Below are 72,089 nucleotides of genomic sequence, written 5' to 3' on the forward strand. Positions count from 1 at the left end.
TGTAATCATCTGTAATCATCTATATCAATATTTCTGCAGTAAAACACACCAATGTTCACATTGAGAGATAAATAAGGACTAAAAATAGTCTCTTAATAGGTCAGGTCAGATTTCTGAAAAAAGAAACAAAACCTGTTTTCAGAGTTTTTTGGATTTTGGAGTTATGGTTAACTATGGACCTGTAAGTACTGGAGTTGATTGAGATCATTTTGGAAAAGATAAAGAAAAGAGATGGGATCTGGAGTATTAGTGAGTAAATTGAATTGTTTTCCCTTATTAAAATCAAGGGACATAGAATTTACATCCTTGTCTTTTTCATCTGTGCCTAGTCTCTTGTAGGTGTTCAGTAACTCTTTGTGAAATGGATACTTTCCATTCACTGGCTGTGTTCTTACCATTACGTCAACTTCTCCGCTGAATGGACCACATCAGATTCATGCCCTTACAGCATTTGACAAGCTGATCACTTTTCCTGGCTCTGTCTTTCACTGACTTGTGTCAAGCCACACTGTATCTAAATTCTGGTTCATCCTCCTTGATTTCTTTCTTGGGCTATTTTTCTTCCACCCACCCTTACATACTGGTGTTTCTCTTTCTTTTTCTTCGTGAATTTCTCAACGGTGCGCTAATAGATCACCTACCCAAGGCATCGCCCACCACTTGGATGCTCACATCTCCAAAGCTATGTCTCTAGTTCTTGTGGTTCTTCTGAGATCAGAACCAGTAGTTGAGAAGGCATTTCCAAATTCAAATGTGCAGATGAATTTCAGCAGGAACCTTGCCTCCCCTTATCCTCCATGCACGCAACTTGCTTTAGTGAAGGTACCACCATCCATTCAGGTACGTGAGACAGAATCCTGAGAGCTATTAAGTTATCAAGTGTACCTAGTTCATATCTTCCCTATATATTTCTTTTTCTCCGTCATTTACTCTGCCACTGTCTTAATTCTGAACTTCATCATCTCCTGCCTAGATGACTCAGGGGTCTCTTAACTCACTTCCCTGTTTCCAGTTACCACTTCCATCAGTATGAGAGAAATCCTTCTCAAGCAAAAATCTTATCAAGCCACGACTCCTGTTTCAAATCATGTGGCTTTCCTCACCCTCAAGATCAAGCCCAAACTTCTTTATATGGAAAATACTCCAAATGAACTAGCCTCTAATATCTAGACTCACTTCTGTTTCCTACATTTTGCCCCAATCCTAGGAACTGTTTATAGTTCTTCCAACATGCTCAAGCCATCTTACCTTTTTCCTTTGTCCAGGATATCCTCACTTTCTAAGTGGCTCATCCTCTCAAATGCCTGATTAACTTACATTTGTGATTCAGACTCAGTTCAGACAGCTGCTTCTCCAGGAAGCTGTTCTGATCATGCCCAGCTGGGATCAGGGTCCTCCTCTGCACACCTATAACGTTCTGTTTATGACCTTATTACAACATACTTTATAATGTCTATAGTTTTTCACGGGATTGTTAGCTTTTTGTGAGCAGTGGCTAAGAAGTTCATATTCTATTACGTAGAAAAATGCCTGACCCATGATATCCCTCAATAAATTTTTGTTGAATGAAGGAATGAATGAACACATACACACACATATACATACACACACTCACACCCCACATATTAAGGCTCCTATAAGGCATTCAATATGTCCTTTTACTTTCCTAAAATGTAAAATATTGGCCCATTAAATCTAGGAATTTTTTTTGATTTTTCATGACTCAAGTGACTAGTATATCATTCAGGGTAGGTGCGTTATTCTGCAGTAAAAAGCAAATAAGAGTACAGAAATCCATAGATATCAAGAAATTTTGAAAACCCAAACTACTACACTGCTTGTGAATCAGTTATACTTAATATAATTATAATCACAGTATACGTGTAATTTTCAATTTTACTTTTTCACTTAATGTTAACACTTGAGTTTTTATGACTCAGCATTCTTCTGTGTATTGTCTGAGAAGGGTTTCTATTTTTTGTCTAACATTTCAGAAGTTACAGTTAAGCATACAGACTGCTGTACCTCTGAATAAGTTTTGCTTTGATTCGTAACACTTTTGCATAGGGCTTTAAAAAATGGAATATAATTTACTTACAAAAATTACAGGTCAATGACAGTTGTATACCCCATTTTGCAAGTTGTATAATTGCATTAGCCCACTACACAAAACAAGAAATAGAACATTTCCATTACCTACATTACCCCCAAAATTTCTCTCATGTCTCTTTCAAGACAGTTTCTTACCCCCGGGAGGCATCTCCTGTTCTGATCTGTCATCATATCACTAGATTTACTTGTTTTCAAATTAAATATAATCAGTGAAATCATAAAAAAAAAAAAAAAGTAGTCTGGAATCTTTGAGGCCACCTGGGTCTTAAGCAGCACAAGCCCACCATGTGCCCAAATCGTGAAACATCTCGAGTACGTGAGGACCAGCAGAATTTTAGATATGAAGACATTTAGTTTGTTTTTTCCACACTTAGAACTTCAGATTTATGAGGAAAAGCACACAGTTTAATATCACATGTTGATTTTTTTAAAAAAAGCAACTTCCAGATCAATATAAATTTATTTTATTCAACTTCTACATCAGCATCAGAAGCCCTGATTCTCTCAGCTTTTACATCTTTTTGTTTTGTTTTGTTTTTGTATCTTAATTTTTATTTTATATTGGAGTAGAGTTGATTAACAATGTTGTGTTAGTTTCGGGTATACAGCAAAGTGATTCAGTTATACATATATCTCTTCTTTTTCAAATTCTTTTCGCATTTAGGTTATTACAGAATATTGAGCAGAGTTCCCTGTGCTATACAGTAGGTCCCTGTCGGTTACCTATTTTATATATAGCAGTGTGTACATGTCGATCCCAAACTCCCAATCTATCCCTTCCGGGACCACCACACACCCCATCATCTGAATCCTTCCTTCCTCCCTCTCCCTGCTCCCATCACCCTAACCATCACCTCTGCGGGTCTGGATTACAGCACTAGCTTGCTGGCTATCCCGTGTCTCCGCCCTCAATCCATCTCTACACGTTACAGCTAGAATAATCCTGCGTGTCAGTGTTTCTCCAGAGTTTACAGAATAAAATATTAAAGCTGTAGCTTAGTATCCAAGACCTGTTATCATTTGTCCCTGACCTCCACTGTGACCTCATTTTCTCATTATCTCCCTGTGAAAGCCTTTGGCTCATGCCCAGGGATCCTCCTTGAGTCTTCTGTGTCTTATCTGTCCTGGCTTAATAATGATAGTCCTTATCTCTTAGGGTTGTCATTAAGATTGAATGAAACAATATATGAAAAGCCCCTAGCACACTGCCCTGACATACGGTTGGGCTCCTGATGTTATTGTAGCACGTGGTTAAAAATACATATGACACCTTTATGACACTCTCATTAGCAATCTCTTTTTAATGATCAGTGCCTGTGTAGTGTGCCAGTGGCATCCCTCACTCATTAGGATACCCTGAGCATAAAGAACATTGTAACAAACACACACGTGCCCATCAGTCATACTGAAAAACTAAATCGTTCTAACTTGGTTCTTTGTGGTAATCATTCTAGGTCTCATCTTTCAAATGAGGGCGTGCACGATATAGTCCTCAGTCTTGTGGAGCTTCGCTGTGACCGCCAAAAGTTAAGCAGCCCCTCAAAGTTACTATTATTTTGAAGATCAAAGAATTTGCCTTTTTTAGGTACCAGGGATGGAGTGTTATAAATCCACTATGCTGTGTAGTATTTTCTTTTTTTTTTTTTTTTGGTACGCGGACCTCTCACTGTTGTGGCCTCTCCCGTTGCGGAGCACAGGCTCCGGACGCGCAGGCTCAGCGGCCATGGCTCACGGGCCCAGCCGCTCTGCGGCATGTGGGATCTTCCCGGACCAGGGCATGAACCCGTGTCTCCTGCATCGGCAGGCGGACTCCCAACCACCACGCCACCAGGGAAGCCCCTAGTATTTTTTTTTAATAGAAGTATAGCTGATTTACAATGTTTCAGGTGTACAGAAAAGTGATTGAGTTATACATACATATATGTATATATACACATATATATGCTTTTTTAGATTCTTATCCATTATAGGTTATTACAAGATATTGAACATAGTCACCCCCTGTGCTATACAGTAGGACCTTGTTGTTTATCTATTTTATATATAGGGTATTTACCTGTTAATACAAAACTCCTAATTTATCCCTACCCCCCTTCCCACTTTAGTAGCCATAAGTTTGTTTGCTATGTCTGTAAGTCTATTTCTGTTTTGTAAATTAGTTCATTTGTATCATTTTATTAGACTCCACATATAAGTGATATCATATGATATTTATCTTTGTCTGACTTACTTCACTTAGGATGATCATCTCTAGGTCCATCCATGTTGCTGCAAATAGCATTATTTCATTCTTTTTTATGGCTGAGTAATATTCCATTATATATATATATATATATATATATATATATATATATATAAAACCACATATTCTTATTTTTGGTGGATGGCTAACATTTATTTCATACCTGCAGCTGCACATTTTTAAAAATTTTTATTGGAGTATAGTTGATTTACAATGTTATGTTAGTTTCAGGTGTATGGCAAAGTGAATCAGTTATACATATACGTATACATATACATATATCCACTCTTTTTTAGATTCTTTTCCTATATACACCATTACAGAGTGTTGAGTAGACTTCCCCGTGGTATACAGTAGGTCCTTATTAGTTATCTATTTTATATATAGTAGTATGTATATGTGAATCCCAATCTCCCAATTTATCCCCCCCTTACCCCTTGGTAACCATAAGTTTGTTTTCTACATCTGTAACTCTATTTCTTTTTGTAGGTAAGTTCATTTGTACCCTTTTTCTAGATTCCACATATAAGCGACATCATAATTTTTTTTTCTTGCCTCTCAGCGTGCAGATCTTAGTTTCCTGAGCAGGGATCAAACCCGTGCTCCCTGTAGTGGAAGCTCGGAGTCTTAACCACTGGACCGCCAGGGAAGTTATACCACATCTTCTTTATGCATTCATCTGTCGATACACATTTAGGTTGCTTCCATGTCTTGGCTATTGTAAATATTGCTGCTATGAACATGTATCTTTGCAAGTTAGAGTTTTTGTCTTTTCCAGATATATGCCCAGGAGTGGGATTGCTGGATGTGCTGTGTAGTATTAAGGTGATCAAGGATGTCACACTGGTGCACTTGCTGAGAACAGGGGTGGGATGCTTGTTCATTGTTTATAAATGTACTTTTATTTAAATTGCGTGAAATCAGGCCATAAAAACAATGCTGTACTGAAGCAAGACTACTGGACTAGGAATCTGAAAATCTGTCTTCTGAGACCTATTTAAGAGCTAATGGTGTGATCCATTAGCATCCGTTTATTTCTTGATAGAATGTGAATAATACCTGTCTTCTTAGAAGACTATTGTAAATAAATTACACTTGTGAAAATGTCTTGTCTAAATTGATAATTTGATTTCTGTCTGCAATTTGCATATATAAAACATAGTGTCGGGCTTCCCTGGTGGCGCAGTGGTTGAGAGTCCGCCTGCCGATGCAGGGGACACGGGTTCGTGCCCCGGTCCGGGAAGATCCCACATGCTGCGGAGCGGCTGGGCCCGTGAGCCATGGCCGCCGAGCCTGCGCGTCCGGAGCCTGTGCTCCGCAACGGGAGAGGCCACACAGTGAGAGGCCCGCGTACTGCAAAAAAACCAAACCAAAACAAAACATAGTGTAATATGCAAAGCATGTTAGAAAGATTTTCTTTATATTTGTGGTATTTGCTGAAAACATTGTTTCTTCAAGACCAAATTAGGTTCCTTTCTAAGATGTAAGTAACCATTACACTCAGAGTCAACTGCAAGTAAGTATGGAGAAGGTTTTTCATTATTATTCCTTGTTGCTTTTGCTGTTGGTATTCCTGAAGGGAAGGAAGGCACACGGAAGAAAGGGATTTTATAGAGAAGAGGTAATTTGAGAAATATGACTATTTTGGGGTGCATGAAAACAAATTTGAATTTTTCTCCTTTATATTGAAAACTGACTTGTTTGATAAAAACCAGATTTATTTGGGCTAATGTCTGTGCTACTAGAACAATGCAAAGGCTGCACTACCCCCTGGAGGGACGTCGCAGGTCTTTACCCAGCTAGTCTGGTCGAATAACAGTGGCAAAAACAGCAGCCCCTGCTTCAATTCTTACTGCTCAATAAAATCAGAGCACTGCTCATCTTCCAGACTGCAGACAAACCTGACCCAGAAATGACGAGACTGGCCCCATATCTCACGACTGAGCCAAAATATGAAACAAGTTCTACCTGGCTCCCAGCTCTGGGTTCCTTCCATGGTACCACCCAACCAAGGTGGTTGTGAAAATAACTGTGACTTCAATCCAGAGGACAAAGACAAAAGTAGAGGGTTACTACGAGATGCAGCACTTTTTCGTTTTACTTTGCTTATTACATAACATGCGTGCTGGCCTCAAATGTGTTATTAATAATTCAACCACCGCTAAGGCTGTAAGTGAAGGCTGACAGAGCAATGCCCATCCTCAGTAGGAGGAATGACCAAGATTTGCAAACGGGGAGCCCTGTGACTATGTTCCCAAATCGTATTTTGATTAACCGCGAAAAATATTGAAAGGTGTTGAAAAAGATGATTTGTAATTGTAATATAGTGCGTGTCTCAAGGACATGAAAGGTACTGATGTTTTTAGCGTCTCCCCTCACACCCCTACCCCCACCAAGTGGAAACGGGCATTATGATGACATTTATTGCTATCTATGTTTTTAATGATTAAGTTTTGGCTTAATGACTTAAAAGGAGCCGTTAACTCTCAGCCCTTACTTAGAACTGCATGTTACATATGGCCTGAAACTGTGGGTTTACACGTTACCTTGAGGCAAGGGACTCAAGAGTATGTCATATTAAAATGGAAAATCTTTCTGAAGTTTCCCACCCTTAAACAGCTGCCTATCGTCTCTAAAATGTACTCGGACTGCCCTCTGCTGGTTGGATGGGAGAACAGCGAAAAGAAAAGTGATGAACATTGGTTTCAGCATTGAATGCTCTTTGATTAATCTGAATTTAATAGAAATGGAAACTACCAAGTGGTCAAGAGAGAAAAACAATGGGACAGAAAAAGAATTCTCACTTGTCACTTTGCAGTGTAAATATAAACCCAGACTCAACAAATTGCATGAAAAAGGATCCCAATGTTGGACTGAAGTCTTGCTTTAGGGTCATTTGATCAGTAATGTTGTCCCACAGCTATCGACTGTGAGTGACCAGAGCTCATTTGAGTTCTGAGTAGATTTGTCTCAGGTCCCCTGAACTGTAGGACAGGATGCAATGGAGCCTCGGGACAACAATGTTGCATTTGTTTTCATTCATTTGTTCACTTCATAGCCTGGTGCCCTTTATTGAACCCTGGTGGCAGATGAAAAGATTGGTATCAGGCTAGAGGGCAAAAACAGAGGTAGCTGAAGATCCATGGAAAATGTTATGTGTTTCACTGTAAAATGCTCTCGCATTTCTCCAGTGTTTATCTACCAAATTCATGGCCATGATAAAATCTAAAAAGTATAAATTTACTCAACTCATTGCACTAGATTCAGAATTGTAATCTGTCTTAGGTACCAGTACTTCCTGGCTTCTTGGACCATATCGTTTGGGTTGGAGGTGTGGCTGTGCTCCTAACTGCATGCCTTTACACAAGTCCCCAAGTTTCAGCGAACTCAGTTTCCACATCTGGAAAATGGTGATCATAAGGGTATGTCTTGGGTTATTTGGAGGGTTAAGTATGATACATCCAATATTCTTGGATCAGTGACTAGCACATACTAAATGTTCAATAAATGTTAGCTGCTAATATTATTCTACAGTCAAAAGAGAGGGAATTTCTGCTAAAAGCTTCATTCACAGAGGAGCCATAAAATCATTCCCTGACATTAACGTGTCTAATATTCAGAGAGCAAAAAAAAGAAAAATTCACATTCAAATTGGTACAGCCACTATGAAGAACAGTATGGAGGTTCCTTAAAAAACTAAAAATAGAATTACCATATGACCCAGCAATACCACTCCTGGGCATATATCCGGAGAAAAACATGGTCCGAAATGATACATGCACCCCAATGTTCATTGCAGCACTCTTTACAATAGCCAAGACATGGAAACAATCTAAGTGTTCATCAACAGAGGAATGGATAAAGAAGATGTGGTATGTATATATATATATATAAATACACACACACACACACACACACACACACACAATGGAATATTACTCAGCCATTAAAAAGAATGAAATAATGCCATTTGCAGCAACATGGATGGACCTAGAGATTGTCATACTGAGTGAAGTAAGTCAGACAAAGAGAAATATTGTATGATACCCCTTATATGCAGAATCTAAAAAGAAATGATACAAATGAACTTATTTACAAAACAGAAACAGGCTCACAGACTTAGAGAACGAACTTATGGTTACCAGAGGGGAAGGATGGGGGGAAGGGATAGTTAGGGAGTTAGGAATCGACATGTACACACTGCTATATTAAAAATGGATAACCAACAAGGACCTACTGTATAGCACAGGGAACTCTGTTCAATGTTATGTGGCAGCCTGGATGGGAGCAGAGTTTGGGGGAGAATGGACACATGTATACGTACGGCTGAGTCCCTTTCCTGTGCACCTGAAACTATCACAACATTGTTCATTGGCCATATGCCAATATAAAATAAAACGTTAAAAAAAATGGCCAGGCAATGATAAGTACCCCTCGAGGGCTTCACTTATACACATGGACAGGAAGTTGGCCCCATATGTGCTTGCCTTTCATCTTAGCATCATTCCAGTCGTTTAAACTAAAGAAGACTTGGCACGTGACTATACCACATATCAGATGTGCACGTTTGCTCTCGAATCTGTTAGCAAACATTGAAAAGGGAGAGGGATTTCTGGCCATTCTTCATTTCAGAAACAAAAAAAGGATAGCTGTGTGCTAGGTGAGGTTGCCATGTTAGAATATCGGGACACCAGACAGCTGGCAGCTGACCAGGGGATTAGGAGAGTGAGTTAGTAGAAAGAGAAAGGAAGATGGACTTCAAAAATAGGACCTGCTATCTCTGATTGCCAGAGGATGCACTGCTGTATGTTCCCGAAAGGAAGCACTAAAATTCTCAGACTAACGTGGTACAGCCAAGACTTTTGGACAAACGTCCAGGGCAACCGGGAAAATCTCAACACTCGCTTGAGGCAGAAGAAAGTTCTATGTGTGAAGAAAGAGAATTTTACGACAAGTTAGCTGGGCAGGTGCAATTTGGTTTAGAGTGGGCTTAAGCCTCTTGGGGCAAAGCCCAAACTCCTTAGCATGACACGGCAGGACCTTCATAATGGGAGCCTGCTAACAGCTCCAGCATCATCCCTGCATCCGTCACTATCTCACATTCCAAGCTGCCTCCACACCGAACCACTTTGCTTCCGGAACACAGCATCTCTTTTTCTGTTGGACCTCTACGCAAGTGAGTCTGATACCAAGCAGGACCCTGTGGGCCTCCAGGGCACAAAAGCCTTTCTCCATCCCCCATTTCTCGATTACAGGAAATAGGCTTCATTCAGCCTCCATGACCTTCCATGAGTTCCAAGGGCAGGTTCAAACAGACACTAACTAGGGAAGGGAGAAGACGCAGAGAAAAGGGGAGGAACAGTCAAAAGAAACAATAGTGCAGCCTTGGGTCAGGGTCCTGGTTCCCCCTCAAGGGATATACAGAGCGATATCTTTGAGCTGTTTTGCAGGTACTGAAACCTCCACCAGGCGGCAGAAATTAAGGGTATGGTGCTCACCAGTGTGTAGACCCCAGACCTGGTGGAACCAGAAGGTTGATGATGCTGACTTCCACTTACCTCACCATCAACCAATCAGAAGACTGTCCACAAGCTGATCACACCCTCTTTGAACCCTTACTATAAAACTCACTACGCCCTCCAGGTTGGGACAGACAGTTTTTGAGGACATTAGCCTGCTGGGGCCCCCTTTGCCTGGCAAAGCAATTAGAGCTATTCTTTTCTACTTCACCCAAAACTCTTGTCTCCAAGATTTAATTCGGTTTCAGGGTACAGAAGCTATATTTGGCTTCAGGTCCTTCTGCCTGGAATGCCCCTCTCCTTATTCTCTCGATACTTTCTCGACTACCTCAATTCATTTTTCAGACACCTTGCATATCACTTCCACCAAGAAGCATTCTAACACCTCTCCCCTCTATAACCAGGTTAGTTAGCCTTCTCTCGTGCTTCCATAGCATCCCGTGTTTATCTCTAAAACTAGCTTTTTCTATCTCTATTGCACATTTATTTATAGACTCTCCTCCTTATGGACAGTTGCTGGGTCTTATTCATCATCATAGTTTCATCTCTTGTACAATGCCTGTCCTAAAATAGGTTCTCAATGTATATCTTGAATGGTTGAAAAGACTCTCTTACTTTCCTTAGGAATAATCCAGAATTTCTACTTGAGAGGTTCACTTTGTGGTTGATTTTACCTTAGTGGTGAGGTCACCCTTTGGGCATTGCTTAAGGAAATGTCAACACTTTAAAAGCCCTGACGTCAACAACTGCTCTAGAATTCTTCTTCTATTTTTAAGAATCTCCACCAATGTATAATTTATCATTATTTGTATACAACAGCTGCCCTGAAGCAAGCTGACATTTTAGCTTTCAGTACAACCAGTGATATACTAAAGCACGTTATACTCTGAAAATACTCGTTCCAACTGATGAGAGCTGCATACAGAGCTATCCACAAAATATGAGGGGCTTTGATTCATTTGCTCGGTGGTACTTGAAACGTCTTAGAGGGCTTCACATTCACTGTCCTATTAGACTCTCACAATAGCCCTTTACAGGCAGGGATTGTATTTTCCAATCTTATAGAGGAGGAAATTATGATTGCTTTATAGTTTTCCCAGACTTATTCTGTAAACGAGTGGGTGCCAGAGTGACAACCCTTTACCATTTCTAACTTGGATCTTGCATCTGAACTCCAGATGTGTATATCCAACCACTTCTCAACATGGATACCTAAGGAATCTCAAACTTAAAAACAAACTTGACGTGTCTGTATGGGTTAAATTGTGTCCCTCCCCGCTGAAAAAAATTATGCTGAAGTTGTAACCTCCAGTATACCTGTGAATGTGACCTTATTTGGAAACAGAGTCTTTGGAGATGCAGTCAAGTGAAGCGAGGCCATTAAAGTGGGTCCTAATCCAATGTGACTGTGTCTATTTTTTTGACATCTTTATTTGAGTATAATTGCTTTACAATGTTGTGTTAGTTTCTGCTGTATAACAAACTGAATCAGCTATACGTATACATATATCCCCATATCCCCTCCCTCTTGCGTCTCCCTCCCACCCTCCCTATCCCACCCCTCTAGGTGGTCACAAAGCACAGAGCTGATCTCCCTGTGCTATGCGGCTGCTTCCCACTAGCTATCTGTTTTACATTTGGTCGTGTATGTATGTGACTGTGTCTTTTTAAGAAGAAGAGACAAACATACAGAGAGAATGCCTTGAGATGACAGAGGTAGAGATTGGAGCGATACAATTGCAAGCCAAGGAACCTCAAGATTGCCAGTCACCACCAGAAGCTAGGAAGAGGCAAGAAAGAACTCTGTCAGAGTCTGAGAGAGGGTAGGGTCCTGCCAACGCCTTGATTTCAAGCTTCTAGCCTCCAGAATGTGAGTGACTACATTTCTGCTGTCTTAAGCCACCAGTCTGTGGCACTCTAATACAGCAGTCTTAGAAAACTAATACAGTGGCCCAAACCTAACATTTCATTCTCTTCCAAACCACTTGCTCCCATAGTCTCTTGTAAAGCAGAAGATGGCAACTTCATCCTTGATCTCAGTTTTGTTTCCTCTCTTGCTCACACTCCAAACCCAGTCCATCAACACACTCTGCTGCCTTTCCCTTCACAGCGTGCCTAGAGTCCAACCACTTATCACCATCTCCACTGCTGCCACTCTGGTCTGACCGTCAGCATCTCTCTCACCTGGTTTATTGCAATAGTCCCTTAAGGAGTGTCCCTGCTTCCACCCTTGTTCCTGTAGAGCCCATTCTCAGCCCAGCAGCCAGAGTGATCCTGTTAAAACTTCAGTCAGATCGTGCCACCCTTCTGCTCATGACCTTTCAATGGCTTCGCGACCAACACAGAAAAAGGTAGAGTCCTTTCATTTGAATACAAGACCCTATATAAGCTGCATCCTCCAGCACTGCTTCCTGCCTCATCTCACCCCACTCCTCCTGTTCACTTCTCTCTGGACCCACTACCCTCCTCACTGAGTCTGGATCACACCAGACATGCCCTGAACTCAGTCCTTTGGAAGGACTGTTCAAATCTCTAAGGCCTTTTCCCTTAGACACCTGCTTGTATCCCTCCCCTAGCTTCAGGATTCTGCTCATCGCCTCTAAGCTAGGCTTTCCCTACCCAACTTATTTATTAAAATGATAACTCTGCTTCCTCTGACCCTCCTATACTCTTTACCTTGTTTTGTTTATCTCCATAGCACTCATGAATATCTTAATATTTCATATATGTGCTTTGCATTTGTTTATTGTCTCTCTCCTCACATTAAAATGTGCTGTATAAAAAAATAAATAAAATTACATTAAAAATTTTTTTTTAAAGAAAATAAATAAATAAATAAAATGTAAACCCTATGAGGACAGGGACATTGCTTTCTCCCCTGTCTCTGTAGCATCTAGAACCATAGCTGACACGTAAAGGAATTCAATAAACATGTGTTGAATAAGTGGCTGAATGAATAGTCTCTTAAATCAGTCTGCTACTTTTCCCATTGACACACATGACAAAAAAGAAATCCAGTGTCAATGACGTAAATGACCAAACTAGGTTAGCTTTTAAAAAGCTACTGAATGCATCCAATATGCTAACAATTTATTAGCATTCTGCTGAATTAACCACCATAAAATATTTAAACAATTTAAATACCCTTGTCAGACTTACCTGAAAAAACCGATAGATTCAAAAGTGGAAGAGGAGAAAGAAACGAGAGAAGAAAGAGGCAGGAGGAGACCTTTTATAATTTATCAAGATGAGAGTGTTCACTATCAAAACAAAATGAACAAATACCATAAGTAGATTTAAAAGTGAATGGTTTCAGGTGACACAGAATTGCCTGAAGGAGGTTGATGCTAATTTGGGGAAGCCCTTACATCTTTCCTCAACTCTGTTTTAGCAAGTCATCTGGATTTCTTTTCTATGTTTGGAAACCAAATCTACTCAAATCTCTGGACTAAAAACATGTTTAGTTATTGGAATCTTAGCAAATTTAGCAATGATACCCGAGTGAAATAGTGCTTTTTTGGATTAGTAGCAAGCACAATTATACATTTATATTCAATTCTGTAAGAACAGTCAGTGGTGCTGATAAAATAAAAATCACAAATATCTTATTGGGTAAATACAATCTCCCTAACATAGGAGAATGTCCCAATGGAGAGGAATACTCTGGGCGATATGATAATTCAGGCCTTTGAAAACACAGAGGAATAACACATGGAATGAAACAATGGGAGAAAAACGCAGCTAAAAGCACACACTCAAGATCTGACAGGTTTACTGAACTTCAAAGGAGGCTCCACTAGGGCAAATCTGTAACACTAAGGACAGCATCCTGGTGAGGAAAGCCTGGGACACGGAAACATGGGATGGGCATGTTTGAACAGGTACTGTCAAAGACTGTGGTCCTCTGGAATTCCCTGAAATACTTGGAGCTGCAGAGGTGACTCATCCCTCCTTATTTAGAGTTAGTACTTTCCCCTGCAGAGACCTCTGGCCGAGGATGTGTCCCCACCTTTCTCCTGGACATCTCCCTCAGGGTAGCCCAGCTGAATTCATGTTGGGTTTGATAAAGAAAAAAGAGATTTTACCCCAAAGCAGTTGCAAAACTTAACTAGCGTGTGTTAGCAGGAGCCAGTGTACCGATGGCACTGGATGTGAAGGATGCTTGATCAAGAAAAGAACATAAGACTGGATAAGAAAGAATCCCTTAACCCCAGGGGATGGTGCAGACCCCTCAGGGATGAGGATTTGGGTCCCAATACTGGAGAGATGACCAAGACCTGGAGAGGAAGGTGATAGCTGCTGGGGGAATTCAAGGTGGATAATCACAGAGAGATTACGAGCATCGGTTATGGTCCTAAGACCACCTGCAGTGCTGGGGTTAGTAGTTTGTCTGACTTCCTTGTTCTAATTCTTCCCTTAGGACAAGAGGCCCACAGGAACCCTGGAGAAGTGGCTCCTGTGACATGCATGGAGAGGTGGATTTATTTGGCACAAGGAATGGAAAGTGGCAGTCACCAAGGGTGCTGTTCAGAATTCCAACAAAGAGCCATCCACAGGGAGTGCAGGTATCTGACAGCCTCCAGTTGCAGGTGCCTTCAATCTTCCTTTAGCTTTTAAGGCAGTGATCTGAGGTCCTGCTCTTTCTGGGCAATCCACAGCCCATGCCTGGAGTAGGTACAAGGGCTCATCTCTTCTAGCTAGAGTGGGATTCCTCTATGGGCAATCCACAGCCCATGCCTGGAGTAGGTACAAGGGCTCATCTCTTCTAGCTAGTGTGGGATTCCTCTATGGGCAACCTTGTGCTGGAGCTCTGTAGTGCGTTTGGTTGAGACTTTCTCAGAGCTGGAACCCAGTCTGGAACTCCTCCTGCCTACTATTACTTCCTTTTCCCTTTCCTCTTTATCTTTCATAGGCATTACTTCCAACGAATTGCTTGTACTTTTGACTCTGTCCTGGGTTCTTCTTCCCAAAGGACCCACCGCCACAGATCTGTAAATATGCTCCCCATTGATCGATGAGAATGTAGGCTTGGATAAACGGACTCACCTCAAACCATACAGCTCTTAATGGAATATTTTTTCCTATTTGAATGTTTATTTAGTTTCATGCTGAATAATATCCATGAAACTATGCCTTTGATGTGCCAATTATACTTTCCTAATGAACACTGAAAGCATAACTATAAAAAAAAACTGTCTGTGGCAACTCATACTCAACTAGCATTGGGAGAGAACGTAGCACATCCATGTGCCGAGAATTTATTTGCCCCATAAAACTTTAGTTTTAGACATAAAATATATCTAGACAACTTTTCCGCTCAGAAGAAATGGAGTAGCTATCATCTCACCAGGAAACCAAAGCAAAGGTATTGATAAAAGTCAATGCCTATGACTGCCAGACCCTAAAATACATACCTTCTCTCTCTTATCTAAATAAGTGTCTAAATAAGACATTTATTTAACACGTCTGTCAAACTAGGAAAGGAGATAAATCCACTTTCCTGACCTCCAAATCAATGATCCATTTCTGTGGCCTCTAAAATGAGCATATGCGCCTTAAGAAATATTGAAGATAACATCTTACACAGAATGATGGAAGAAAATATTTTTTTTAATTAAAATGCTTTACTAATATTTAATATAGGTTGACACTAGTTCATACATTTCATACACATGAATAGGGTATTATGTTCAAAAATTGAGACAACTGTTAAAATAAATTGCCTAAAAGTAACAAATCTTTATTCATCCACTGTTAAATATTTTATATGCTTATGTATATAAATAAATGAAGTTACTCACACTTCAAAAAATTGCCACACAGAAGTTTTAATGTATTCAGCAAGATGGCATATTTAACGATCAATAACATGCGTAATTTCATGAAAAAGCAGTGCGGCCCAGTACACTGATGCATCAGGATGTCATTGCTTCAGCTAAACTGTACATTGACCCAGGACATCAGGGCTACTTAGAACGGCACATTGAACTATATACAGGGAATCCAGCAATGGCCTTCATCTAGAATATCTCTCATACATACATATCCAAGGATAAAGCTTGGGGTTGGGAGACATGAAAAATCAAAATGCCACATTATACAGATACCTCCACCCCTTGTTAGGTTTACAACAGTAACTATCATAATTTCTGGCCACAACTACTAGCCACAGCCCTCCACTCCCATCATAATTATAGAAAAATGACAGTCTTTGACAATTCGTTTTTAGTTCTGATGATGCTTTCAGGATTATCTAAGTCAGTTGAGTGCACAGTGACATCTTTGAAAATGTTTGAATAAAGACCTAATAAGTTTATATGGAATGTTTAATTTTTATGTTATTATTTTCTCTGCTATAGAAGACTGATTATATAACATTTTTGTAATATATTGAGACATATATTTAATTAGTAGACAACCTATGAGGTTAAGATTCACTTGAAATAGATTCAGAGCTAGGTGAAAAACACCTAGCCATTTTATACCAGAACTTTTCAAGTGCTGATAAGATCAATTTTTATAGAATATATTGATTGGAACACAAGAGTAAGGTATTGTCATTAATATTCATTCATTCTCTGATTCAATATATAATTACTGAGTACCTGCTATTTGCCATGCTGTGTTCTAGGCACTGAGGATAAAGCTGTAAACGAAACAAATAATTCCTTTCTGTAAGTCTTACACTCCAGTGGAGAAGAGGACAAACAAAATAAACAAAATATATATGCTATATATGCTATATTGAAAATATATAAGTGCCATGGAGAAAGTGAGGAAAATAAGAACAGGGAGTGCTGGTGTGAGATTCAAGTTTAAACTCAGTTCTCAGGGAGGGCCTCCCTACAACGGTGACAACTGACTTGAGACCCAAACAGGGTGGGGAAGCAAGCCATGAAAAACTCGAGAAAACAGGGCTCTGGAGAGAGGAACTTGTATTGACCTATTGCTCGGGGCACAGCTTAATACATGCTCACTCTAAAAAGCTGAGCTTTCAAAACATTAAAATACACACACACACACACACACACACACACACACACGTATGTTCTAAAGATGATCACCTCTCTCCAAAACCCTGGACCCCTCCCCCATGAATACATTAAGTTGCCACCTAAGACACTGGTTCACTTAGTCACAAACTTGAAACATGATGTTGAGGATAGAACCTTTGTGACTATGACCCAGAATTCCAGATTCTGACATATGAAGAGGTGTAAATTCACACTCTATGTGTAAAGGTCTAATGGTATATCTCAGACTAGAGAACCTTCTGATGTCAGTTCCGGGGGGTGAGCAGAAAGCCAAGCTCATTCAGGAAAGGACTGACTGGACGCAGGGCAATGGAGCAGACGGAAGCCACATAGTCCATAACCAGAATTAACGGACCAGAGAAGTCATTCAGGCAGCTAAGCGCTCTGGAGAACTTTGCAGACCAAAGCGGCCTAACTTTTTCCCTATCATGCAGGTTTCGCCTAAGTTCTTACAGCTAAACTCATGAGCCCTTGGTCGTGACAAAAAAGAAGTTCTAAAAGATGACATCTGTCAGAAACAGTTTTGTGTAGTCAACATTCTTCTAAAAACTTCTTTGGGAGAAAAGGGTCATATTTTTGGATATATAAAATATGTAAAATCCGGGAGAACTGAGTGATACACGACCATGAGGAGCCTGGACTTTGCAGCCAGACTGCTGAGGTCTAAATCCCAGCTTTCCTACTTGCTAGGTACATGACCCTGGGTGTTCTTAAGGTCTCTGTTTTGGTTCCCTCGTCTTTAAAATGCAACAATAATATCTATTCCATAGAGTTGTCACGATGACGATTAAATGAGTTAATATTTGAAAAAACGCTTAGAACACTGCCTGGCATATATTATACCTACACAAATGCTTTTTAAATAAAATAGAGTAAATTTAAACTTCCTTTATAATATTACCTCCAAAGACTCACCTCCTGAACCTTCACCAAAGAAAAAAGATTTACTGGCATTTCCTGAGAGACTGTCTTTTACATAGAAATGTTTAAAGCAGAACTCTTATATATTATGAGTCTAGAAGCTCCACATGTCAAGTTTATATCAAACCTTTAACTGAATTTCAAAGTAAATTGTATAAAAAAAGATGACCCCAAAAGATTATCAAATGAATACTTTATTAGAGTCATAACACTTATAAAATAAATTTCTTTTCATCATGGAGTTACCAGATTTTAAAACCAACCAACGCTTCCTCATTTTTACAGCTAAGATATATAAAGAAATTCTCAAATGCCGTAATTTTTGTTCAAGTGCTTTGTCAGTCAACTCACAAATCTAGATCGTGATTAATTTACAATTCTAAGTATTCACAGTTAGATGAGTTTTAGGCTTGGTTCTTAATGTTCTAGAAGCAATCCATTTACAAAAGTGTCACCAAAGCAGTTTCATGAGATCATTTAATTTAATGCCACCAAGCATGGACCTGTTATACCTTGGAAACAAAAATACAATCTCACAACTAAATCTAGCAGACTAACTTTTAACAATTCTAGTCGGAATGGACAATATATCCTTATGGCACATATATGACTCTGTAATATACAATTCATAATTCAGGGTTAAGAGTGTGGCATGGAGCTAGAAAAACCAGGGAAGTTGGATATTATAGAAAAGCTATGACATCAGTATAAAGTCACAAGACTGATATCCTCTTGCCGCATAGTAAATATACCTTTTATCTCTGTAGTTACCTCACAAACCAAACCCTAATCAGATTCTTCTTTCTAAGGGATTATCACATAAACAGGATTTGATCATTGAGCATTGATTATGCTACTCATTCAGGATTGTTCTACGTTCCATGAAATCTAACAGCCCAGCTTATACATGGCACTTGTAGTGGATGATTTAGCCAAAAAGCAAAGGGTTGAAAGTATAAAATATTCAAAAGCCCTCTTTTCCCAGAGGTATAGCCCTCTTGAGGCAAGAGATAAGTATCTTGTCTGGACGGGTGGTGTGAGCTGGGGGCCTAACTCTGACTTGTTCTCCCCTTCAAGCCATTTTTGGCATGTTACCACGACCAGGGTCTCTGAGGAGGGTTAAAATACTTTTCTGTGCTATTCATATTCAATAGATGTCAGGACTGTTCTCTAAACACGTGAGGATCTACAACTTGAAGTTATATTTCGTACTCTGTTCAAATTTAACTCAGAGTCATGTAAAAGAATTAGAAGTAAAAAGTTCACCCTTTGAAGAGCTCTACTGGGTAAAGCCTCACATATCCACACATAAATATCTGTATATTCATGCACAGGGTAAACAGCTGCATTTGAAGCATAAATAAACCCACAGTAAGACATCAGGAGCTAGATACCAGTTCCAGGAGTGGTTAGTGGTCTCTGGGGCTCTCATTTTAAGGACGCCAGACGAGCATTTTGCTCAGTTGTTAGGAAACACTTAGGTGGATTAAGCAACTAGGGTTCATTTCATTTTTCCTGTACCCAAGACTCTGCTTGAATTAGCTTGAGAAACTATAGCCCCTTCAAGGGTAAGTATTTGACCATTAACCTAAAGGCAATGTAATTACTGCATGAGACTGAATACTATGTGGCTTCTCTAATTCGCTTTATACCTTTCAGGATCAGTTCAATAAAATACAGAACCCATAACCAAGGTTTTACACCAGAGGTCCGCAAACGACAGCCTGCAGCCCGCAGGCCAAATCCAGCCTGCTGCCGGTTTTGTAAATAAAAATTTATTGGAACACAGCTACACTCACTCATTTACTTACTGTCTATGGCTGCTTTCATGCACCCATAGAGGTGAGTAGTTGTGACAGAGACTGAATGGCCCACAAAGCCTAAAACATTTACCATCTGGACCTTTAAAGAGTGTCGATCTCTGTTTTACACTAACACACAGAGTTCAGTGGGAAGTTTATTTGAAATGTGTTTTTCTTCAGGAGTTTTAGTTACCTATTAAAATTAAGGTTCAGGTGACTCAGTAACTAAACACAAGAGATACCCCTTTTTCTCATGAACAATATCTGTGTATTTTATGGATGTAAAGGGAAATTTTCTTTAAAATAAGAAAAAGAGAAAGAGACAGATGTAAAACGAAAGGCTATTTCTCGGTTTAACATCATACTGAAATTAAAATTCCATCCATGAAATGAACCAGAACTCATACTTAAGATTCTCTCCATATACTAAACAAATTACTTTGGGGATGTTGTTATATCTGGACAAAATGGTACCCAAATTGATGAGACATAAAAAGTACACAAATGAAACTAACACACAGGCAGCGAGTTTGTAAGGGGTGTTACGGTCGCCATCGTCGTAAGGCCAGACCCAAACTGCAACCGTAACAAGCTGTCGTCACAAAGGCAAAAATCTAAGAAAAAAGAAACAACAATTCACATCAGATTCATAACCCTGACTTTAAGAAAACATTTGTCCAAAGGAGCAACTGTCTGAAGACTGACCAGCCTACTTAAAGATACTCCAACGCTAATGAGAATCGTTTATATTCCTCTCTTTTCTTGATGAAGAAGACCATTAACCTTTCTTTTCAACGTTCTGGCCCCTAATAATTTTCTCATTTGTGGACAGCCTTAGGGTGAGCCTTTTTTCACGTACTGGACTCACTTGTTAAGCAGTGGTGAAACCCCTAACATGGTACATATTCAAAACTTCACGAGGAGATGTCTATTTGCACAGTGATCTCACAGCCAAGCAAAGTGCAGCTATCAGGACTTGAGGATGCAGCAAATCATTTCTGTGACAATGGAAAGTGACCTTAGAGCTGAAGAGAGAAAACCCACAGAAATGAATCATCAGATTGGCGTGGGAGATAGTCCTCAAGTCTGTACTTAGCTCTGAATCACTGTTCTTTGCATTCAGCAAGGATTTCTTTAGCACCAGCTATGTATACATCAGTACATTTGGTACATAAAAACAGATAATAGGTACTGTCCTCACCCTTTTGGGGTTTATGATTCATAGAAAACTACCAAAGCAGTTAAATATGTTAAAACATTATATGTAGTACAGGAATCCTTTACAAGGAAACCAGAGCTCTGAGAAGGAATATCAGATCCACCTACAGAACATTTTTACAGCATAATTACCATTCTGCTATTATCCCCACCCTTCTTCTGCTGGTTGTCTCTCTGATACATCTCTGATCTAGGCATTTTCTGTTGAATGAGAATGACCACTTTATTTTAAAGTACAAATGTGAAAGTTTAATTAGAACAAGAAATCACAACCACCATGGATTCTGAAAAGCTGACAAATGTCACAAATATTCCCAAATCTAAAACAACAATATTCTTGTTTTATTACCTGCCTGATACATCTTATTTTTGGAAACACACTTTCTTTGATATCCTTTTCACAAGACAGTGTGCTCTTCATAAGACAACGGCATTAGAGAGATTTCGTAATCTTGGAGAAAATCTAGTATTTCCTCTTCCATGGTTGATCAAAATTTGTTTGATTTCAATAACTTAGAAAAGTTTATTTCAGTTTTATACCATATTTGTAATGACATGCAAACAGTGTAGGTTTGTCAAATTTGGGAAACCCTCTATCACATTTCATAAACGATTTATAAAATTTCAGGACATTTCAAAATTTCTTGAGCAATGATACTCTTTTTGTTTTTTTTAAAGACACCAATTGTACTTGAGCATTTGTTACTTTTTTAAAAAAAATTTATTTATTTTTGGCTGTGCTGCATCTTTGTTTCTGTGCGAGGGCTTTCTCTAGTTGTGGCAAGCGGGGGCCACTCTTCATAGCGGCGTGCGGGCCTCTCACTATCATGGCCTCTCTTGTTGCGGAGCACAGGCTCCAGACGCGCAGGCTCAGTAGTTGTGGCTCACGGGCCTACTTGCTCCGCGGCATGTGGGATCTTCCCGGACCAGGGCTCGAACCCGTGTCCCCTGCATTGGCAGGCGGACTCTCAACCACTGCACCACCAGGGAAGCCCAGCAATGATACTCTTAAATGATAAATCTCAAAGTGTAAATCTTAACTACACTCTGAGTTGCTCACATGTAGTTACAATTGTCCTCCATGTCCTCTTTGCAGTGGCAGGTTATGAATTTATGTTATCCTCATTGATCTCAGAATCCTGTGGGGCTGCATACACGTGGCTCCCCCCCTTTCTGTTTATAGTACTGCTCTTGTTTGTGCCTTATAAGCACAGGAATTCTGATAAATTCTACCTCTAATGACTCCCATCAAAAAAAGAAAAAGAAAGCCTGGTGCATTTTTAATTATGTTGAGGATACACCTGAAAGGAGAGAGTTTCTGTTTTGACTAGGAATTCGCTTATGCTTTTGTTCATCCAATGATCTGATCAGCGAGGTTGTTCCCCTGTTGTGAGTCAGCTCAGCTGATTTCACTCACTCACACTGGGCTACCTGGCCCCTGCATGAATGACCACTTTTGATACCTCTTACTAGGGAAAAGGAGTTTTCCTCTCTCTAAGGTATATTGAAATAAAAACAAAAGTGAGGGACTCAGTGGAATGTCACAAACGAATGGCTCATGCATTTAGCTTCTGTCATTAAAACTCAGAAACTAAAGATTTACGTCTACTGGAGGGTATGGATGAAATGAGGATTAATGTAGAACTTGAAGCATGTAGAGGTTTACTAGAGCAGCTTCACTTAGAGAGAGAAAGGGAAGGACAAACCTCCCTAACCATGTCTGAAGTTACACCAGGTAGAAAGCACAATTAGTTCTTTTCACAAAGTAGACTTTGTGGTGCAAGGTCAGCTACTACCGCTGACAGGTATGATCTTACATGAAGTCAGCCTCCCGGTGCTTCAGTTTCATCAACCACAGCACTGGGGTAACAACTTGGCTCATAAGGCTACTGTACAGATAAACAGCTATTATATGTCTAATGCTGACGGTTATTAGTAAAGAAAACTATTGTTGCCGAAGGACTTTCTTGGAGACCTTGACAGGGGAGGGGAAGCGCTGGTAAGCTGTATTCATCAAACACTTACTGTGGCTGCCACGTTGATGTTATACTGGTTATCGTTCAAGAGCGGCTGCACAGCCATGGTTCGATTGCAACGTAGATCGTGCAGCGATGTGGCAGCTGCTTCCAGCAAAAAGGCTCCAAAGTAGAAGACGAACACTGTAAAATGGTAAGCGAGATCCTGAAAGAGGGTGGAAAAGGGAGACAGCTGCAATGAAAAAGAAGAGATTTTTTCTTCCGTTCCTTATTTCAAATGAAGTTTACGTGCAGGAAAATTAGAACACTGAGACAGTCTTTAACTGCATTTGCCATTTCTTTTGGCTCCCTCAGCAATGTCAAGCTGTTAGAATCCCAGTGAAAATCAACTGACCCGTTGCAATTGGCCCAGTGGCAAACCTTCAGATCCACTGAATTTTAGAATAAAATATATAATTTCAGTTTCGATTAAGGTTCCGTAGCATTCCTATCCTTAAAATTCAAGTAAAACAGCATTTAAATTATATCTTGTTAGGGTTATTATATAAATCTATTTTATTAGTGTATATTATATAGTTATATAATTATATACACATTCTATAATCATTTTATTTTTGAGCAATTATTATTTTTATCCATTAGATTGTCATCTCATACACTATGGGCCTATGAAATCACTGAATTCAATACCCTATCTCCCGATATTCTAAAAAACAAAACAAACATATACTTCTACAAAAAAGCAGAGGAAATTTTCATACAAAACTCAGCTGTGATTAAGTTATTTATCTCTCGCTGCATTGATGTGACACACAACTCTTAAAATTCACGTCGTCTTAGGTGAGTCAATATGCCATCAACACATCGCTGTGTATTTTTGTTAACAGTTCCTACAGCAGGTACTTACCATTTATTATTATACACCTGACAATCACCATTTGTTATTTCCATTTGAAGTTTTCATCTTAAAAGGAACGGGAAACGTTTGGTGACATGGCCTGCGGCTCTTGGTACGATATGCTTCCTTCACCAGCCTCGTCTGATGCCACCCTCTTTCCTCTTTGAACATCAGCCACTCTGGTCTCATCTTGGTCCCTAGGAATCACTCTATACCTCAGGGTTGATGCTCTTTACGCGTGGTAGCGTCTCTGACCGGAAAGAGTCTTCCCACAACCAATTACTTGCGCCTGTCCCCCAGCCCTCCACACCGTTCCCCCCAATAATACCACCTTTCTACTCCTGCTTAATTTTGCCTCCTTCCTCCTTTACAGGAGTATCATACAGGAGTATCAGAACTGAGTTGTGCTGAAGGCTTTCCCTGTCCAGTCCTGTTTCCTCCCCCTTCAGCTTTCATAGGTGTTACCATCCGATAAACTTCTTACACGCCCAACTCTGTATGGCTTGGGTCATACTATCCAGCTATCCGTACTGGCCTTAGGGTCCTACGCACTCTAGAGTGATGGAGGAAAAGACGTAGTAAGGAACTCATGGCAATGGTGGTGACAAAATCACGACATAGGCTCCTAGGGTTTTAAAGTCAGGCATGTAAGTTGTACTGGGGAATTACACGTCTTGGAAAAGCAGCTCCCGGTGTCATCCTGGGCCATCGGAGAGAAGAAACACTTGATCTTGAGACACCAAGTGACTACGTATCTGGAACTGCTCATTAAGAATGGAGTTCTATCAAAGCCACCAACTCATAAAGTCATAGCACTGCTTCTTCAGATGGGAAGGGCACATCAGCGATCAAGCTGAGCTGGGCTACAGGGCACAAGTCTGCTGCGTGAGCAGGTAGCGCAGGCCCCCATGTCACCCACCAGGACGGGACTGCCCTCCTTCCTCAGCCCACACCTATGGCCACGTGGGGGAGGGGAGCCCTTGGGTCCAGATGAAGGAGAAAGAAAACACCTGTGCTTGTTTCTAATGGCACGCTACGCTGTTGCAAGGTGAAAAGGGACAGCAGCTGCATGGCACGTGCATTATAGCCACACTCGGGGCTGGCTTGGAAAGACAGAGGTTAGGGGATATTTTCCGAACGGCTGCAACGATGAGTGGTGCAGTATGTCACACACTCTGTTAAGAAAGCAAAGCGACCCAAGGTAAGAACATACAGAGACTTGTGGTCAGTGGTGAAGGGTCTGGCAGGGTAGTAGGGGCCGTGGAGAATAAAAAGGCTACAGGTTTAGAGACAAGAAAGTGTGGAGCAGGAAGACGGACATATGGGATGAAGCATACAGTGTGAAGTGTGACCTTTCTGTTACGTGGTCACGCCCACCAGAAGCACCCACCATGGGATGGCGCGTATAGAAAATGACCCGGCCAGCTGATGCAACCAGCCTTTGTCACCAGTTACCCGGGTAGAGGCATTGTGGGTACAAGAACAGAGTCGCCACGGCTGGGAGGAGGAGGCTATGTCAAGGCCCAAGAGCATGGACTCCCAATTGCCAAAGCTGACCCAGCTACCGCCTTTTCTTAAGGCGGAACCTGCCAGCAACAGAGACTGACTCTGAGACCCTGATATGGCACTATTCGCACCTGGTACCAAATTGACGAAACTCAGTTCCTACCTCCCTGGGAGACACATGGTTCATTCTCACAAAACAGACACTCATTCTGAGTATGGATTTGCTTTTCTTCCCTGCAGAACCTCAGCTTCCAAGACTATCCAGGGACTTAGAGAATGCCTGATTTATAGGCGTCTACTCAACACAGCATCTGACCAAGGGACCAACTTCTCAGCAGAGGAGTGGGAATGGGCCCACGACCGTGAGTTGTCTTGTACGCTGCACCATCTAGAACTTGCTGGCCTGAGAGCACGACAGGATGGCTGGCTGAAGGCACACCTGGAGGCACTACCCTGTGAGGATGTGTGGCCATCTTTCGGGACGTGATAGACACGGTGAAAAAGAGTTTTCAATACGGTGTTGTGTCCTCATTGGAAGAGTGAGAACCAAGCAGGGAAGGAGTTTCTCCTCTTACCATCGTCGCTCCCACTTACCTGATCAAAGACTGAGACTGCTGTCCCCACAACTCTGGGCTCTGCATGATCAGAGGTCCTGGTCCCCAGGGCATGTACTCTCGCTAGAGGATACAGCAAGCATCCCATTGCACTATGAGCTACGGCTGCTGCCTGTGTACTTTGGATTCTTTGTGCTCAGGGATCAAAAGGCAAGAGGAGGAATCACCATCCTGACAAGAGAAGGTAGGGTTGCTGACACACAGGAGGGCAGGAAGGAGTCTATGTGGAACTCGGGTGATCTACTTGGGGCCCTGTTAGAACTCTCTTGCCCAACTGTGACTAAAATGGAGAACTGCAGCAATACTGGCCTGAAAGGATAAAGTTACCAGGGAGGGTTTGCATCCCACCACCAGGTAAACCTCGGAGAGCAGCAGACATGAGTGCTGAACAAGGGGAGTTTAAAATGGTCAGTGGAGGGGGGAGGTGACCAAGACCAGCTGTGGCTCTGAGACCAACTCCAGTCAGAGGGGCTGCAGTTTGGCCCTCTACCCTCTCTCTTTTAAGTTCTGCTTCAGGAAGAGAGGCACACTGGAACCCCGGAGGAGCGGGGCCCCAAACACGCATGGAGAAGTGGAACCACATGGTGCAAGAAAAGGTCTGGATCACCCACGGCACGCGCTGAACACGTGTCCCTTCCAGAAAGAACCTGACGTTCTGCTGTGAGGAGCACAGTTAGCGGACAGCTTGGGCTTCAGTGGATTTGAGATCTGCTGCTGTGTGTGAACTAAGGTCACATTCTTCCTGGGCCACCCTCAGCCAATGATGGCCCAGAGCAGATACTGGTGCCTGGCCACCTTCCCCCAACACAACAGTCGTAAAGGGAAGGCTGTGCTCTGGAGCTTCTCACTAATTTGGCCAAGACTTTATCACTCTCTAAGACCTTTCTGCTTTATCCTACATCCTCCCTCTTTTGAAGGTGTTATCCCCTCCCCTTTCCCTCAAAAAAAAAAAAAAAAAAAAAAATCTCTTATACTTCTAATCCATCTTAGAGTCTGCCTCCCAGTGGCCCAGAGAGGATACGTACACTCTTCTTATTCCCTTCTTGGCCATTAACATAATTGTAATTGTTCTGTCAGTTGTGTAATCGTTTCCTCACTGCCACTGTCTACTCCAACAAACTCTTTGAGAGCCACTACCAGGCCTGTCTTGTACACCATTGTATTTCTAGGTCTTAACATAGGATCAAGCATATACTAGGTGCTCATTAAATATCCCCCACCACTGGAGAGCTACACCCACATTTATATCTGGCCACCCTGGACATCTTATTCGAATTCCTGCTATGCGTGGGATGTGTGCACAAAGGTCTTCCTCACTCACAATTTCACTCATGGTTTTGGACAATACAGATTATTTGCTCTAAGCCAGAGGTTCTCAAAGGTTAGCGTGTATCAGAAGCACCTGAAGAGCTTGTTAAAACACAGACTACTGGGCACCAGCCCCAGAGTTTTTGACTCTGTGTGTCTGGGTGGAATCTGAGAATCTGTATTCTTAACAAGTTCCCAGGCGATGCTGGGGCTGCAGGGCAGGGAACCACCCTTTATGGACCACCTGTCCGAAGCCCTTGGCCCTCCCCCGTTAGCAGAGGACCCCATCCCGTTTCTGTGTCTCCGTCACATGCTCTTGCTTTTCTGCCAATCTTCCCAACACTCACGCACCCCAGAGCGCAGCTCACCTGCCATCACCTCAAGTAAACTCAGCCTCAAGCATGCCTTGAATATTTTCAGCAGCAGGTAACTCTTTCCCACATTCTTATCTCCAGCCCATGTTCTGCTTCTCAGCTCAAGGTCAAACTTACTAACTATTAAAAAAAAAAAAAAAAAAAAAAAAGCCACGCTGTATATAGGGGGATCCTGTTTTACACAATGGCAGCATGAAAAAGGGATAATAGTCAATCTGAGCTGTAGTTTTCTCATTTGTAAAAATGAGGACAGGGCTTCCCTGGTGGCGCAGTGGTTGAGAGTCCGCCTGCCGATGCAGGGGACACGGGTTCGAACCCTGGTCTGGGAGGATCCCACATGCCGCGGAGCAACTGGGCCCGTGAGCCACAACTACTGACCCTGCGCGTCTGGAGCCCGTGCTCTGCAACAAGAGAGGCCACGACAGTGAGAGGCCCACACACCGCGATGAAGAGTGGCCCCCGCTTGCCGCAACTAGAGAAAGCCCTCGCACAGAAACGAAGACCCAACACGGCAAAAATAAATTAATTAATTACTAAACTCCTACCCCCAACATCTTCTTTAAAAAAAAGGACAACCATCATTTTCTGTAAGGTCAAATAGGGGAATGAATGTGGGGACAGAAAACATAGCTCAGGACATTTTAAAAATATTAAGTGATTTCCACACTGGGCAGATGGTCACGTGTGCCAGCTACATTTCGGGGGAAGAAAGGGAAGAAACATGTTTAATTGTACAAGGCCTTTTTTTTTTTGGTATCTTTTATTTCTCTAACATATATCTTTCCTTAACACTCCATCTTCCAAAAAGGGAAAAATAAATATGACATCTGTTTAAAGTTAGGTGAAATGGTATTACTGCCAGTCCATATAAAAACAATGAAGAAAAAGCATCTCAAAATTAAAATCTGCTGCTTTCCTCAAATTAGAAGGGGGCAAGTTTTTAGCACTTAATATATGTTATTACATATCATATTTTTATTTCACCATTTACACCCACACTAGAAAGCTTGGGAAAAAATACTGAGGACATCAGCCATGAATATTAATTTAATCTCATGAGCAATAAAAACTAGAAGCTATACATACTGTAGGTTATATCTCACAATGAATACTTCTAGAAAATAAATTCTTTATCAACACGCCTTCTTCCTTCACGCATGGCATACAGGCGACATTAAACTGTTATCACAGGGTGGGTGGGAAGCAATACTTTTCTGAGCAATTAATGTCTAACAAGTCCAGAATGCAGCAATTAAAAACTGTTACCATCTGGTGACAACTCCATGATATGCATGGCTCAAAAATTTACCTGGCTGAGAGTATACAAGATAAATTTAAAAATCTATCAAAGGTAGCCATGCGGTCAAAAATGACTAAGTACGTAGAAAATCACAAAGTATGTCCACCATATGACAAGACTGTGTCCTAACAACCGCTGCACTGTGTCCTGTGCGTGGCTGTCCCCATTTTCCCCTCAGTAAGAGTGGCCTACTCCAGCTAGAAAGCCGTAAGATAAACTTTGCAGGTGACCTATGGAACAGATTGGCAGTTTCAATTGTCCCTTCCATAAAGTGGTTTAATTAAAAAAAAAAAAAAACCAACGTTTTATTGTATCTGAACATCAGATACAATGCTACAAATTGGAAAGAAATACAAATTTAGAAAACCTAATTAAACCTAACAAATTTAGGAAACCTAATATTAATGCTTATACTCAATACCGAAGATAAGACTCAATATAAAAGAAAGGAAAGAAAAGGGTATGGACGTTATGTCTAATAAAACCAGGAGTGATATTGGAAAAATATGTAAACATTGGTAAGGCGCGCGCATCAACCAGTTAGACAGAACGTTGAGCACTGCAGGATCCTGGAGACTCACTACTTTTCCAGATATTAACTCTTTAGTTGCTGGGCTACTAGGAGGTCCAGGAAAGGGCCAGGGTGAAAGGGAGCACAGCACTTAGGAAGAGGCGGTAGATTGGGGAAATGGCTATGTATTAACCAGTACCAAAGTACCAGTAGGGCTATACTACGGGTACATACTGGCCAAATACCATCTTCAAGCCTGATATTAAAAGAGCCTGGTGGCACTCACCAACATTAGGGATTGACTGATTCATTCATGAATTATTTTAGGAAAGCCAGGCATTTAGAAAAAGGAGATGAAGCATCTATTTGTAACTTAAATAGGGATTTTTGATCTTCGTCACTTGAGTAATGATTAGAAATATTTTCTCATCGTTAATGAGAAATCAAGGCAAAAATGCAGAAATACGTTGTATCAGCAACCTAAGAAATAGGACTTTCAAAGTGCACGCCTCAGCGTGTTTAAGGACTTATGGTGATTACTGATCACTTACTATAAATCAGACACAAAGCTGAGCACTGTATACTACATGAGTTCCATTATTCGTTGACAGCATCTGGTGAGGTCGGTATTATTATTAGTGTTTTTACAGAGGAAGAAATGAGGTTCAATATTTTGCCCAAGGTTACATGGTTAGTGAGCAAACCAGACTAAGCTCAAAGCCTGTGCATTACTATAACCACCACACTACACTCTTCCTCCTTAGCTTTACCCTAACCCGTGCCATCTGCCCCGGGCTGACTGAATGGACAGCCGCATTTGCTTAGACTTCACTGCTGATGACAACTGGGATGATGGTTCTCTTTATGGTCTATAAATAAGACAAGAACAAATATTTTCCTTGCTGCTGAATAAAATACTACCACACCGGAAAGGAACATATATAAAGCCCGACTAAAGGTCTGATTGAAGTTCCTAAGCACCAAAGCGTGAAGGAAACCTAATGGCGGTTCTTCATGAACTTCATTAAAGCACTGTCCACCATGCGTTGGAATTCATGCTCCACTGGGGCCCATTTTGAGACAGTCCCAGAGAATGAATAACCACAAACATGAAAGAGGCTCCCTATATTATATGAGAAAAAGGGAAAGTAAGTTGACCCAATTTAATGGCGTCATAATTTTTAAAATGGTGTCGATGGGAAATGCATTTCTTAAAACGTATCAATTCTTGCCACTCTAGGACAGGCGTTGAAAATAAATATAAAATATCCCCTTTCCTTTTCTAAGTATTTGGAGAGTAACATATAGAGCTACTTGTTTTCTGAACAGAATATACGTATTTAATATCTGAAGCAGGAATCAATGGAAAATTTTAAGATACATGGCACAGCATCCGTCTCTCCAATAGTTCAATAACTGTAACGTGATTCATTTGTTGTATGAAACAAAACAGTCTTTGCGGAAAGGTCATCTAACTCATAAGGGAATCACAGAGAGATGGCTCAGCTCTGTCACCACAGGACCTGAGCAAGCTGGGACCCTGCTGTCCAGCAAGGCCGGCCACACGGCAGCATAGCAGCCTCTGTGCTCTGACCTTTTCTCTCCCGCTAGAGGCAACAGATAGAACAGGGCAACCAGCATTTCAGGACAGGATGAGATATTTATAAGTTTCTCACGTTTTCCTGAAAGAGACTTAAATATCCCTTACCAGGAAGTTCCAGTTGGCATTAATCTGAGTCACCACGCCAGAGAGGAACACGCCCAGGAAGAGGAGGGAACAGATGAAAGCCGTCACGGACACGAACATGACCCATCCTTGCAGCAGAGGTAGAGGAACATTGGAGGAGGCGACCAGGATCCACACGAGTGCCCCAAGCACCTAAAGGGAAAACGAAACACGGTAATAGGTTTGGGCCATAGAACTGAACGTGCCTGCGTCAGGCTCACCACTGCCTTTGCTCCCCCCCAGACTCCTGCACGTGTCCCTGCAACCCCGCCAGCAACTCGTCTCTATCATTACTGGAGAGCTTTCTTCTCTCAGGTGTAGGCTAGCACTTCTACTCTGGGACCCGATCTGACTCCACACCTATTTCTGCACCTGCCTTCCTGTTGGGCCCTCACCCTCAGCCCATGACCAGGCTCAGTATTCTCTCACCATCTAAAAGTATTTTCCTTCAAAAGAACTTGAAAAAGAAGAGATACATGTATATGTATAACTGAATCACTTTGCTGTACACCTGAAACTAACACAACATTGTTAATCAACTATGCTCTAATATAAAATAAACATTTAAAAAAATAAATAAATGAAAGTATTTTCCATTGACCCTGCTGCCTCTTGAACGACTGCCCTCTCTGAGGATTTCCCTTTTCAGTACACGATTGTTACAAATTCATCTTTGCTAGGTCTCCACCTTCTCTCCTCGCTGTTACTCTTCAAACCACTGTCCACTGGCTTCTGCTCTCACCATTTCTCAGAGAGGCTATTAACAACGATCGGCCATGACTTCCTAACTTGTCACTTCTAATGGCCACGTTTCAGTCCTTATCGTGACCGATTTGTACAGGTGAGATCATTGCCTATATATAGCATAGCAGCTATTGTACATGACAGTAAACAATAAAATCTTCCATCATTTACTGACACTCTTCTAGGTGCTGGGCATGAGAATAGATACTTGAGATATTCACAGATCTAACAAACATTCAATGAATACCTACTGTCGGGCATTGTGCCAGGTGCTAGGAATAAAACGGTAAACAGTGGTCTCGACCATCATGTAATTCACAGTCTCTTACAGAAAAGAGAAAATTAAGCAAGTCACTAAGATGCTGGGCAAACACTGGGCAAAGTCCACACAATGAGGGTTCTAAATCCAGATTTGAAAAGTCAGGAAACACTCCCTAGAAGCAACAACCCAAAGGACAGGGCCAGGGGGAGTAGCAGAGGGCAGAGAAGGCTGTTCCGGGGCAGGGGGGTGAGCTGAGTCTTAGGATGGTTTGGGGAAGCTGAGAAACACCTGGCAGAGCTGAAGGGCAGAGCTCAGGGTGACAGGAGCAGCGGGCACCATGTGCAGAATGGCCAGAGGTGTGAGCTGGACACGCAGCTGTGGGGGGTTCTGAAGGTCAGGTCAAGGAGAGGAACTTCACCCAAGGGCAACGGGAAGCCCCAGATCACCTTGAGCAGGAATGAGCGTGCTCAGGTTTGTATTTAGGAGTTTCTCTCCGGCTGGAGTGTGACAACAGGCGGAGGACTGGGGGACCACAGCGGAGACCGTTACGGTAACAGAGTGTAAAGTAGACTCAAGGAGCGGAGGACAGACAGAGGTGAGTGGCTCAGAGAGAAACTGAAGTAGATGTGAGGGTGGCTGGTGGCTGATCAGATGTGGGACATGACGGCAGAAGAACAGATAAGGAAAATACCCAGATTTCTGGCTGGGACAGCTGGGAGGGAGTGAGAAGACACAGGAGGAGAAGTGGTTAGGGGTGAAGACAGGCAGTTTTACGATCCTGACAGCAACAGCCTCGTGCATACTACCACTAGAGATAGAGGCTGCACACCCTCTGCATGGCACTCCAGGACCTTTATGAGCAAACCTGCCTTTTGCATACTTGTCTCTTGCCACTAAACCCCGCACATCTCACATTACAGAAAAAGAAATGAACAGTCCAGAGACAAAGCTCTTTCACATCTGAGTGGCCTGACATATGCTGGCCCAGAACGTCATTCCCTCCCCATGTGTATCTGAGAAACTCCCATGCACAGCTCATCCTGAAGAGCACATCAGCCTAAAGGTCGTTCCTGAGTTCCACCCCATGCTCAGGCCCCCCTCTGCCCTCTGGGCAAGCTCCCTACTATGGATTTGTTACGTTGATGGGAAACATTGTAACTGATGCCCCTGGCTCTCAGTCCAACTGTACTGTTAGATCTTCTTGGCGGCATGCTGCCTTATAATGGCTTGCATCCCATATCATTTATTAATCGACATAATAATTCTTTCCTAACTCTCAGTCAGGCACTGTGCTACATTTGGCAACACAAAAACCTAGGCTACGGTACACCTGCCTGGAGACACTGACAGGCAAATGGGAATCAATTCCCCCCGGCCCCCATCCCCCCACACAATATAGGCGATATCATAGAAGCAGGTACGCCTGGCATACGGAAGGCTCTCAGCTATTTGCTGAGCGAACAAACTCCTAGTTCCCATATGAGAACAGTTGGAGCAGCAAATATTAAAAACCAATAATCATGTGACTCTTGCTAGATAATATCCAAACTGTGTAAGTCACTAAAAGTTAAAAATACAAGTATTAACTTGCTTCTTTAAAAAAGGCCCATACAATTCATCAGTACTTTGAAAAACATTTTGGAAAGCCTAATAAATTATCACTTGAGCAATGATAACAGAAGCCCCAATCTAATAAATTGATAATAGTGGTGGTATATCTCAAGTCCTTATTCCAAATCAAATATGAACAATCAACCCAGAAAGTTTCAGGAAGTAAATCTAGGTCATGGGTAATCATGCATATTAAAAAAATGTAACCACAACCTTATTAGTAGCTATGAAAGAAACAGTGTCCCTGGTAAAAGATTCTATACTCTTTCATACTGTTTACTAAATATTTGAAGGTGATAAGATCTTCCATTTTTTCTTTTTTTCTCAGCCTCTTCTTGGTAGACTTTTCTTACTCTCCCATCACAAATAAGCTACATTAAATACTGTTTAAGAAATATACATCATTATTCCATATCTATTAATTCAAAAATCATTTATTGAAACTCTAGGTGCCGGTATAAAGAATAATAAAGAACAATTGGCCACTGTTTATTAGGGACAGGCAGACTCAGATAGATAAGCATAATTATATGATATCGAGATTATGATAATTTCACACCTCTGAAGAAGAGGCTATCCGATCCCTTGGAATTAAACATAACATGTAATAAACCTGGACTGGACCTCAAACTGGTCAGCCTCAAATCTGCTGCCAGGCACTGTAGAAGGACACTGAGGAAAAAAAAAAAAAAGGCAAGGTTCAATCTCCAGGAGCTCTAATAAGGGAGAAATAGACACCACCAAATCTGATTCAGGAGCAGATTGTGGCCAGTGCTATAAAAAGGGCTCAACACTGCCTGCTCCCAGAGATTGCCAGAGGGAAGAAGAAACAGAATGGGAGGAATCTAGACAATAGGCAGGGGAGGCAGGTTTTTTTTTTTTTTTTTTTAACATCTTTATTGGAGTATAATTGCTTTACAATGGTGTGTTAGTTTCTGCTTTATAACGAAGTGAATCAGTTATACATACACATATGTTCCCATATCTCTTCCCTCTTGCATCTCCCTCCTTCCCACCTTCCCTACCCCACCCCTCTAGGTGGTCACAAAGCACCAAGCTTATCTCCCTGTGCTATGCGGCTGCTTCCCACTAGCTATCTATTTTACGTTTGGTAGTGTATATATGTCCATGCCACTCTCTCACTTTGTCGCAGCTTACCCTTCCCCCTCCCCGTGTCCTCAAGTCCATTCTCTAGTAGGTCTGTGTCTTTATTTCCGTCTTACCCCTAGGTTCTTCATGACCTTTTTTTTTTTTTTTTGAAGCGGGCTCTCAAGGCGGACGAGGGCTGTGACAGCGGATGCTAATGTGAAACAGTAGAGATGAACTCTTCTTGTCGGACTCAAAACTACAGCCCTTCCCAAACTTCAAAGGCTTGGAAAGGGAACTCAGTGTGTATATGAAAAGAGAACAGACTTGCCTCCCCATTTGTGGTGTGTGTGTGGCTGGAAAGGGGGCAGGGGAGGCAGGAAGGTGTAGGGATGCCTCCCCCGTCCCAAATATACACACACACACTGCATCCCTAGATCAGAGATTCCGTGAAATACAGATTTAAGTCATCCTTACCACAGGAGCTCTGGAACATAGAGGATGGCCCAGAGAAGAGAAATAGTCCCACACTGGAGATCCACCTTCCTCGTTGTAAGACTGTCACATTGGTGAATGGGTCCCTAGGGCCTTGACACAGTTATTTCTCCTTACTTCACGATAAGCTACCTTTTCTTTTGGCCAAAAGCTACCTTTTCTCCTGAGCTTCCCAATCTAGCTCAAACTTTAAAAACTGGGCTTTTAATAACATTACCAATGCTTAGTATATTCCCTTCACCTAATTCTGCACATTACGAAGCTCAGACTATTTACCACTCCTGTTAATTATCAGCATTCCTGTTCAGTAGAGGTGGCTCTGGAGGTAGCCCGTTTTTAGAAGTGAAATGCAGAGCACAGGAATGGTTAAAATCTGAGGGAGAATAGTTGATAATGTTTCGTAGCAACTGCAGAGTGCACACACGCTGAAGAAGGCTGGAATTCCTGTTCACCCACAGTGAACTGAATCCACATTCTGACCCCTTGTCTATCACGGCCTTCCACCACTCTCTGGTGTCCTAAAACGTCTGAGAATTATACACAAAACTCCCAAATGCACCACCTTTTGAAATTTCTGTAAGGAACCAAGTCAGGGCTCATGACTCTGAATCTCAAGCTCTGACAAAAAGACAACCCGACTTCCAGGTAATGCACAGGCAAACACGTCTTCACGTAGATATCGGTCTTCCCCTGCGACCCCTCACCTCCTGAGCTCAAATTTAGGCGAACCTGGCACACACTTCAAGTGCTCAAATATACCCCGAGTTGCCGTGATTAAGTTGCTACCCATTCCAAGACCCACGGCTCTCCTTTGTGGCCGGCTGTAGTGTATGCTTATCCCTTCAGTTTAGCTCCTGCAGGGCAGAAGGGTGTACCTTGGCTGAAGCCTTCCCGTAAGAAAGCCATGGAAGTATTATTCATCCACACGCCACACCGAACTGAACCCTCAGAGCTGGAGCTAAAACATGTTTTCACTAGGAACTGTGCACTGGCAAGAATATATAACCCCGCGGGAAACCATGGTCTTGAGCAAGCGGCGATTCTGGCTGCGTGGATTACAGACTTCCCAGATTGAGTCCTATTTGGACGGTCTTCCTATGTCCCCAAAGGATTCCTTTTGCAAACACCCTTTTTCTTTTCGAATGTCACTTATTTCCTAATAGCGTGCTTTTAAACCATGCCCTCCGACATCTTGGCTAATAATTTTCAAACCACTTGGACACCTTCATCTTAGTATACTCTTATTATTCACTAAGTAAACAGGCCAATTCCTACTCTGACCTATTTTCAGTCAGTGTTTGGAATGAAACCAGGGAAAGGTAAGTGAAGCTGAAGGTATAAAGGACTGGTTAGACTGCCCTAAGGAGAAACATTTCAATACTTAGAACTTTCTGTGTATAACATATGACCCTCTCTTTCCAGTTCTCCTACTGCTTACATACTGGGCTTTTCATCACTTTAAATCAGTGAGGACGAACAAATCAGAAAGACTAGAGGAAAACATGTCTCCCAACCTGGCTTACGGAGTTAGTCTGAGTAAGAGGTCGAAGCTGGTGAGGGTAACAGAAATACGAGCTAGTATTTATCTAGGTCTTGTGTTCAAGCACTATTCTAAGGGTTTTATTTGTACCAGTTTAATCCTCTGAGATTAACACTGAGAGATTAAACACTGAGAGCTAAGTACTATTATTATTACCATTTTATAGAGAAGTTAATCAAGGTAGAGAGTCATTAATAAATTGTTCTAAGTTATGCAGTTAATAAATGTTAGACCTGGGATTTGAACCCGGCAACTGGCTACCAGAGCTTATGCTCTTAACATTATGTTAGTTCTCCCCCATCAAAGTTTCGTGTTTATTCTAGAGCAGGGTTTCTATACCTTTGCCATGGATTGGTTTGGGGCAGGGGCAGGGTTGATTCTCCAAAATCATATCAAATTGGGTAGATAAGTGCACATACATTTTTCTGAGGGCACCGTCTACAATGTTCATCAGAATCACAAAGTGGTTTGTGGCCCTCCAAAAGTTCAGAATACCTTATCTTCTTGATAACCCCTCCAATTTCAATGGGCGCTACAAATGAAACAAGAGGATTAAGGATGTTAAACATGCTCAGACTATTTATCTTCTAGTGAATAGATTACCTATAACTCCATTTTACACACAACTTGTATTCCAAAGAATGTTTTTAAGTGGGAACATACTTCAGTCAACAGATACAATACCTGATAGCTGTGTTTACAAGGCAGCCCATAAAAGTGTAAAGTCACTCATGATGTGACTGCAGTCCAGTGGTTTTAGCACTGGTGAATACTCCTGCCTGCCTCTCCAAGCTCACCCTCTCCCCTGCGATGCTCCTTTCCCTGCCACCCTGTCTCTGCACTGCAGCCTCTGTCCCTCATCCCCTGCACACAAAGCGTCTATTACACTGGTCCATGCTTCTGCTTAGCGTGCTGCCATCAGAATTTTCGCTGGATAACTAAACTCCAGTACTATGTCTTCCAGAAAGACTTCTCTGGCTGGATGCCATCGCTTGGTGCTTCCATGGCTACCAAGCTGATAGTAATCTTAAAATGGAAAGCCCATATTATAGGGGAGAAGTATGCTCTGGCCCTTTTTTATTCTTATTTATAATTTCCCTTGATTTTTAAAATCGTCTTTTCATGTTTATAGGTAACTAGTTATCACCTAGGTTAAAAATGTTCACGCATGCCCATGCTTCAGTATCAACAAGGACTGTACAAGTCCTTGCCTCTTTTCTTTCTTTTTACCTTCCTTCTTCTGAAAGCTATTATACGAAAGTTAGGGATGTCATCTATGGAGACTACGAAAGGGCATGGCCCTTTTCATATAAAACAGGACAGAGGAAATTCAGGTCAAACTTTAAACTCCTGGAGAGGAGTCATGACATTTTAAAAGTTGGGCAATAATAAATGCTGGAGAGGGTGTGGAGAAAAAGGAACCCTCCTACACTGTTGGTGGGAATATAAATTGGTATAACCACTATGGAGAACAGTATGGAGGTTCCTTAAAAAAATAAATAGAGCTACAATATAATCCAGCAATCCCACTCCTGGGCATATATCCAGAGAAAAGATACATAATACATAATGCATAATTCGAAAAGATATATGCACCCCAGTGTTCATACCAGCACTATTTACAATAGCTAAGACATGGAAGCCACCTGTGTCCACTGACAGATGAATGGATAAAGAAGATGTAGTATACACACACATGGAATATTACTCAGCCATAAAAAAGAATGAAATAATGCCATCTGCAGCAACATGGATGGACCCAGAGATTATCATACTAAGTGAGGTTAAGCCAGACAAAGACAAATATTATATGATACAGCTTATACGTCTAATCTAAAAATGATACAAATGAACTTATTTACAAAACAGAAATAGACTCACAGACATAGAATATAAACTTATGGTTACCAAAGGGGAAAGGGCAGAGGGATCAATTAGGAGTTTGGGATTAAAATATATACACTACTATATATAAAATAGAGAACCAGCAAGGACCTACTGTATAGCAGAGGGAACTATACTCAGTATCATGTAATAACGTATAATGGAAGAGAGTGTAAAAAAAAGAATACATATATATACATATATATGAATAATTGAATCTGCTGTAAATGAATGAACTGTGCTGTACATGTGAAACTAACACAACATTGCAAATCAACTATATTTCAATAACAAGTTAAAAAATAAAATAAAATGCTAGAAGAAAAAAAAAAGTTGAGGGCTTCCCTGGTGGCGCAGTGGTTGAGAGTCCGCCTGCCGATGCAGGGGACACGGGTTCGTGCCCCGGTTCGGGAGGATCCCACGTGCCGCGGGACGGCTGGGCCCATGAGCCATGGCCGCTGTGCCTGCGCATCCGGAGCCTGTGCTCCGCAACGGGAGAGGCCACAACAGTAAGAGGCCCGCGTACCGCAAAAAAAAAAAAAAAAGTCGGGCAAGACATAAGAGGGCGTACTCCAAAGCTGCTCTTCCCCGCTCCAGTCAGTTTCTCTAGAATATTTTCACACTGTTCAGTTTGTCCTACAGAACAATCACACAGCATTTGTCAAGTACTGAACGTGCGTGGTATTGGCTACACCTGCCTGGTTCCTGTCCCATGTCATTACACAGTCTTTCCTATTCAGCTATATCTATGCAGATATGCCACACCCATGGCTCCTACCACCCGGTACGACATTTCTATCAGGCACCACAAGACAAATCTCCTCTCCTTAACCTTTTCCTTTGGAGCTCAAGGTCAAGGTTTTCAGCAACTTGGTTTGAAGTTTTCCATGTTTCAGTTCTAATTCTTACAGAACTGCCAGCCAGGGAAAACGATTGCTGAAAATAATCTCTGGCAGGGGCACTTTTTTTTCTTATGAAGTTTTAAAGACTTTTTTTCACATGGATGGAGATTTTTAACCCAGACGCAAGGTAAAAATTTTACCTATAGAATTAAAACCCCTTTAAAGCAGGGAAAACACGCCCACAGGTAGCCCCTCCTTCACCACTGCAGACACACAATGTCCCTTTGCAACCGAAATCTATTTTCTGGGTGAGAAGAGAGAAGTCTATACAGCTGAACATTTATGTGTTAGTCCATCTACAGTCAAAGCTGCAGGTTGAAAATAACCTGAAATCCCTTCCATAGAATTATCTGCATGACTGCACATGCCTGCTGCACAGCCCCTCCTTCCCCATCACCCTTTCATTAACATTTCATTTTTCTGGCGTAAGTCCTCTGTGTTACATCTTATACTTAAGTTTGGTCTACGATCATTTCAGGCCATGTCAAAACTTTACATGGGGCTTCCCCGGTGGCGCAGTGGTTGAGAGTCCACCTGCCGATGCAGGGGACACGGGTTCGTGCCCCGGTCCGGGAAGATCCCACATGCCATGGAGCGGCTGGTCCCGTGAGCCATGGCCACTGAGCCTGCACGTCCGGAGCCTGTGCTCCACAACGGGAGAGGCCACAACAGTGAGAGGCCCGCATACCGCAAGAAAAAACAAAACAAACTTTACCTATGTGGTTGACCTTGTAAATATCAAATCTGTGCCTCTTCTCTGCTTTTCTTTGTCCTACTTCTAGTTCTCATCACCCCTCATCCAAACCACTGCAATAAGCCCTTTAGCTGACCTTCCTGCCTTCAATCTCTCTGCTTTATAACCAAACTTCATTACTCAAAGATTTCTGCAAGTCTGATCAAGTTAGCCCTGTCCTTCAGCAGCTCCCCATCACAGACAAAAACAAATGCTATGCCTTGGCCTATCATTCCTCAGCAAACCACACCTTGAACCCTACCTGCTCTTTTTCCTCCTCCTGCCACCTCCCCATAAGTCATGTAGAAAAACACACACAGAAAAACACCAACCATTGCCAGAACTTCATGCCATGGTCTTTCTTGTCTCTGGGGTTTGCACATGCCCTTGTTTCTACCTGGAATTCTCTTTCCCACTTTTGTCTACTGAACCTCTACTCATCATTTCAGGCTAAATTCAAATGTCACCATCCCATTAAAGCTGCCTGTCCTGGCCTTCCCAGTGGCCAGATGTACTCCACCCTGTTTTTCAATAGTACTTTTCATAAACCAATTTTTTTTTTTTTTTTGCGATACGCGGGCCTCTCACTGTTGTGTCCTCTCCCACTGCGGAGCACAGGCTCCGGACACGCAGGCTCAGTGGCCATGGCTCACGGGCCCAGCCGCTCCGCGGCATGTGGGATCTTCCCGGACCGGGGCACGAACCCGTGTCCCCTGCATCGGCAGGCGGACTCTCAACCACTGCGCCACCAGGGAAGCCCATAAACCAATTTTATCACTTCAAATGCAGCACTGTAATGCTTTCTTGGATTTATACTTTACTGTATAGGACTTTCTTTTAAGGGCAGGAGTTATGTTAATTATCCTATTTCCAGGGCATAAGATAAGGCCTGATGCATAGCAGGTTATTAATTACTTGTTGAAAAAATGAAAATTATTATCGCATCCAAAACACTGCAGTTAGAAGCCTGTGAATAAGAGTCCTAGACCATCTCCCATAAAGAGAAATGTTCAGGAATATCATGGGGAATGTAAACAGTTTCCTAAATACTGAAACTGTGAAACACACTGAATTCAATAATGACCTTTATTCTTTTCCATGTTTAATACTGTTACTTCCAATCTTCTTGTGCATAATACTCACTGAGGACAAAGGACCAGAAATAGCTTGTTTAGCCCAATAGTACAGATGTTCCAATGTCATTTTCTTATAATACACCTGCCTGGAAAGTGCGTTAGCTATAGTTCACTTTCCATTGTTGTGTCTTTATTCCCTGAATGGTAGTTATTTGGGGGGCATATCCTCTCAACTAGGTTATAAGCTCTTTCAAGTGAGGCAGAGTTTAAATATCTTTGTTCCCAGAATAGTGTCTGCCGCACAACAGGTATTCAATAAACACCTGATGAATGATTTACAAAACATTAATTCAGGAAACACTGAATCAAAACATTAGATTTTGAAAATGATAACTTTGGACGGCAACGTTTTCCATCTTAAACTAAAAGGTTTCACTTTGCAAAACTAACTTAGTATTAAACTCTTCATAGCAAGCACACATTGGTAGGTATAGCTGAGTGCAAAAACCCAGAGGTAGACAACTTAGGTGCCTAGCAGTACAACATACCTATCTCAAGAAAACCACACCATGCATGTGAAGTTGCAATACCTCCACCTATAAAGCCAGTGCTATAAACTACTTTGCCTGGTGTTTGGAGGCTGGCAATATCTGTATCTTTTGAATTATCTCCCCAACAAATGCCTGACACTTGAGAGATTGTGAATGTGGTACAACAAGGCAAATTGAAATTAAATCATTGAGCAAAGTTACTGGTTAGTGCGAGAAGTGAATTCCAAGATCATGGTTTCATTAGCTTAGTCAACTATAGATAGCCCAGCATCTTTGTCAGATGCAGTTTTCAGGTGTTCAGTTTTAGACAGCAACGGGACATAAAGAAATTGCAAAGACAAATGGATTCGATAGAAAGTCAAAATTAAGGAGTTTGGGCATATTCAGAAACACTGGCAGAGGCTAAAACAAAGGAGTCCCCAGAAAGGACATCACCCAGAGCTTAGAACTGCTTCTGGTGAATTCTCACGTTTAATTTACAGAGAGAAATTTCTGAAGAGGAGCCATGGGAGACTGAACAATTTCAAGGGATCAGAAATCCGGGACCAAAGCGCTTCGAAAGTGTCTACTTTGCTTATATCTGTGCATCTGCTCCGGTGTGGATGTTCTAGGTAGAGAGAGGGGACCAAGGTGGCCTCCACCTCTGCTCTCTTAAAGCACATGATCCAATAGCTCTAAGTGGCACAGCAGGATGAGGGCCAAGAAGGAGCTATAGTTTGGCTCTAATGTGGTCTCTTGTTTCTCTGAGGTCACCAGTTTCACCGGAATATTCTGGGCCTTTTATTTTTTGCAGGTTGGGCTGGGGAGGAAGGAGGTTGATATCAAGTAAAAGGTAATGGAGGCCTATGATTTAAACCTATCGAGATATTTGGCCAAAAAAAGTGAAAATTAAACGGAAATGGCTTTCAGAAGTGATGCTGTTCTATCTAGATAAGGATCCTGGAAGCGTTTTGGGGCTAAGAAGCCAGAGGAAATGAAGGGACGAGAGGAAGGGATTGGATACTTCTGTGAGCCTGGGATTTCCCCTGGGATGGGGCGTGGCAGAAGTTCTAGCAGAAGGAGAGGATTCACATTTGCAAGAGAGAGCTGTCTTGTCCACAGAGCCCCGAAAAGGCCTCCCTTGGTGGTTCCCAGACATGACCGTACATTAGAACCTCCCGGCAGCTTTTTAAAAACCTAATGGACTCGGTAGCTCCCCCAGAGAGTCCGATTTAATTAGTCTGGCCTAGCGACAGTATTTTAAAAATCTGCCCAAGCAATTAAGTATAGCAGGAGTTGAGAACTAACCAATGGGCTAGATAAATACACAGATATGGGGGTGGGGGGAGGAAATAGAATAAACCACTTTCCACTTTTTTTCCCAGAATTAGGTGGAGTTTCCAAAAGTGTCACATGATCACCAGTGGCTCTTGAGATGGAATTTGATTTGATAGCACATGGCTAGGCCTTCTTTGCATATATATACATATATGTATGTCACAGTTTTTACATATATACATATATATGTAAACATATAAGCATCTATTTGAATAAATATTAGAAAAATATGACAGCATAGCAAATTTGAGAATTCATGTTTTTATTGCTTAGGATGAGGCTAAGGTAAGGTACTGAAGCTCAGAAAGTGAATGCATGTCAAGTGCACAATCTGTAAATTCTAGAACAGGTGAATGTGGCAGGCAAAAACTTCTAACAGAGGCAGGCAAACAACTGGAGTCTGAGGAACACGGAACTAAAGTAGCCCAGAGCCTATAAAATCCTTCTTCCCAGGCTTCACTGCTCTCAGGCTGTCCCCCTCCCCACAGTGGGGCTGCCCACCCAAGGCCACCCTCTCCCCGCTCTTCTCACCTGGATGCCCGCACCTCATCCCAAGCATTCAGATGCTTCCGAACTGGGCTCAGACTCAAACCAGTTTCTCCTAGCCTCGCAGTCACCATCCGATTACTGATGTCATAGCCGGTAACTCACTTGTCTCCTTTTTCAGATTCAAATCTGAGCTAAACTTAACTTAGGGTGCCTTAGCAAAATAGGGCGGAAAACCAATGCTTACAAGGCGTTCCAGCCCCACAAGCACAAAAGTGAAACCGAAGCGACCCAAATCCAGGTTATGCAAACTCAAAGGTGTGGGTGTGGGTGAGGGGGACGATATGCAAACTCCAAACCGAGCAAACAAAGCCAGCCGGCAGGAAAGGCACTGACTGGCAAATGTTTCACTCTGTATTTGCCATTCTCAGGACATGATGTAACCTCAGGTTGCCCAATTTATATTTGCACATTTTCCCCAGCGAGCTTCAAAACCTCCCAACTCCATTAAAGTGCCTTTTTAAAAGTTCACGTCTGCAGCCCAAGAAGCCTGCACGACAGGCCGGGTGACCCGACGGTCACCTAGGCCCAACCAAGTGCGCTGAGAGGGTTTGGAGTTGCAAAGGTAGACTCGGAAGGGAGAAGGCGCAAACGCAGGCGGCGAGGAGCTTGACAGCCACGTTTGTACTTTTACCCTACCATTCTCAGCCCACTTGATTAGACACTGCCCAGGGCACCGTATGGGCTTCACCTTTTCCCTGCCCTGCCTCCTGAGCCCCGCTGCTCTCCCCAATCCAAAGGGCGCTCATAATGGTAAAAGGAAAAAAAAAAAAAGCCCACGTCTTCTAGCCCTCCTCCTCCGCTTCCTGGTACCTCCTGCCCCTCCTTCCACATCCTAGCGGCCTCCTGGTCACCCGGTCGTTGGCTCCACCTTGCAGCACCCAACAAAATGGCAGGTAGCATCAGGCGAGGCCGAGAGCGCCGGCACCCGCTCCAGCCCAGCGTGGCCCCCGGCCAAACCGCCGGGGGTCTCTGACAGTACCCCAACTCCAAAGAGCCTTCTCCTCTCAGAGTCCCCAATCCTCGGCCCGCGGGGCCTCCTGCTCGCTCTCCCGGGACCATTTCTTTCGCCAGCGGAGGAGCAGGTGCCAGCGTAACAGGTGCCAGGCGAGAGGGCCAGGGCGGTGGCGCCGTCGCCCGGGTGCGGGCTGCGCTGGGCATCGGGAGGACCCCGGGAGGGGCGCAGGAGAAGCCCACGCCGGGGGGACGGGAGCTGGGGGCCGCGCAGAAGGACGCAGCCCGGGGGGCAGGATGCAGCTGCCAGTTCTCGCCACCCGGGGCGCGACCCTCGCCCAGGCTGCCCCACTTACAATCTCCAGGCAGACGAAGGCGCCCGAGTAGGTCCGCAGGATGTCGGGGCCGACGGGCAGGGTGACCCGTGGCGCCGGGAAGGACACGGCGGGGTTCGCGGGCGGCGGGACTGGCGCTCCGCCGGCCGACATGCTGCCGCTGTCGCTACTGCGTCTCCGCGCGCCGCCGCCACCTCCCTCCGCCCGCCTCCGCCCGCCTCCGCCTCCCGGGCTCCCGCCGCCGCCGCCGCCGCCGCTGCTCGGGTCCGCGGGCTCCGGGCGCGCCGCCCGGGAGGGGGGCGTGGCAGCGCTGTCTTCGGCCAGGCGGGGCCCCGCCCCGTCACGTGGGCCCAGGTGAGCGCGCCTCCGCCCCGGCGCCCGCGCGGGTCACGTGCACAGGTGCGGCGGCCACCTGGCCCGGTCCTTCCTGCTCTGTTCTTCTGGTGCCCTTTGCCGGCCAGCGGCCAGCGCTCCTGGAGCGTCTCGACGCCCGGCTCACCCCTCCGCTCTTTATTTTTTCCTTCTTTCCCTCCCCTGGTTTCCACCTATTCTCTTCCACCTGTCCTCCCCCCCAACTCTCACAGCTCCCCTACCCCACTTCCCTCAATTTAACTGCAAGACTGGTCTTGGAGCTGTGACTCAGAAGGTGAAATCAAGGTCATCAGTCACACCTAAAAAGTGGAGTGGATCAGCTTAAAATGGGACTCTTGTGGGATTTTAAAAACACCACTAGAACAGTGTCGCCTACTGAAGTCAGATGGGTCAGCTCCAACATCTATTGGCAGTGTATGCCGGGCAGGTAACCAAACGCTGTGCGCGCCAGTGGTGTGCTCATCTATGAAATGGGGCTGAGGTTATCTACTCCGTATGGATACCCGAATTACATGATATAACATAAAAAGAGGAAACTCATAGTAAGTGCTCCTCGAATGGTAGCTGATATGATGACTACTATTTTCCTGATTTTTACACATGCACACATCACACTGTTGTGTACACATGATGTTGCATAGGTTATATTTTCCACATAAAACTTATTGATTTCACCTGTCTGAAACTTATGAATTGCTGTTGTCTTTTAAACGCTTAAAAGGCAGATTTTTTTTTTTTAAGGATTCTGTGTATGGTTTGCATTCCCCGCCCCAGTTCATCCCCATTTTATATTTGGTTTTAACGTCAACATTTAATAAGTGAAATAAAGGAGATGAGATTAATTTTCTCAAAGATCAGCTGAAAATAAGCAAAACTACACACAGCAGCATACACATGTAGAGCAGGTTGGAAAAAAGATTAGGCAACATCACCAGACATTCTCCAAGTTGAATAATAATCTTGTCTGTCAGGTTTAGCCTTTGAGGAACTGTGTTCAGCTGTATGCGCTGGTCATCAGATTTTAGTCATTCTACCTCTTTATTATTTTAATAAGCGAAACTCGTAGGTGTGGTGGTAGCATCAGGGTAGATACCACAAAACAGGGTGTGAGTGAAACGTTTTGTGTAAATCTCTGGTCTTCCCCACCTCTAAAAATCATCACGTCTTGACATTCAATGTGTGGTATTTATTTAATAGGAAATTTCGTTTGTTGATCAATGAACCCTCTCTGTGTTTAGATCCAGATTGTCAGGGAATGATCTTTCGTGATTGTTTTATTTTATTTTCTGCCCAACAGCTCTCAATAAACAAAGTACATCCAAAAGGAAGACATCTTCAAGTTCTTTACCCTGAAAATGTGCAGCTATAGTGATGGACCCCCAGAATTTCAATGAATAAGCCTACAATGACTTTGAAGTTCCCAGAAGTGCTCAGTGACTCAGAAAAGCCTCAACTGTGCTTGTCTTAAAAATTACCACCAAGGGGAAAACTTCACTGTGTCCCTTCCAGCACCCTCCTTGCTGCACCATGCATCCCCCACCATCCCCGACTCTACCTGCTTTCTACCTGCTTCCACAATGACCAGTGGAATAAAAAAAATATCGTTGAAGCCTCTCCTATTATTGTAACATACTATTTTAAAACGTTACAATAATAAAAATGCATTCCTCTCTAGAATGATTTTCCACTCTCATGACCAGTACCAAAACCTGTTTACTCTTTTTTTTTTTTTTTTAACTTATTTTTAGCTGTGTTGGGTCTTCATTTCTGTGCGAGGGCTTTCTCTAGTTGCGGCAAGCAGGGGCCACTGTTCATTGCGGTGCATGGGCCTCTCACTATCACGGCCTCTCTTGTTGTGGAGCACAAGCTCCAGACGCTCAGGCTCAGTAGTTGTGGCTCATGGGCCCAGTGGCTCCGTGGCATGTGGGATCTTCCCAGACCAGGGCTCGAACCCGTGTCCCCTGCATTGGCAGGCAGATTCTCAACCACTGCGCCACCAGGGAAGCCCCCAAAACCTGTTTACTCTTGATGATACCAATTTCCTTCTAATGGAGGGCAACAGCTCTGGAATCAAAGAAAGAAAAGCACTCATCCCATATCTCTCTCCTCCTCCACACAGTCGACTGTGAGCTCTTCACAGCTTCACTTTTCTGCTCTTTCCCCATCCTGTTTCCATGGTTTACTGACTTTCAACATGACATTTACCTTGCTCACAGACTTCGTTTGGACCCCATTTTTTGGAATGTCATCATTCCTATTCATGACACTTTCAACAATTTTGCCTTACAACCACTTGCTACCTTCAATGAGCTGAAATCACATCTGGACCCACCATATTGCCTGGAGCTTCACCAGCACTATTCCCTTGAATGCTGACGTCTTCTGTCCATCTAACTCTTCTTCCTTTCTCAGTCCATTGGCCTCCAGCCTTTCATTCCCTCCTAATTCTCTCATTGGCCCCATTCTGGCTTTTCTGGTTTCTATCCATCCCGTGCTTATGAGAATGCATTTTAGAGATACTTGTAATAGTCCCAGATATTGCCTCCCATTTTATACTTTACTATAAATTTATCCACACTGCCCCATGTTCTGCAGCATGGATTCAATCCATCATCTGCATCTGCTCTTTGATTCTACTCTCACACTGCCTGAAAATATGTCATAATTAAGACTTTTGTTTCCATTATTAATTCATGTTATCTAATCTTGACTTAGGGATTCTGAGGTATCAATTTCCTCCACCACCTCTCCCCACTCTTTTTCTCACTTATTAACCCATACCTTCTTTCACTGTGCCTGTCTTTGTGCTTGGCACAAGTAGACAAGAAGTTCAATGTATGAAAGCAAATCTAAGCCATTCCAACCTTCCCTACTTACTTTACAAGGAGTTTTAGGATATCTAACAGTGATCCTGTTTCATTGAAAACAGGACCATCAATCCAGTTATCTAACACAAACATCTGGGTGTTTCCCTTGATAGTCACATATTTAACCAGTTATAAGGTCTGGCAGTCCTACCATCTTATTCTCCAGGATATATCCATTGGGATCTCTCCATTCCCATGTTCTCACTCTATCTCAGGATGCTATTCCTTCTCACGATGAATACTTTAGCAGTCTTGTTTCCCTCTCTTGTATTTTCTACACTGCTATCAGAATGATTTCTAAACACAAAGTTGATTGCAGTCACACCTCTACTTAAAACTCCTCTAGGATTCCCTACTGTCTCAGGATCTATTTCAAACACCCTGGAATGCATTCAAGGTATTTCTGGGGTATAGCTTCTGATGCACTCTCTTACCTCCACCAGACCTATTAATCCACCTACAGTTCCAATAACTCTCCTGCCTCCAGACCGTTACACATTGTCTTCCCTCTAATGGAACATGCTTTCTTCTTACCACCCTACCCCATATCTATTTTCTGGATAATTCCTTTGGGTCCTAAAGGCAAACTCATTATGGCAGCATTTCTCTGGTTACTGAAGATTATGTAGGGTTCCCTCCCACCCAACGTGTTTCCCTAACCTGATGTGCTCACTCCACGTAGAACACTTGCTTCACTAAATTGATATTATATTTTCACTTGTCTCATACCCCTTAGCTAGATTCTAGGATAAGAATCAACCATGATAAACAGACCAAGAAATGATACACATGATTATATTAGTAGAAAGAACATTACGACAGTTATTATAAATGTATTCCATATTTAAAAAAATAGAGTGAGATTGAGCATGTCATGTAAAAAGGACCCAAACTGAACTTCTAGATATGGTAACGACAGTGTCTGCGATGAAAAATACTTTGCAGAGGATTAGCAGCAGTTTAGGCACAGAAGGGAATATCAGTTTATATGAAGACATAGAAATAGAACATAAAATGAAACACACTGAGTAAAAAAAAGACTAAAAAATGGACAGCGTAGTGAGCAGTGGGATACTCTCAAATGTTTTAATATATTTGTAATTAGTTTCAGATCTAATAAATTCAATCTAATAAATTCAGTGAACCCCAGGAATTAGAAACATGAAAAAATCTACAAAAAAAAATCAAATTTCTTAAAAACAATAATAAAGAGAAAATCTTCAGGGCTTCCCTAGTGGCACAGTGGTTAAGAATCCACCTACCAATGCAGGGGACACAGGTTCGAGCCCTGGTCCGGGAAGATCCCACATGCCGCAGAACAACTAAGCCCATGCACCACAACCACTGAGCCTGCACTCTAGAGCCCGAGAGCCACAGCTACTGAGCACGCGTGCCGCAACTACTGAAGTTTGCGTGCCTACAGCCCATGCTCCGCAACAAGAGAAGCCACCGCAGTGAGAAGCCTGCGCACTGCAACGAACAGTATCCCTGTTCACCGCACCTAGAGAAAGCCCAAGCACAACAATGAAGACCCAACGCAGCCAAAAATAAATAAAATAAAAATAAACAAATTTTTTTTAAAAAAGAGAAAGTCTTCAAAGTAACCAGCATAAAAGACACATGACATACAGAGAAACAAAGAATGGAAACAGACTTCTCATTGGAAGCAATGCAAGCAAGAAGAGAGTAGAACACCACCCGTAAGCTACTAAAAGAAAAAAAAAGAGGGAAAAAAAACACTGTCAACCTAAAATTCTATTTGCAGTAAAAATGCTTTTCAATAATATTGTATAATAAGCACACCACAGTAAGAGTAATCAGAAGAAAACCTGAGGGGCTATATTAATATCAGATTAAATAGGTTTCAATGCCAAAAAAGTTATCAGAACTAAAGAGGGTTATTTCACAATGATAGAAGGGTCAATTTATCTTGAGGACTTAAAACTCCTAAATATTTGTGCACCGTATAACAAAGTTTTAAAAATAAGTGATGCAAATTCTAGGTAAATGGCAAATTGCTTATAACTCTGTATATTCCAACCTCTGTGCCTTTGTTCACACCTCTGATTGTCCAGTCCCTTGAATAATCCCTCCTACAACCTTTGAATCTATGCTTCAAGCTTCTTCCTGAAAGTCAGCTCTTTCACAATGCCTTCAGTTCTCCTTTTGACCTATCTTTCCAACATCTTTCATGTTCTATCTTATGTAATCATCATTCATTAGTTCATATACATATACATATGCACACACGCACATTCATAGATAGATGTCTGTGTATGCACACACGTTAATTCATTATAAATATAATCTTTCCTATTGAGGATCATGTTTGTGATTTTCCTTTGTATGCCCTACTGTCTCCTACCCTCTCTATCATTTAGGCACAGTGCTTTGCACATGTGAATTCACTCTTTCATTCAGCAAATTTATTTTTTATTTACTATGTGACCAACCCATGCTAGGCACTAGAGATACAGTGGCACATACAATAGATGGAATACAAGTCATCTTCAAACTTAGAGTTCAGTGGAGGAGGCAGACATCACTGAAATAAGTATTTATTTTAAATCATAAGGCTATAAAGAACAAGAATGTTTTTTCAGGGTCCTAAGTTGCAAGCAACAGAAAACGAACCTGGCTGACTTACACAGAAATAGAATTTATCGAAAAGATGTGATAGTTTATAGATCTGGCAGGAAGTTTGGGTAACCACTCTCAGAAAGTGGATTGGAATAAAGGTGGGTGCATAGCCAAAGCCATGCCCCGAATTGAGCTGCAGACCTAGTCCAGTGAGGGCACTACTTGCGAATCCATTAATTGCTGGAATCCATGACTTGGCACGCCTTACATTGGCAGAACTGGATCAAGGATTCTACCATCAGCACCAATGCTCTTGATGCCTCTGTGATCCCTCAAAACTGGATGTCAGCATAGCCACTCTCACCATTTTGGAATAAATCCTCTTTTGTTTATGCTTCTTTGGGTTACTAGCTTCTCATTTGAACCTGGAAGCAGGTGTATATAATTTGCTAAACCTAGTCCATTCATCTGCACTCTAGCTGAAAGGAAATCTAAGAACGTGAGGGTTCCATAGTGGGAGGTGGGCTCTCTCTCTCACTGTAACTCATACTTCAGGAAATTGACCAAATGGGAAATTGGTTCATCTACAGCACAGCCCAAAAGACCTTGACAAATGTTTTCTTTATGTATTGAGTGTATGCAAGTAAATTACAGAGTCTTCTAATGTGGGAAGTTGGGGAAATCTTTGATGAGTAAGTGGCATAATCATAAACCTGAAAGCTGAATAAAAGCTGGCTTGACCTATGGGTGGAGGAGAAAAATGTTGTTAGAAACAAAGGGAAGAGCATATGTGAAGACCCTCCTTGAAGAAGGGGTTGGGGTTCAGAAACTGAGTGAAATCCACGGACTTTGAGATGAAGCCACGGAGTTAGGGAAAGGTCTGGTTTCTTTCCAGGCCCTTCTAGGCCGTGCTTAAGTCTATGAACTTTATCCTAATAACTCTATGAGGACAGTGCAAGGTTAGAGCACAGGACTAAACTTATGAAGCACAGCTTTAAAGAGGTAACTCAGGGTTCTAAGTGAAGAATAAATTGACACTCAAATGTTGAAACCATCCAACAATAAATGGGCAAGCAGTGGGGTGAGGGAGTAAAATTAGAAAACTTTGGAGTGAAAAGACTTGCTTATCTTGGACAAATCAATTAACTTTCCTGAGGCTTATTCCTCATCCATAAAATGTGGGTGATTTTCCTGTATTTATCTACCTTTGAGGTTATTGTGAGGTAAAATGAAATAGAAGATATGATTTCTAACTGTAGAATGCTTACAAATATGACGTTCTAATGAATATTTAGTGAGCGCTCAATTACTTTGCTGAGCATGGTGGAGGGTATACAAATTTATTAAACTTATGGGAAAATATTCTAAGTTTACATTTTACAGAATGTCATTTATTATCATTAGTCCCTGGTCTCTATGTTTTTAACTCCACTTCTATAGGGAGGCAGTATTATTCTGCAGATTGACTGATATACGTACAGCATTTATTGTAGTACTGGACATATAGTAAGCCACTATTAAGTACTAAACATTGTTAGTAATAATATATGCATCATAGAAATTATTCCCGAAATATATATATATATATATATATATATATATATATATATATATATATATATATAAATGTTGGTTCTTCATTTTGGTAATTGTTTAAATTTCTCCAATAGAAAATGACTTTACAGTCCATAAAGTAGAGAAATGGGTTAATGTTTACAAAGACAAGAGAGAGCAGGGTTGCCAATATTTTAGAGAAAAAAACCCCAATGAAACCATTTTGAACGGCCAGTTTTGCATTGAGCACCTCAGCACACCGGAAGTGGGAAAGAAATCTTTCCCCAGGGAATTTGTACCATCAATGTTCTTCAAATCTTAGACATAATCAGATCTGACCTTACTAAAAAATTATCCAAGGATAGATATAGCCTATTAAGCTAATTTTCCTCTAATTATTGCACGTATGAAGGCATAGCCCTTTGAAAGATTATAGTATAAATCTGTAGCTTGTGGTTTTTAAGGAGACAAACAGATGCCTAAAAAATACATTTTTTTGAAGTGAGGAAAAACAATTGACAGAAAAGTTAGGTAACACGACAAATATTTGGCATGTGTTATACTACCTACTACCTGGTACCCATGACAGACATCAGTGATAAATCAGAAGTTGGCACTTGGGGAAAAAAATCTTTTATTCTTGTTCTAGGTGTTCATAAAAGGGTATTAATTTGCTAAGAATCGTTCTGGTAGGAGGATGAGATATTCTAAAATGACTAGGAAATAGGCAGCAGAAGACCTTTCTTCTTTAAAAAAAAAATCCTTGAATTTCCATATAATAGAGACTCATTAATGTGTTGATGAACTCATCTTTTACATTCCCAGAATCTCTTACATTCCAGGCTATATGGCAACGAGAAATAAGGATAAATGAGTCTAAGAACAGTACTCTGCAGACTAGCCTCCCAGGAAAGGAGCTGGCCCCCTGCAAACTCCATAGTAGCTGGTGACACCTCGGTTCTTAGGGTGAGCAATCCTAGTCAAATGCAAGGCTTGGGCTTCAATCTTTGGTTGAAGGACTGACTGATGTTTTCCCAGGCATAAACCTGATGTTGAAACTCCTGCTGCTAGTTTGGTGTATCATATACCTGGAACTGTAAGGTCTGGACCCCAGCACCCAGAGCAGAGACTGTTTCCCACCCCCCATAAATACTAAACAGGCAGGATACAGTTGAAGCTAAGTTTCTGCACCACTGCAGCGGGGAAACATACCAGGGAAGAATCAGTGCTTAAAAGTTAAAAATGTATAAAAGCCAGTGCTATTCATGCAGCTTACAAGTTCACGGCTCAAGGTTTAGGGTCGTCTGAGTCATATCTGGGCTTGTTGGAATGAATAAACAACTGAGAACCTACATATAGGCCACTAATTCTATATCCAATAGTTTTTCCCAGTGAATGATTTCTAGCTGACCTGTATGTGGGGTGTGTGTGAGTACAGAGGTGTGTATGCATGAGTGTATGTGTGTAACATCTGCTCTAGTATTAAAGAATGTTAATTGCACCTTCATGTAAATTGTTTTAATCTGGCTTCTTTCTTTTTTAATGTGAGGTCAAACACCAAAGGTTTAAGAGCTTTGAATAGAGAAAGAAGAGAGAATTTCAGAAAAGTAGGGTTTTGTTCCAAATGATGTAGGGTAAATGTGGAGATCACTGTTCCCTGCCCTTTAATGCTTCTTCCCTGTCTGTGCCTAGGATCCACCTTATAAAACCTGCTAATCTACTTAGTTCAATCATTTCTCTGTGGTTTCACCACCCACCCAGTTCTTTAGAGCTTCTTGCTTTTTTTGCTTTTCTAAGTTCTCATCTCAACAGCTCCCAGCCAGGATTCCGATTTCTCTCTGCCTAGCTTCCGCAGAATGACAGCCTATTTAGATCACATCTGGTTTCTTCTGCAGACTCACCTGTTATCACTTTCTTCCTCTCCACACAGCAACCGGAGTGCCACGCTCCAAACGCAGGCTTTTTCCAGCATGACTTAGTTCCCAGAATGGCCTCTAGCCAGTGTGCTGGTAAGTGTTTAACAACCATCCAGGGCAGAGGGGAGCTCTGATTTGTAGCCCATGCTGATTTCCACGGTGCAAATATTTCTGCCGGGGTCAACTTCAAATTACCAATGTGAAATCACTGAAAGTGGAGTTATAAAGAGGTGTGCAGCAGCACATTGTATATTCCCTGTACAGGTATGATAGGTGGAGGTAATCTCAAGAGCATAGATAATAAAAAATAGCAAAATAGTTAGGAATTGTTGAGTATTTGTTACCTGTATTTCTAGCATAATTTATCTACCTGTAAGTTTATGTAAGTTAAATTTTAATTATGGCTATATGTAATAAGCAGCCTGCAAGTTTCTTAAAAAATTGGCAGTCAGCTCTCACGAGCAGGTATAGGCTGGCCCCAGCACACCACTGATTCCAGAACAATACTGCTTCTATCCCACCATTCAGGAAGAGGCAAGAGAAGTGGGTGGTTCAATGTTTTCAATTGCACGCAGGTGGCATTTTGATATCCACCAGTAAAAAGAGTTGAAAAATCAGTTTCTATGAAGTTTTGGAGCTAAATTCTATATATAAGCTGAATATCTGTATCTATATCTAATTAGTTACATAGTTTGTATGCATGTGACATATAAGATTTGAAATGCATGCTATCTGTCATATAGGCTATATATTCTATATTTTGTATGTATATATTATGTATACTAAATGTACATAATGTATATTGTATCTGTCTATATATACCTTTAAGGAAATTATATAATACTTCTCTCTCTATATAAATTCTGCTATGACAATAAATTATGGTAATTAAGGCAGCTATTCAATCAAAATGCCTGGGTTTAAATAGCAGTTCCACTGCTTAGCAGGTGTGTGACTTTGGGCAAGTACCTTTACCTCTTTGTGTCATGTCACAGTTTCTCTTCCTGTTGAAAAGGAATAATAATAGCACCTTCCTCCTAATGTCAGAACGAGTGTTAGCATTTAATCAGGGAGTAGATACCAGTGAGTGCTATGGAATAAAGACTGCATCGCAGGAACTCTTACACACCGTGGGAAGAATCAGGGGAATAAAGGTCAGAAAAGATCAGAAAAAAGTTGTTAACCAGCTTCCCCGGCTTGGGTGAATGAGGAGGAATTTTCCAGAAGCTGGGCACCTCCAGCTGGTAAAAGTCTATGGGAGGTTGTTGGCTCTTTGTGGCTGCTGCCTCTGTGAGTTCTAGGAGTGACCCTTGAGGTAGGCCTATGACAGTTTACCAGGTAAACTGCAGGATGCCCAGTTAAATTTGAATTTCAGATAAGCAACAAATAATTTTTCGGTATAAGTATGTCCCAAATATTGTATGGGACATATCAATACTTAAACCTTTTTAATAAATGGCTGCTTATATGAAATCCAAATTTAGCTCGACCTCCCTGTATTTTTATTTGCTAAATCTGGCAACCCTAGCATGTGGTCCCTTTTGGTCAGCAGGGCCAGCAGTTGGGATGGAGAGCTGGCATGGAAGAGGAAAAATCAAGAAGAGACTGGGATCCACCAGCACCTCTGCCTCTGCCCCTTATCACCTCTAATCAATGATGACAGAGCACAGTGGCTGCCGCTTCACTTGGACCTCACCAAATCTCACCCAGATCTTTCTTGTGGCCAATCTTGGCCTGGAACTCTATAAGTAAAGGACTCTAGGAAATGAAGCTCCAGCTTAGCTAAAATTGACCAGCACAAAACCCCACATTGTGCGGTAAATGAGATAATACACGTGAAGTCTTAGAGCAGCACCTACACATAATACACACAAGGAATACAAGGAATCATTCCCTAGTCTTAGCAACTCTGCCAGATGGAAGCTTGGGTTGAGAGGGTCGTGGGATTTGATGAAGAGCTGTGCGTAAGAGGGAGGAGGTGTAGCATAGGATGAAACCCACAAAAAGTTTCTGTACTGGGACAAAAGTCAACGTTATCTTGTGAGAATAAAAGGGCACTCTCTCGGGGAAGTAAACAGTCTCACCCAGATGGGGGCCGGGGCCTGAGGGACAGGCCAGGAAAGGGTGTGGTTCCTCTGATCCTGTCGTAGTGTTTGCGTCGTAATGATTTCTGGACACTTTAACCTTGGTTTGTGCCTTTTAATCCTTTCAATGCAAACAGAAGTGTTTGAAAATAGGCTGTGAAGAGGTTGTGCAGCACTGTTTTACATACATCACCCTAGGTATGGGGATCCCGGACAGCTGTGGCAGAGACAGATTCTACCTGAGCACCTTACTACCTAGGTCTTTGCGGGACCATTCAGCATCCGTTGTCCCTCCTCCTGGTACCAGCAGCCTAAGTTTGCTTTTAAGGAACTGCCTTTCTCTCATTGATACAAAGGTTAATATTCCTTGGCTGAGAAGTGACCATGTGATCCACGATTGCCCAATCAGATGTGTCCCTGGCCTAGAGACCAAAGCCAGCAACAAAAAGCAGGATTTGATTTCCATTGTCAGTGAAGCTATGATTAGACCATCATCAGTTTCTGCCACCTAGATCCTTTCTTTAAAAATTTTATTGAAGTATAGTTGATTTACAATGTTGCGTTAACTTCTGTACAGCAAAGTGACTCAGTTATACGTATATACTCTTTTTCAAATTCTTTTCCATTATTGTTTTTCACAGAATATTGAATATAGTTCCCTGTGCTATACAGTAGGACCTTGTTGTTTATCCATCCTATATATAATAGTTTGCCTCTGCTAATGCCAAACTCCCAATCCTTCCCTCCCCTCACCTCACCCTACCCCTTGGCAACTACAAGTCTGTTCTCTATAACTGTGAGTATGTTTTTGTTTCACAGACATGTTGATTTGGTTTGTATTTCAGATTCCACGTATAAAGGATATCATATGGCATTTGTCTTTCTCTTTCTGATTTACTTTGCTTAGTATGATAATCTCTAGGTCCATCCATGTTGCTGCAAATGGCATTATTTCGTTCTTTTTTATGGCTGAGTAATATTCCATTGTATATATTTATACCACATCTTCTTTATCCATTCCTCTATCAATGGACATTTGGGTTGTTTCCATATGTTGGCTATTGTAAATAGTGCTGCTTGCCACCTAGATCCCTTTAGCATCCCTTTTCCCCTCTGGTAATAGGCAGTTACATTTCCTTTAATGAGCTATACTTCCCCAATCTCAGTCCATGTAGCTTGGGTAGGGATAATACCATTCTTGCCTACAAGGGTAAGAACACGCCAGAGGCTTAGCCTATCTTCGTATTTCATTCATAATTCAAATCAGTCCTGTGAGGTTCAATCTTGTGACCCCTATTGGAATGTTTGGGAAAGAGAAATTCTGTTTCCACTGGATTATTTCCTGTAAAGATCTTGTGAACCTGGATGTCCCTGCGTCCATCTTGTGGCACTAGGTAGTGTAAAAGCAATAACAAACAGAGGTAAACAGTCTGTAATGAGGAGAGAGAATGCATCATAATTTAATTTGAACACTTGGATCCAGTTTTCAGTTAAAAGGGTCAATTCATTTCCTCTTCTTTGAGTAGGTTTGGGTTGGGCGCACACATACCACAAGGGAAAGCCGAGGGTGGTGACTAACTGATATGACACGTAAAGATACAATAAACCACTTGTAGATTTAGACAGTTTGTTACTTACACAGAACAATCAGAAGAGTAAGCCAAAGGTATCAGCTCCCCAGGTCTTTGTCCCACACACCAAAAAGGATGACATCAAAACAAAAGGAGCAGATGAAAGAAACCCACGCTGTGACATACACTGCTGCTGAAGAGCCAGCTCTAGGTGACAGCTAATGAGCTTTCTATTCTGCATCTCAGTTCTGAGGAGGGTGGAGCAAAAGTCCTACACTTCATTAGAAACCCAGGAGGCAAGGAGGGAGATGGGAAGGCAAATGGTCGATGGCCTAGTAGCTGTTTCTTAGAGACCTTTCATCCCCTCGTGTACCTGGGGAATCACATGTTCTTCTGCCAAGACTCAGATAAGCTGTGGTTCAAGCCTTTGCCTCTATAGATGCATGCTAGGTCTCTAGGGCACCATGATGGAGCTGTTCCCTCATAAGTCCTGAGTCATAAGTCCACATAAGTCCACAGTCACTGCTGTGGACATTTGTTCTCATTTTTGTCAACAGTACAGAAATCGCCTTCCTAAGTTTCAGGACTTCACACCTCATTGAGAAAGAGCCCACCTCCCATTGTATAAGCTAAAAATGTTAGATTCTTTCTTTCTTTCTTTTCTTTTGTTTTTAATTGGGGAATAGTTGCTTTACAATGTTGTGTTAGTTTCTGCTATACAACGAAGTGAATCAGCTATATGTATACATATATCCCCTCCCTCTTGGATCTCCCTCCCCCACACCCCCCATTCCCCCCATCAAGTTCACCACAGAGCACCGAGCTGAGCTCCCTGTGCCATACAGCCAGTTCCCACTGGCCACTATGGAGAACAGCATGGAGGTTCCTTAAAAAACCAAAAATAGACCCAGAAGTCCCACTCATATACTTTGAGAAAACCATAATTCAAAAAGACACATGCACCACAATATTCATTGCAGCACTATTTACAATAGCCAGGACAGGGAAGCAACCTAAATGTCCACCAACAGATGAATGGATAAAGAAGATGTGGTACTTAGACACTTTCTAATCTCCCTTGTAGATGGGATGGAGCAAGTTACATAGGTACCACCTATTACATGCACTCATTTCCAACTTTGACATAGAACTAGTGTTAAAATGAAGCTGAGACCACACAGACTCTATCCTGATGAGAGTGACTGTCTCTGTAGCATAAATACTGAATTTGCAGTGGCTGCAGTGGTAGCTTTCATTATCTGTGAAGCAAAGGGCGGTGAAGCAGCCCAGAGGAGGCAGCAGAGATGTCTTCATCAGGGGTTTAGAATGATTTTCAGTGTCATTTTGGGGTGCATCACTTACTACCTTTATTCTTGGGTTCTCCTGGAGATTCAGTGAGCTACTCAGTATCCTTTAAGAAAACCATTTTATGTTTAAAATAGTCAAAGTATGTTTCTCTCAATTGCACGCAGGATCCTTAATTGATACATCCTCTAACACAAAATTTCTACAACCAACCTATTACCTACCACTTTCCACTTGCCATTGATATTAGTCATGCGTCCATCCATCAATCACTAAGCTATCTTTATATAGGAGTTGTTTATCCAATACTTCAAGATCTAAAGAAATGCAATTCTAATGATGGCATCTCAGGTTTCATGATAGAACATGTGTTTCAGTAAAAATGATACACATAAATGGTTCTGAAGAACCTAGGGGCAGGACAGGAATAAAGACGCAGACGTAGAGAATGGACTTGAGGAACGGGAAGGGGGAAGGGTAAGCTGGGGTGAAGTGAGAATGTGGCATGGACATATATACACTACCAAATGTAAAGTAGATAGCTGGTGTGAAGCAGCCACATAGCACAGGGAGATCAGCTCGGTGATTTGTGACCACCTAGAGGGGTGGAATAGGGAGGGTGGGAAGGAGATGCAACAGGGACGAGATATGGGGATGTATGTATACATATAGCTGATTCACTTTGTTATAAAGCAGAAACTGACACACCATTGTAAAGCAATTATACTCAAAGATGTTAAAAAAAAAAAAGAAGGGAATGGGGAGTTAGAGTTTAACGAGCACAGATTTTCAGTATGGGATAATGAAAAAGTTCTGGACATGGATGGTGGTGGTGGTTGTACAACACCGTGAATATACTTAATGATACTTAACTGTACATTTAAAAATTGTTAAAATAGCAAATTTTATGTTGTGTATATTTTGCCAATTAAAGAAACTTATGAAGAGTAAAAAAAAAAAAAGATACACATTCATTTGCAGGCAATATGGAAAACACATTAGAGAGGAAAAAAGAAATCATCCATAATCCTACCAGCCAATGCTTGTATTTTTTCTTCCCAGTCACTTTCCTATGCTTATTTCCACAGTGGTGACAATAGCATCTAAAGAACTTCTTTCTTCTTTTAGACAATATAAGCATTTCTCATAGTATTTAGAAAACTCATGGGAGGTTACTTTGCCTATTGTGGCTTTGTAGGCTGTTTTCAGTATTGCATTCTTGTAAATACTTCATATTTTGAATACCTCTGTTCATTAAATATTTTTATGTGCTTCAGGTGAATTTCTTAGTATATATTCCTAAAAGTGATATTATTAAGTAAAAGGATATGAAAGTGTCTTGGTACATAAATCAGATTGCTTCCCAAGGTGTTATGTACTCTCACCAATCCTGGATGAGAATGCCAGTTTCACTGCTTGCTAACTAGTATTACATGATGCCATTTTTAAAAACTGCCTGATAGTCAAAACGGTATTTTAAATAGATGAATGGCAAAGGGTAAGAAGAAATGATTCATAAAATAAGGACGAAAGGTCAATAAACAGATGAAAAATATTCACCCTTATTAGTAACAAAAATTAAAATTATACTGATTTCTAAACTATTTTGAGGTAAAGGTTTTTAGAAACATTTACTTTTCATGGCTGTATCTGCCTAAGAGAAAGTCTGATACAGTTTTAAGTGATTATTTAAGCTAAAGAAGTGACGTATTTAGGGTTGCACCTATTTGTATCGGGTGCGTCCGGCCCACACATATCTGCTCTTTATTTTTTCTTTTTCCAGTAACCTTGTGAGGTAGTGATGGATTTTCTCCTTGTTAATATCTCACTGAATACAGTATGCCTGATGTAAGTGGGACAGGAGTTTTACAGCAAGAGATTTATTCTTCTAGGTCACATTTTTCTTTGCGGGAGAATGATGTCTCATCCCAAAGTCCTTGTCAATGACAGTAGCCCAAAGTTTTCGTTACTGTTGTTTGTTGTTACAAAATGTCTTCCTCTTCTCTTTGCATTTTGCCTGGTATTACTTGATTTTCTTCTTGATTCATATTTGACTGCTTATTTCTTAATGTGTGTACATTTCCCCTTTACACCATACATTTAAAAATGCCACTTGTAGACATACCGAACTTCTGACCTTATCAAGTTTCGTATTTGGTATGAAGCTAAAGAAGACATGTATTGGATACCTTAGAAGTCAATAGGTCTCTTTATTTATTTATTTTTTAATATTTATTTATTTGGCTGTGCTGGGTCTTAGTTGCAGCACGCGGGATCTTTGTTGCCGTGTGCAGGATCTTTAGTTGCAACATGGGGATCTTTAGCTGCAGCATGCAAACTCTTAGTTGCAGCATGTGGGATCTAGTTCCCTGACCAGGGATCAAGCCTGGGCCCCCTGCATTGGGAACGTGGAGTCTTAGCCACTGAACCACCGGAGAAGTCCCTAGAGGTCTCTTTAAAGCGGAGGTCACACACTAGCTTATCATGAGCCATAACTGGCCAACAGACATGTTTGCCACATATGTAAACTTTTAAAAGGAAATCACCAATGCTTAAAAATTGTGAGATTTTATTTACAAGTTCAGATTTCAGCTTCCCTTTCAAAAAAATGTTTTATGATCTGGGAACACTAAACATACATTTGTAACGTGTTTAGACTGGTGCCTGCACATAATAGGTGCTTAATAAACACTGGGTGTCTTTATTAACTGCCTGGTCGTGTAGACAGGTGAGTTTGCAGCCTCACTTTAGAATCTCTGAATTTGGTTTGAGCATCCTCCATGGACGCTGTGCCTTCAAAACAGATTGAAGATTTCCTTGTGGGAATTGTCACTTTCTTCTCAGTAGAGCCTCATTGAGGAGGGTGGTCTTCCCCCACCACACGCAAACAGACAGACAAACACAGACACACACACACACACACACACACACCCTTCCACCACCACCACCACCACACCAGGTGTCAGGATGGATAGTACTACAATGCTGGAGAGGTTTAGGGATCCCTGAACACTGTCTTCTCAGCCAGACAGCCCAGCTGCTGCCCCTAGATTGTGAGAAACGCAAGGGCAGAGCATTTGTTTTTTGTTTCTTCCTTCCTATATCAGTTGAAGACTGGTAATCTCATATGGAAGGATAATCCCTTTTATTTCTCTAGTCCCGTCTCCTCTCACACCTTGCTCAGCCAATTTTTTTCCCACACACATTCTCTTGTATCTTTCTCTTTCTTTCACCTCCTATCATCTCATTCCCTTTAGCACAAACACCTCTAAATGATATTGTGCTGTTTTTTTCTCTTTACAGCTGACTTCTTTAAAAAGAGTGATCTATACACATTGTTTACACATTACCACTTTGCTTTTTTTGGCTTTTTCCCAACTCAGATTGAAATTGTTCAAGCCAAGGTCACTAACTACCATCTAGGTATGAAATCGAATGCTAACGTTTTTCTTGGTTTTTTTTCTTTCTATTTCAATATAACAGCTTTCTTAATATATAAATCATATATCACACATTTTACCTACTTGAAGTATAAGTGCAATGATTCAGTCATCACCACAATCACTTTTAGACCATTTTCATTGCCTCAAAAAGAATACCCATAAGCCATCATCCTCCACATGCCCCAGGCCTCCCTGCCCAGCCCGAGACAACCACTGATCTATTTTCTTGTCTCTATATATTTACCTAGTCTGGATATTGCAGAAAAATGGAGTCATCAATTTGGACTTTGCAACTGACATCTTTAATTTAACATAATATCTTCAAGCTTCAGTCATGTGGTAGCATATAGTATTAGCGCTTCGTTTGTTTATATCACTGGATACTATTCCATTGTGTGGAAATACACCACATACTGTGTACTTATTCATAAGGTGATAAACATTGGAGTTGTTTCCACTCTTTGTCTATCATGAGGAACATTCGTATACAGGTTTTAACGTGGATATCTATTTTTAATTCTCTTGGGTTTTGGTGAATTTTTCATTTGTATCTTTCATCTCTAGAAATTCCATTTAGTTCTTTAATATATTTTCCACTTTTCTTCTTTGACATTTGATGTTTTTTCCTTTAGTCTTTGAGCATACTGAGCATATCTACAATAGCTATTGTAATACCCTTCTCTGCTAATTTCATCATCTTTTTCATTTCTGTGTTTGTTTCAGTTGAGTGACACCAGCTTATGGGTTACATTTTTCTGCTTCTTGGTACGGCTAGTAATTTTTGCCTGGTTGGTGAACATTGTCAATGTTATATCACCGCCTAGATTTTGTTTTTCTCCTGTGTTTTGCGACAGGTAATTCTGTTAATTGTGGATGGACTTGTTACTTTTCAGGGATATTCATAAGTCTTGCTAGAGTGAGTCTAGAATAGCCTTTACTCTAGTCCTACTTTAATCTTAACTCAAATATGACCCTTCTGGAGTCTCTACTGAATGCTCTAGTCATTATCATAGTGTGTGGTCCCTTGGACTAGCAACATGGGCATCATCTTATTTGTAATGCAAAATCTTAGGCCCATATATATGTGTTAGCATACGGTATTTGTCTTTCTCTTTCTGACTTACTTCACTCTGTATATATGGAATTTAAGAAAAAAAAATGTCATGAAGAACCTAGGGGTAAGACAGGAATAAAGACACAGATCTACTAGAGAATGGACTTGAGGGTATGGGGAGGGGGAAGGGTAAGCTGTGACAAAGCAAGAGAGTGGCATGGACATATATACACCACCAAATGTAAAATAGATAGCTAGTGCGAAGCAGCCGTATAGCACAGGGAGATCAGCTTGGTGCTTTGTGACCACCTAGAGGGGTGGGATAGGGAGGGTGGGAGGGAGGGAGACGCAAGAGGGAAGAGATATGGGAACATATGTATATGTATAACTGATTCAGTTTGTTATAAAGCAGAAACTAACACACCATTGTAAAGCAATTATACTCCAATAAAGATGTAAAAAAAAAAAAATCTTAGGTCCACTCTAGACCTACTGAATCAGAAACTGTGGAACTGAGGCCCAGCGATCTGCGTTTTAACAGGTACTCAGGTACATGCTAATGTCTGAGAACCGTTTTACTACAGCAATCCTTCTCAGTGCATTTTCTGATTCTGTAGTCTGGGTAACGTCTGAGATTCTAAATTTTTGACAAGCTCCTAAGTGCTGGTATTGATGCTGATACTCTGACCTCAGTTTGAATAGCAAGGGCCTAGAAACCTTAATTTCAGTCAAGGAGTCCAGTTTCAATGGCATAAGAATGTTTCCTTTTTAAGTAACTGCATAATGATAAGCAGACCCATTCTGGAATTTCTATATTGAGGCTACAAATAGGAGCCTTACTGGATATACTACCCACAAAAGTATGTATTTTAGGTGGAAATAATGTAGGTTTTTTTAAAAGTCCTAAATCCAAGTGCAAGTATGAGAAAAACATAGAACTAGTAAATAAGGATAAATTGTCATTTGCTGAAAACAAATTTTATATGCTGGACACTGCCTATTTCTTGACATTAACCCTGGGAAGCCAATAGCATTATTTTTACTTTTTTATATTTCGTATTTTAATCTCTCCAACAGAAACTCGGATTAAATTACTTGTTTGATGCCATCCAGCTAATAATTGACAAAACCTTTACCTATATCCAGGTTTGTCCAATTCAAATCCTGATACTACAGTGTTTGTGTTTGTTGTTTTGCTTTAGTATTTTAGTTTCAATGCTATATTAAGGAGAAAAAAAACCCAAATGAACTTACTATGTATTGGATTACCATGATTACTATAACAAATCTAAGTTAAACACGGGTTCCAAGTAATGCCACCTGACAGAGTGCTTGCACTGCTGTGAGTTCATCACAACCAATTTTAAACAAGAGCCTCTGTACCAGACTTCCATTACCTAAAAAACTCCTGTACTAACACAGGTATTGTGTTCTTTTCTTTATATTAACTAGCAAAACAATGCTTTTGTTTTAATTAGAGGGAGGAGGTTAACCTTGGCAAAGCAAAGAAAGACTTTGAAAGGACTGGCAAAAAAAATCAGAGCTTTGTATAATGTGGCTGAAGCTATATCACCTCTGTTTCAAAGTCAGGGCACCATGGTTGGGAAATTGGAGTGGCTCAGTGAGGGCTCCAGGGAGGGAAGATGGGTTTACACAGTATGCGTTGTGGCTCTCTCTCTGTCTTGTTTAAACACAGGCAAAGGAACTCTGTTCTCTGCAGTAATTATTCTGTAGCCTGAAGCATGAGATTTGATCATTAATATCTTACCTTGGATCAGAAAACACATTATTATTCGTTAAAAAGTTATCCATCTTTGAAAAAAATAGTGAACCAGAACTATGCCCTGTAGTTTTGGCCATTACATACCGAATTTTACACATTGGGTAACTGCCACTGGAAAGACTCTCTCCCTTTATAAAAATTATTCAAACCCTGTTTTCTTTGTAGCTAAGACTCTCTTTCTTAAATCTGGTTTCTTAAATCTCGGGTATGAATGGCCTGAGGTGAAGGATGTCCTAAATAGATGATCCCCTGAAGTTTTTTGTAAAACTGTGATTTGTATTCTCTCTCTCCCTCCCTCCCTCCTTCACTCCTCACCCTCCATACACCTTAATCATGTTCCTACCTGAAGATAAAAAGCAGGCTAAAAGGCCATTCAGAAATCTCATAGCCTTGTGATTCTGTATCTATAGTCTTGGACCGAATCTATTCATAAACCAGATTTTACTGTCTGTGTATTCAGTTTGTAAGAAGTAACTGGGTCTAATCGAATCCAAAGTCCTTAAAACAAAGAGCATTAGCATCACATCATGAAACTCTTTATGACTTAATTTGGAAAAATAAGGCAATATCTTTTTACATGCCTGATGGTGGGAGCTGTAGTAAACAGAGCAGTTTCTGAAGATGTCTCTTGTTAAGGGTATGATAAAAAGGACTGGCAGGCCTTGGATTGGAGAGCCCTACAGGCTCTTGGCAACTGGGAGGAAACTGGGCTCTGCAGGTTCTGGGCGGTGCTTGACAGTTTGGGGTTTGGCGGGGACAGAGTGAAGCTGGGACACTGTAGCATGAGGAGCCGAGATGGGCACAGTCTGAAGAAGACATGGAACTTACCTGGGCGAGCAGTCAGGAATCAGGAGGCTACAGACACCCAAGGGCAGAACCATTTTGCAGAATCAAACAAGGTCTAGCAAAAATATGACTGGTGGGTTTTGAATAATCACAATTGTACATGTATCGTTGTCTTACTTGCAACTTGAATGTGCTAACTGAGAGCTCAGGGCTTTTGTTATAAGGTTATTGATCTAGTCTTATGAGACTAAAAACATGACTGGTACATTTCTCATTGTAAACATTTGAAGGTGTAAATGCCTAAGATGTTTTACTCTGGTGTATTTAGTTGCATTTCTAAACATCAAGAGACCAAGTTTACAAGGCAAATGAATAATGCCCAAGGTAAGGGAATCTGCTGTGTCTCATCTCATGCAAGGTGCTTTACCACAGAGTAATATCTTTTTTATTATTGAGGGAAGCGCTGATGTTCAGACTCTCATTGCAAAAGGCCCACTTGCAATTTCCTTCTTTATCATTCCAGAAATGAGACAGAAGGTGAGGGGGACTCAGGACCCACGTTTACTGTATGTGTAACACTGCAAGTTTAATGGGACTTTCTATTCAGTTTTATCAAACGCAGTATTTGTTGAAAGCCACCTATTTACAAGACACCCTGGGAGTCACTGCAAATAACTAGAGCTGTGGATTGCTTGCTATTATTCAACCTCTTCTTCTGGAGCACATCTAAAGTAGAAAGGACTAGCTGTGAACATCTATACCTGGGGTTTGGGATCGTGAATGGAGCTTAGTCAGAGGTGTGCTTCTCTGGACCTGAGTCCATGCTCAGGAATTCACTCAAATGAGTGAGTTTGGTATAAATTTACTGTGTAACTATTCTGTGCCTATCTCAAAACACAAGTGCTAAATAATTAATTTAGTGGGCATGCAAGGTGTATTTATAGAACTCCTGTCATGTACCAGGCACTGTTGAGTGTAGGGGATTCAACATACAACAATAGAGTCTGCTTCAAAGAATGCACATGACACCAAGTGCAACAAAGAGGTGACAACAAAATGAAGTCAACAAAGGGGCAGATACCAGACAGCAGAGCCTTGGTCAACTCGGTGTTCAGCACTGGTTATTTTCTCAAGCCCTGTATCTTTGTGCTTTCCCTCACCTTACCGACATCTTATAAATGGTTCCTTTCTTCATCTGTTCTCAAGTGTTTCCCCGTATGCCAATGACACCCAGATTGCACAGTCCCTAAATTACCAGGTGAAGGTCACCTTCTGCTGACCTACAATAAACCGTTGCTGGGTTAAGCCTCTGAAGTTTGGAGGTTAATTTGCAGCATCGCTGTGCTTAATACAACCACTGACAGGGCTGAAGCAATGTGTGAAGGTCTAAAACACCACCCAGATCTACAGGGTTAGAAAAGGTCATCCCAAACGGTGTGGCTTTCTCTAAAATCAAAGAATACATTTTGGATGGGAATGAAGTGTGTAAATAGGCTGCATGCTTGAAGGATAATCAGAATTTGACATACGTGGTGGCTGAAAAAAGAATTTGTAACAAGATGCCCCCTTCAATAGCTCTTTGAAGAGCTGGGCACAGTAAGGCACTAGACATTTAGATATTTCCTCTTCTGACGCCACCTCGGGGGGTTCTGCCAGATAGGCTGAGGCGCCATGGCCCTGACAGTCTCCCAAATATGAATACAAAATGGGCGGGAAACATCGCTTATCTTCCTTTTCTGTTGTTTTCCTTCAGTGGAGAGTGGGAGCTCACTAGAATATTAAGCAGTTTAATTCAAACAGGGGAGTTAAACTTTTGCCAGAAATTTGGCTTCAGTCACTTCAATCCACACGGATATTTACACAAATCCGCAAACTATTAAAGCAAGACCGTCAGGCTTTGAATTACCTTAGGCATGAGCTATTATTTATTTTTTGTTCCGTCTTCAGCACATAGCTCAGACCCTAACATAAAGACTCAGTAAACATTTATTTAATGAATGAGCAAATTCGGGACTAAAAGAATAAGAATACAGGCAAAAGTAAATTAGAATAACTTTCTTTGTATTTCTGCACGTTTTTAAGTAGATGTATAAGAATGTATCCAGGTAAAAGAGTGTTTTTCCCTTAAAGTATCCCTTAAAGTAATCGCCTTGGGGTCAGGGTGAGTAGAAGGTAAAGACATTTCAACAATGCTACTGCTGTTTGTATACCCCTTTTAGAGTCAACCACACATTCTCTTAGTGGCAAATCTTAATCCTTTGGGAAAGAATTTAAGTTTTTTGAAACTGGTAAATGTTATACAGAGTCACGTTTTGTATGTAAGGTGATTGATCCAAGTAGGCAGTATAATATATATATATATGTATATATTTTATATGTGTACTTATAAATATATACACAATATATATGTATAATATATATATAAACAAGGTGTGTTACAAAATAATGAAATAGCTTCTTTTTTCCTTTTACTTAATGACACTCAACTATGCTTAGAAGTCATCAGATTTCGAAGTATGGCAATTCCACAAATATTCTGAGCAATGACAGCTTGAAAAAATGAGCACATACTTTCCCAAGGTGATTACTCTAAAGAATAACAATCTTTTGAATGTTTAGTTTCTACCCTGTTTATTGAATAAGTGGTACTGTACAGGGCCTGATACTTGGTAAGCATTCAATATAAACTAGTTGAAAGAAACGAAAGTATCATTTCTTTATAATTATACCTCAGCTTTCCCTCTCTTCCCCCACCCCTGCTCCCGTCCTTCCTTCCTTCCTTCCTTCCTTCCTTTCTTCCTTCCTTCCATCCTCCCTCCCTCCTCCCTTCCTCCCTCCCTTCCTTCCTCCCTTCCTTCCTTCCTCCCTTCCATCCTCCCTCCCTCCCTCCCTCCCTTCCTCCCTCCCTTCCTTCCTCCCTCACTGCCTTCCTCCCTCCCTCCCTCCCTCCCTCCCTCCCTTCCTCCCTCCCTTCCTTCCTTCCTCCCTTCCTCCCTCCCTTCCTCCCTCCCTCCCTTCCTCCCTCCCTTCCTTCCTTCCTTCCTTCCTTCCTTCCTTCTTTCCCTCCCCCTCTGGATCTCTTGCACAATTCATGGCACCCTCTCATTATTGGTCTATGGAAGATCTTACTTTTTAAAACTATTATTTTAACAGTTTCCCATTATTTCTGATCTCCACTACTGTTTCCTGCTCTCCCTGTTTGGCACCTTTTCAAATACATTTGCTTATGTTTTCAGATATATTTGTGTCTATAAAAATGCATAATGTTGTTTGGTGAGATACATCTTTTTCCCTAGTTTTCACTCAACATTATGTTTTTAACATATTTTCATGTTGCCAGATATGTCTCCAGGGCATTGCTTTTAACTGTTGCACACCATACCCTTGCATCTGGTGATGGATACCCAGGTTGCCTTCAACTCCCTGCTACAATTAACATCCTTGTCATGTTCCCTTATGGAATTATGGATGACTTTTGTCTCTGGGGACGGTACTAACAAATGAGACTGCAAATTTAATTCCACTGTGTTGTCAGATTTCTCTTCAAAGAAACTATAATAAAATGTACTCCAACAAATAGTGCCAGGAGTCCCTGTTTCTTTTCTCCAGGTCTATAGCTTCGTTTGGAATTATTAAATTTTTCATTTTCACCAACCCAGTGGATATAAAGTAGTTCCCATTATTAGTTTAAGCTGTATTATTCATACTACTAGTGGACTGAAGCATCTCTTCATATGTTTATGGTCCATTTGGGGATCCTCTTCTGAATATTGCTTATTCCTATCTTTGCCTTTTTTTCCTCCTGCTTGGTTCCATGCCTATCATCTTGTTGATTTACCAGAGTTCCATATACATTCTAAGTTTTTTTTCTGATAATCTGCATCTATATTTATTCTTTTCTAAGTAATTCATACTCTGTGACCTTCTGTTCTTTTCGAGACTATTAGATTATTTGAGATAAATGATGCTAATTAACAATATATCAGAAAAGTTTTAATGAATCAAGGCCTCTCATCTTTTAAAATATTTGTTACCAATAAGGCTATTCTGTAGGGAACTTGTGCCATTGACACAGACATTTTTCTGATCTAGCCCTCACTGAATTCTGTTTTTCCATTAAGGATCTCATCAAAGCTACTAACAAACTTAGGACTGGCTAGGACATGAATCCTTCAGTCCAAAAAACTGAAGGTTAAAACACTAAATAAATCACAGTATCTAAAGCAAACAGTCACAAAGTTTTTTGACTTTATTCAGTCTGTTCACATACATTTTTCCCCTTAGTACCACATATTAAAACTTTGCATTTTATTTCAAAATATGATTACATCTGAGGAGACTGGTAATACGAAAAGAAATTTCTTCCAAGAGTACATTGTCCTTATCTCCTGGGTAGACAAAGGATTAAAGATTAACCTGATCGCAACAAAAGACCTAGATCATCTTTAGATAAGTAATTATGAGAATACTTCATAAAAAGTGTCAGTGTCGGGCTTCCCTGGTGGCGCAGTGGTTGAGAGTCTGCCTGCCGATGCAGGGGACACGGGTTCGTGCCCCGGTCTGGGAAGATCCCACATGCCGCGGAGCGGCTGGGCCCGTGAGCCATGGCCGCTGAGCCTGCGCGTCCGGAGCCTGTGCTCTGCAACGGGAGAGGCCACAACAGTGAGAGGCCCGCGAACCGCAAAAAAAAAGTGTCAGTGTAGCACCAGCTGCTTATACCGATCTCCTTTTTATTTATATGTTTTTTAACCAACAAATTGTTCTAAATTCAGTAACCTTGTCTGCACATAACAATGCTCATGAAGAATGAACTTATCGATTTAGTTAACATAGAACATCTATGGACCCAACAATGGGTTTCTTAGAGTTAAATTCCAGCCCTTATTATCTGGCTTCTAATTCAGGCTTTGGATTTTACCTTTCACAACCTTCTTATACATTCCAAATTGAACTGGACACCTCACAACTTCCTGAACTCTCTAGTACGTTCCCACGTTTATGCTCTTCATCCTGTAACATCCTCTTCTGGCATTCCCACTCCTTCCTGCTGAAATCCCCCCCAACACTTGAGGGCTCAAAAACCTTTCCAGATGCAGTTCTCTGTGATATCATCTCACTACCCCCTAGACGTGACCTTCCTTTTCTGTTAAATCCATGGCATTTAAAACATGCCTCTCATGTGGGATTTTAAAAATAATCTATTTCCCGGAATTCTGCATATTATGGTATTTGTATTTGTTCCCAGACTAGAGTTTAAACTCCACAGGGCAGAGCTTGGGTCTTGTTGATCTCTGGCCCCAACAGTGCCTGGCTTAGTGTCTTTCATAAAATAGGTGTTCAAGTAATAATTACTGAATATTAAATGAATGTCCAGTGAACTGTTAAAAATATTGCACAGAGGATGAGGAAAAAATTGCTTTGTATCTACAATGGACCAAGGATGAGTGGCAGTAAAATCAGTGAAGCCTGGGAAAGCCAAGACATCCCTACTCCACCATTTAGAAGGCTGTCTTCCTCGACCGATGGTTCAGCCAATTCATTTCCTCGTTTGTATAATAGTGATAATAATATCAGCCACCAAAATGGTCTCAGGATTAAATAAGTTAATAATTTAAGCATAAAATCAAAGAGTTTCCCTGAATGTCCATACAGTCATTATATGTTAGTTAGGTAAATA

At 41.5% G+C, this 72,089-nt stretch overlaps 1 protein-coding gene across 1 annotated transcript; it reads right to left on the reverse strand.

The window, feature by feature from the left end:
- Positions 1–19,906: 19,906 nt before the first annotated feature.
- On the reverse strand, positions 19,907–45,250 carry MAL2 (mal, T cell differentiation protein 2; the record flags this gene model as incomplete). The annotated part of the gene is made up of 4 exons (XM_082674697.1): positions 19,907–20,244; positions 22,874–23,029; positions 31,044–31,214; positions 45,119–45,250. 4 exons carry the CDS (start codon positions 45,248–45,250, stop codon positions 20,173–20,175), a joined length of 531 nt encoding a protein of 176 aa, XP_082530823.1. The 3' UTR covers positions 19,907–20,172.
- Between the last annotated feature and the right edge of the window lie 26,839 nt (positions 45,251–72,089).

Source organism: Grampus griseus (assembly GCF_964374135.1).
Source record: "Grampus griseus genome assembly, chromosome: 17".
NCBI lineage: Eukaryota > Metazoa > Chordata > Mammalia > Artiodactyla > Delphinidae > Grampus > Grampus griseus.